Here is a 72,089-nt window from a genome sequence, read left to right as displayed (position 1 = left end):
AATAAATAAAATATTTAGTTTGATCCTTCAATTCAACTTGATCTTTGGGCATAATTTATCTTTCAACTATATCCGTTTCACCAATTTTTCCTAAATAATGTGATCTATTTTTTAAGTTTTTATGATGCACAAAAATCATACATTCGAGCCTCTACTTCTTTTTTAATTAAAAGGCTGTAAGATAAAGCCATATAAAATTAAAACCAGACAACGTTAGTTAATAGTAGAAACTAAATGCAGCTGTTCTTCTGAAAAATTCATACACCCTAATGGTGCCAAATCCAAAGCTTAATCCTAACTTATTTATTAATAAAAAAGTGAAAATTCTCCCATAAAAAAGAATTGTCTATATAAAATTTAAAATAAATAAAATGTAAAAAAAAAAAACTAGGTTATCACCCATCTATTTTTTTCAAGTTGAAAATAAAAAAAATAAAAAAATACATAGTCCTGGCTCAGATAAAATCATAAAAATGGTGGGGTATGGTATGCATCAAGATTCAATCCTACTTATCCAAAAGAAAAGTCAGTTTTTAGTTTTAAAAATTTTAATCTTTCAATGGAAAAGCTTTTCCCATTTAAAATTTTCCGAGTTATGTAAAATTTTCACAACTTAGGATTCTCCTAGTGTGCTATATTCTTAGGGTTAGGTGGATTATCAATAGTTTTAACTAGATTCCTCCAGATGTGTTATTTTATAATAAGTTTGTTCTATTATATGTCAGCTGTCAACTTTTAGAGAAATTATTTTAAAATAAAAATTTGATTTCTTTATTATTCATAAAATGACATGAATGTTTATTTATAAAATGTTGACACTTGAGAGACTAAGTTAACCAATTAAATTTTAAGAGTTAAGTTATAATTAAATTAAAATTATAAGAATTAGATGATTATTTTTTTTAAGTCGTAGATATATTCTAAAAAAAGCATAGGAACCAATTTATAAAATACCTGAAAATATGTATTTCTTGTTATTTTTTATCTAATTACACTATTATATATATATATATATATATTTGGTTACACATTTTAAATTTTTTTTGATTCTAGATAGCAATACAATTACAATCATCTACAGAAAACAATAACATGGAAATTTGTGGGTTCCACCAACTATTGTCTAAACTACTTATCGTCATCTAAAAATGATACTGTTATAATTACCTTTAATATATGCTCATCACTTATCGGTATTATTTTATACTTTAAATAATATAATAGACACGCATGCATGTCATGCCATCATAGGTTCAAACTACTTTGATATGTTAATTTAATTTTATGGTTATTATTTGAGTTTTAATTTATTTATTTTTGTTTAACTTTAATTTATGTCCCTGTTTGTCATTTTTAATTTTCCCTCTTTTTTTCTTTTGGCCAAAATTTTCCATCTTAACCACACACAAATTTGAAGACCATAGCATCGACATTCAGACACAACCTTTGCCCCCCAGCCAGGTATCAAGTCACAATCTCAAATATTAATTAAAGTGAACGATGATACAATTTTATATATTTATTAAAAATAAATTTAGAATTGTATCAAAAAATAAATTCAGAAAATACTTTGAAAGAGAAATAAAGAAAAGTGTAGTAATGTAAATTACGATGTGAAATATTTTTTCTTGTCTTTTTTAATGCATGATTATATTTATACAAACTTAAAATATTTTTTTAATAAAATAAAATTTTGATGAGCTAAGTTTAGAGGCTCGCTTAAATTAAGGTATATCTTTGGGTGTAAAAAACACTTACAATGTTTTAGATTCTAAGAATATTTAAAGGAATACTTATAAATCATTTATTAATAAAGTTTTCATATCAATAGTAGAACTTAAACCCATAATTTTATAAATTATATAGTAAATTCTTATCGATTAGACTTTATGAGTAAAGGTAAAAGGTTTAATTAAAATGATTCTGCATCTTTGCAGTGATACAACCAACAATAGATTAATATAATTTTGATATAAATAGGGAAAATTATAATCAAGGACCCCTGGAGACAATTAGCTATGCTACAAGACCAAAACACTATTGTTATTATGAAAAGATAAAAATACCCTTCATATATATATATATATATATTATATACTCTTTTAACAACAACTCCTCATTTAAAAAAAAAATTTTATTCACATTTTAACATCAATCAATTCACCTATTAACAACTTCAAAAAAATTAACTTGGTGGTGGAAAAGAATAAGTGTTGTGATTCGATCAATAAGTCTTCATTCAAAAAAAAGATAAATCCCATTTTTATTCTAACAATTAATTTTTTCATTAACAACCACAAAATATTAACTTAGTAGAGGAATTGTTCCAATATGAAAAACAAGTTTCTATTAAAAAAAGTTTTATATTCATTTTAACAACAATCAATTTTTCCATCACAACAAAAATACATCAGGAATAGTTTTATTTTTTCACAACAAAATTACATTTAGGTCCTTTGATCCTGTAGAGTAATATTACAATTTTTTGATTCTGTAGCATAATTAATTATCCTTAGGAGCCATTGATTGTGATTTTCCCTAAATAATATGATACAAAGCTTGTTGGAATAACACTTTTCATATCTCAAATATGTTTCTGAACGAATTTTTTTTTTCGAAGAACAATAAATTGAAACTTTTGAAACAAATATTTTGAAATGAAAAAGAAAAAAAGAACAAACACATTTGTATATGTATAATCTTTTCATGAATGCATGTGTGATATATATTTCTTTCGGCCAAAGATATATAAAATAGATTGAATGTGCGCGTATATACATATAGGATTGGATCTTCTTGAAGTAAGAGATTAAATGTAACCATTTTTTTAATTGGAAATAAATTTGAATATCACACTTAAGTTCTGTAATATCAAATCAATGATGGTGAAGTCTCAACAGATTTTTTATTATGAAAATTGAGTTTATAATATGATTTAAAGTTTAAACTTGCAAATTTATAATTTAGATGGTAGATAATATATTTAAAATTTAAATGAATTTTTATGAATCAATATTTATAATTTATTTTTTTAAAGAAAGATTTATTAAAAACATTATTATTATTATTATTAATTTAATATTAAATTCCAGCACGTCCACGCATGCTCTGACATGAGCATTTACATGTTTCGCAGCCAATGGCAGCTCGTGAATTCCAGGCGCTAATTGACTGAATTCTTTATTAGCACGTGGGTCCAAGATATTTCTGACATAACAAGCGTGACTGATTACAAAGTTCAAGCGAAACAAGCAAGAAGAGTCGTTATTGTGTGGTCGATCACAATATCAGACACAAAAAGAGTCGTCCGTCGTCGTCGTCGTCGTCTTCTTTCAAAGGACACTTCAAAGGCTAAATGGGTGCTGCAGAACCTGTAAGCTTCCAAATTTTCTTCGTTCAAATTAATTTCTGTAATTAATTTCTGTAAACTCGGAGTTTTTCTCTCTGGGTATGTAGGTGGTTGAGAGAGAGAATGAAACTCGAGCTCAAGTGCTCAGAGAGGAAGATGGAAAGAAGAAGGAGAAGAAAGAGGAGAAGACAATGGATTTGGAAGAGCGTTTACAAGAGAAAGTGATTCAGATGAATAGTAATGGAACTGGAAGTGAGAATCATAATGATCATCATGAAGAAATTCTGCTCTCGAGGTTTCAGACGTTGAATCCCACTAATCCACTAAGGATTGTGATTAATGGAGCCACTAATAGGGCTTCAAATCCTCCTCCTGCTCAATCTCAACGTCCTCAACCTCGTTCTGTTCCAGTCCCACAAGAAGTAAGTCCTGTTTCATCTCCAGAGAAATAGCTTGATCAAGAAACAAGCTCATTTTATGTTTGTGTTAAAGCCTACGTGAAATCTCAAATCTTCTTTCCGTAGTTTTTCTATCTACATGATGAAGTCCTGTTAAATCTCTGTGGTAATTTTGCTGTTTCCTTTTTTGGCGCTACTTTACTCGTTTGAGTTACGAAATTCTTGAAGCTGAAGTTAAGATGACTCTTTCTGGTAAACTATTACTATATTGTCTGCTAAGTTCTCAACTGATTAATCCCAATTTTTAATCTCTTTTTCAGCGGCGACCGGTGACTTTGAATTCAAGAAGATATACCAACAGAATATCCCTTTTCTTCTTCATCCTTCACTTGATATTAGCTATTGCCCTGGTTTGCTTTCTTGTGTTTAAGGGAATTCAGGGGCTAATCCAAGGATCAGATTCCATGGAAAGGAAAGAGAAAAGACTATTAAAGTACTTTCTACCCCAAGTGGAAGCTGCATCTCTCATGAGCATCACTCTTGCATTTGCATGGCAAAAAGCAGTTAGGCAATGGCCTACATTCATGATTCATTTCATTCTATGGTGCTCATTTGTGATGTCTCTGTCTGCTGGAATTCTCTTACTTTGTTTCCAAAAGTCTCCCACTGATGGTGTTGGAGTTTGCTTGGTTGCTTTTTCAGTAGGCAATGGCTTATATGCTTGTTGGGTTAATAGGAGAATTAAGTTTTGCAGCAAGATTTTGAGTTTATCACTTCAACCTACATCAATTTTTCCTGATTTGAACCAACCCACTTATTATTTGCTTGGTTCTGGATTCTTGTGGATGTCTTTATGGATATTGGCTGTGATTGGAGCCTTGAACTTCTATTTCCCTCCTTTGATCATCATTTTATTGGTCTTGAGTTTGGCTTGGACCACTGAGGTGCTGAGGAATGTGGTTAATATCACTGTAAGTAGAGTCATTGCACTGTATTACCTAAGAGGAATGCAAGCAAGCACTCACTTCTGCTTTCTGAGAGCCTTAACTCGCAATCTCGGGAGCGCTTGTCTGGGCTCTCTCTTTGTTCCGACCATCGAAGCCCTGCGAATTATCGCTCGGTTTTTGAATCTGCTGGAGGGAGAAGATGAGTTCTTGTTTTGTTGTGCTCATTGTTGTCTCAATGTCATGCAATCCATCTTCAGAAATGGCAATGGCTGGGCCTATGTTCAGGTAACATTAAAGATAACTAACTACTTGGCACAATTTCTGTTTTTCCTGGCATAGTAGCTTATAGATAATGATAAGGTGGTACCACACATGGAAAAAAGGATCAAACATGGAGTTGTTTCTTTTCCCCCAAGTTTGTCTGCTTACATCTTTCTTAGCTTATGATATATTCTTTGAAAATTTTATTCTGTGGTCACTATTGACTTGTCAGATTCTCTTGTTTCTGAGTTCACTTAGAAAAAGCACAGAGCAGTCACCATCTGAAAGCACTTCTGTTCATGTGCTCTCACTCTCATTCTTCTTTAGTCAGTCACTAATTAATTAATGGTATGATGATGATGATGATGATGATGATGATGATGCAGATTGCTGCATATGGGAAAGGTTTTGTGGTGGCATCACAGGACACATGGGCTCTATTTGAGAAACAAGAAATGGAAGAACTGGTGGACTCTGATATAACAAGCTCAATCTGCTTTCTCACTGGGGTTTGCAGTGGATCTATTTGTGTCATTGTCACGGCTGCTTGGACTGCTAAAGTACACCAGAGTTTCACAGCCACTCTATCCCTCCTCACTTTCTTCATTGGATACCTTCTGGTCAGTACATTCAATCACCTTCTTGCTCATAATGAAATTATTAGCATGTGATCACCATCTTCATTGAGATGCATGATGATCTTGAAAAATCTTTGTTGTTTCTTCATTTGGTAACTTGTTACGTTAGCATTCGGCACTACATCCAAATGGGGTTTAAATCCTCTGTTGCGATTGGTCAATTTTTGTGAAGTTTTCTTTATCCTCTAATTTTATATAAAGGTTCAGTTTGGTTCTTTAATTTTATAAAATATTATTTTAATCCTCCAACTCTATCACCATTAGTCTCAAATGATGATTTTTATGTCAAATCATTGTTAATTTTTTTTTTAAAATTAAACTTAATATATCAATATTTGATAATATTTTTTTCAACATTTACAAGTTTAATGTCGGCATTTTTTTGTTAATGAAACTAGCAGTATTAGGATTAGAGAGAACTGAAAAAACACTTTATAAAATTAAGGAATCAAAATAAAATCTTGTGTGGAGTTAAAGAATCAGAGATACACTTTTGCCATTCCAATAATGTCGTCTCCAAATAAATGATAAATCTCTCTTTGTAGTTTTGTATAATCCAGAACTTTGTTTCAAGACTATTGAATTCCCTTCAACTCAACTCAATGGAGTCCCAAAACCTTACTTAAAGAACATCAAGTTCCTTTCATTTGGCTCAATTTAATGTAGTTTTCATGAATGTATGAATGTAGAGGATCCAATTTAATGAGTTAATAATAATAACACAATGTATTGATGATTTTGCAGACGAGGATCGCCATGGCAGTGCCTCATGCGTGTGTAAGTTGTTACTATGTGTGCTATGCAGAGAACCCAGAGAATAGACTCTTTGATAAAACAATCCAAGATCGTCTCTCTTTGATCAAATCAAATCGTGATATGACTGTGCCTACGCCAAGAGTACCAAGACACTTCAGGGTTTAATTGGAAATTTTGTTGGAACAAAACGACCATAGGCGTAGCCATGCAACAAGCAACAAAGTTACATCATATCAAAAATCATGAGATTCTTGCATTCAATTGGGGGATCGTCAAGAAAATTATGGTATCCAAGTTTAGCCAATTTGCTTGGCGAACAAGCCAGTCCGCACATCAATTTCCTTTCTTGAAAACATGCATGGTCCAAGGTTTAGTTTGCAATTTGCTTCTTCTCCATTGTACAGAGTTGGAGATTCAGGGTCAAGAAGCTGAACCATTGATTTTTGGATATTGTATGGAGAAAATGAGATTCTTTTGAGGGAAAAATATATACAATTCTTTTACATTTGTAATTGTAAAGTTCATTAATCATAACAGTCCAGTCAATTGATTTTTTTTCCCCAGAGTGATGCAAAGAATGAGGATGTAAAGTCCACTTATTTTACATTTATCATTTCATTCTTTATTTGTTTCTCTTTGACAACAGTGTGAACTCTAAATTTAATTCATAGTTTTATACTGTTGTCATGTTGTTATTGGAAAATAATATATTTGTCATGCGTTTATTAAATAATCTGATGATAAAATATAAACCAATGTTTTTTAGAATTGGACTAAATGTTAAACTAGAAAGGTCAATGGTTCATGATTCACAATGTTAAATTGATGACGTAATAATAAATTAAATAAATTATATATGTATATAATAATTTAAATATAAAAAAATATAAAATTATCACTTAATTTAAAAATAAAACTATTAAGTTTATCATAATTTAAATAGCCGCATAATATAATATAACATTAAATGATTAAAAAAAGGTTATTTTCTGGAGAAAAAAAGAAAAATGGTCATTTTTTGAGCCGTCTGATTTTTAAGAATTAATCCGATTTTCTACTTAATCTTGATTCTTGATCCAAAGCGGTCTAATTTGACCCAACTTTTTAAATGATTTTTTTGACTTGACTAAACCGTTAACCTGACCGATTGACAATTCGACTGTTTGGTTCAATTTAATTTTTAAATCATTGATATAAACAATAGAGTGAAAGTATAGTTTACATTAAAAAAAATAGAAATTATAGTCTATTTTAAATCATTTAAAGACATATTCAAACTACATAAAAATTACAGTTGGTAAAATTTTAGTCTTTTAAGTTAATTAAAATATAGTGTTAAAAAAATTTAACATTCAAGGAGATTTCAATATATATATATATATATATGTATGTATGTATGTATATTTTCTGAATTTGAGGGTACAAAGAATTGTCAAAAGAGCCTATCCACAACCGAATTTTCGAGAGTAATCAAAAGTCAACTTAAAAGTTTCTTGCGGTATTGTCCAATGTTGCGTATTTAAGACGATAACGACTTTAATCGCTTATTCACTGTAGACAATCCTCAGTTTATACCTTCTTATTGTTATTTTTTATTCAACTACACCATATTAATATTATTATCGAGTCAAATTTAAATTTCATATCCAAGATTTATATTAAATTTTAATTTTAATTTTATTTAAGAAAATTGAGTTTTTTTAAAAAAAAATTAGTGTCACATAGTGAAAAAAAAAATAGTCTTACGTTTAGCTTGGATGAAAGAGAAGGTGGAGAAAACATAAATTGAATGAAATGAAAATTTACTATTTTTAGATATTTTTTATAATTTTCTTTCCTTCTTATTTCTCTTTTCATTCAAATAATGATTAAAGTTTTCGTGAAAAGAGATAAAGTGAGACCAAAAAAAGAAAAACAGACTATTCACACACATTCGAATCCAAATTCTCGTATTTAAGTGATCGTAATTCCTTTTATTAAAACCAACGCTTGTTAATAAAAATTCTATTATTTATAAAATAAAATATAATAACATGAAATTCATATAGTGTAAAAATTGTTGAATAGTTTCAAGCCCTGTGAGAAAGTGTCCCTGTGTTGTGGATAACATAGTGTAGCTGCATTTTTTCAATGGCAAAAAATACGTTACGTAAGTAATAAAATATATTTTAATTCTGGAAGGAGTTGCATTATTTTGGCTTTGTTATTATTTTTTTCCTGGAATATCTTGGAATATGGTGGAATGTTCTTAAATTAGTAGAAGTCTTCTACATTAAATTGATTTTAAGAAAAGAATGTAATATAGATAGTGTAGTTTGTATGATTTTTATATTATATAAATATATAGATATATAGATTCCATTTATTTTTAAAATATTTCATGGAGTCTTGGTATTTTCTAATATTACACGTATTCTTTTTACAAGTAAATTTTTTCATGTTAAAAAGTAAAGCCTCTTTAATCTCAATAGATCATCTAGAATTTAATTCCTTCTCAAATTTGTAAATTGTTGATGATACTTTTTTTTACTATTACCCAAAAAAAATGATGATTTAAATTAGCATTTTTATTAATCCCTAAATTAAATAGAAAATCAAGATACTTTAAGATATTTTAGATTGGAAAAAAAAAATCCATTACGCAATATCTCTCATGAAAAATTGTGATATTTAAACATTGCATATAAAAAAAATAATATTCAAAATCTGGTAAGATTGATGTTCATGGTGAGACTGAGCAACTAAACTACTTCAAATGCTGACCATTATGTTGGTGTTGAAAATAACATTGAAAAAGATACTTTTAATTTAAGGTTAAAAATATACCAAAAATTAGAACGTAACATGCCAAGTCTAGATAGACACAGCATGCAAGAATTGCATTAACTGTGAACATGATATCACTTCGATGCCAAAGATGTTACATAAATGGTACTTAATCTTTCCATATAATATTATAAGATTTTTTTTAAATATCGTATTTAAAAAGAAAAAAATATATTTACAAATTCTTATAATTTGTTTTAATTTTGAATTAAATATTTACAATTTATTTTGATATAATTAAGCCTTTATAGTTTGATTAATTAATTTTTTTGTCTTTGAAAGTGAAAATCCCTATATTTTTTATTTAAAAAAATTAGGAACTTTTATGTTTTTATTAAATGATTATATAACTTTAGAATTAATTACATATTTTTTATAAATCAAAATTTATATAATTAAGGTGTCTTCTAAATATTTTTTGTACATATAGAATTTTCATTAAAAATAATAAAAATGTAAATATTTTATTAAATCAAGTATTCTATTTTTAATTTTGTCTAAAAGTATTAAATTAAATTTTATATAAACTCCAAGAATATTTTTGTTTTCAAAATTTAATAATTATTTATTAATTTAACCTTCAAGAGTTAACATATATAATAGATCAAAATATAAGGGCCTGACTAAAACAAAATAAATTACATGAATCTAATTTAAAGTTGAGCAAAACTATAAGGACCTGCACATTACATTTTCTTTAAAAAAATGTAAAACATTTTGAGTTTTTCAAAGTATAATTAATAATTAATTTTTTTTCAAAAACATCTGTAATCATGAGGTGTGCTTAATAAGATTTTTTAATTGAGACACTCAATTAAATAAGAATAAATATAAAAAAAATGTGTAATTTTAAAAACAACTAACTAACTTACTTAAAGGTGTAGTTCAATTAAAAATATATCTTACTATTGAATGAAAAAAATGTCAATAATGCATGCTCAAGGCTTGCATTAAGAGCCAAAACCGAATATATAAACAGAACAAGGATACAAGGTTCAAGGTTGCAAAGAACAGATAAATGATATGTGCATGACAGTTTGATCCTATATAAGATTTTTTGCCCGTAACTTGTTTCACTTTCATAATTTTATTACAAGGTAAGCAACCTTGCCCTCACCTTTTAAAAGAGAGTTGTGAGATGCATGCCCCAATTAATTATTGCAAATAAGCTTTTTTTTTTAATTTAACTTTAATACAGGATCAATAGCATTCAACTCATCAAACTTATTGTTTGGATTGGTTTTGGCACATTGGGCCTAAGAAACTAATTGACCGAAGCCCAAACTAATTCTGTGAAATGACAGCCCATCAATTAACCAATCTTATTAGAACTAAGTGGAACGCTGCATTTAGAAATGGTAAGGCCTATTCTCATCACTACCAAAGAAATATGTTGCATTTGCCTCTCCACACGATGAGGCACACCATTGACTAATTGATTGCGAAAATAGTTACTTATTACCTATAGACACTAGAATTTAAATTGAAGGAACATGTCGCTACTCTCCTTTATAAATAAACAGCAAGCGCGTAATTTAGAGTCTCTCAACACTCTACATAATCAACCCAATTGCTTCAACTTGCCCAACACAAAAATTCAACATCCTGACCAAATGTCACTCAAGCTCGCCTGGCATGACTCACCTTGTTCATATCATTAGGCTTCCTAGGCTAGTCTTTGTTTTGATTTGTTACCCTGTGTTAATAATAAATATATAAAAAATTTATTTTATCTAAATCTTGTTATCCCATATAAATTTTATTACATGTCTAACATCTATTATTTTTAGTAAGAATATTATATCCAAATCTAATTTTTATTATGGATCTATGATCTTTTGAAATATAAAAATCTCATTATTTTTTTAAATATTTACAAATGAAAATTTATATGAAAAATGTTTTTCATCCTTCATAATAAAATTTATTAATTAAATAACAAGTCACATAATCATTTTTTAACCAATGGTAATTTCTTTGTATATCTAACACATATTATTTTTATTAAATATCTTATATTCACTGTCAATTTTCATCATGAATTCTACATGATCTTTCAAAGTATAAAAATCTAAATATTTTTACACATTGTCTAAATTTTTAACAGTTATAAATGTATGTTCCACATCCACATTTTTCAATGGTACATCACACGTCCCCCCCCCTTTTTTTTAACTAAGTCACACAATTATATTTATTTTTATTTTTTTTACCCAAACCATCCATTAACTAATTTTAAAAAATTAATCAATTTTATTAATTAAATTATAGGCCCCTAACCCACTTTTTTTACTATTAATAATTTCTTTACATATATAACACCTACTATTTTTATTAGGAATTTTATACTTACCATTAATTTTTACTATGAATCTTATATGATCTCTCAAAAAATAAAAATTTTATTATTTTTTACACTTGTTTAAATTTTTAAAATCTATAAATGTAGACCCTCACTCACATTTTTTAATGGTAGGTCCTACAAATCACTTTTTTAAACCACACTACTCTAATTTTTGTAAAATGAAGTTTATTAAAATCTTACATTCTATCTATTTTCCTTAAAACCTCAATTCATATAGAGTTTAAAATATTCAAACATATAAAAATTTGTAGTCGAGCTTGACTCTTAACGCCTCTAGCTTTGAAATTTATTTAAGTCAGTTTAACTATCTCAAATTATTAAAAAATATTTTACTTTTCTCTTTATTGAGTCCATAAATTTCATCTTTGAATATTTTTTGGTCAATTTATATATTTAATTTTTTAAAAAAAGTTACAAAATAAATACATTTAAATAATAAAAAAATTAATTTTTGGATAATTTAAATAATTTTTGGAAAATATTTCTATTTAAATAGAAATATTTTAATTTAACACATATGATTTAATAGTTAACTAATAGTTAGGTGGATAAAAATAAAATCTTAAAAATAGGAGGAATGCTTGTATTTTATAACTATCCATATTAAAAAATGTTCATATAGGTGTTTAAAAATAGAGGAGAGATATTATTAATTAATATAAAAATAAACAAAATTTTACCCGTTTTTTATTATAAATTTCATATTAACAATTTATTTTTGTAGGTCCCACATGTGCCTCTTGTACTAAAGGGCCCACATTATTCTTTACCTTTTTATTATATCATATTAAAAAAATTAATAAATAAAAAAGTCAAAAAAAAAAGTCTGATCTAATCCGATAACAAATTAAACAGTTAAAAAATATATCTACAGTAGTTATTTGATGCCCATCCGACAACAAATAAGAAGGCAAAAACAAAAAACAAAAGAAAGTCAGATGGGTATTGTAGATCCATCCCCGAGTTTTACAATATATTGTAGATTGTAGATTGTAGATGAAGTTGTAAATTAACCAAGAAAAATAATTAGCTCACAATTTTATGGTTAACAAGTCTCAAGTTGAAAACTCTACCAGACCTTAGCAGTTCATCAGCTAATAGACTTGTGTATTTAATATTTTTTTTATTAAAAAATATAAAGTATTTTTAATCAAATGTCACATCCTAATAAAATAATTATTTATCTTCAAACTAATACTATCTTTTCATATTTATTCCTATTTAATAGAGTATTTCACTATATAAAATGATTTATTCATAAGGGATACTCAAAAAAAGAAGAATAATAGTTACATTTTGAAACACTAAAAATGTCTTGCATTTTTTTAACATTTAACTTTTTTAAAAATATCATATATTTTTTAATGAATGGATAAATTCATGATTTGATGAATATCATCAGCACAAATAGATGGTACTTGTGGGTAATTAATTTTCTTATTTTGAACCAATATATACTTTTATCATTTTTGACTGAAGTGCATGTGACCTTCAGAACATCCAGTAACCACTGTAACATCCTAATTTTTTATATAATAAAGAAATTGTGGAATTTAGGTTTTGAGAAAAAAAATGATAATAATAGAAATTTATATTATTTGAGGTTATTTAGAAATAATATTATGGTTAGGTATTTAATTATGAATTTAAAAATTTAAATTTAAAACAACATAAGCAATATTTAGATAAGATATAATATATAAATAATTTTTTTTATGTGTGTGTTTAAAAAAAAGAGAAGGTAGAAGGAACAAAAAAAAAGGGGGGTAGAAGGTTGTTGTTTCTAAGTCCCACATTGGTTAGATGAGGGAAGAGAAGAGGTGCCTTCATGTATAAAAAAGGAGGGGGTGTGTGCATTAGGAAGCATGAGAGGCTAAGATGCAATTTAGAGAAAATTGCAACTTTTGGCCCAAAGGTTTGAATAATTAAATTCAAACCTATAGTTTTTTTTTAATATAATTTTGGGACTCACAATCCCATTTTTATATTATTTTTCTCTCTTCCTCTCACGTTGCTCGGCGTTTTCTCACAAGGGAGGATTATTTTCTTTTTCTTCAGGTATGTTCTAACTTTCCTATTTAGATTAGCATTTAAAAATTTATTTAATTACAAAATTAATTTTATAGTTATTTTCTAAATAATATTAGCTTTCTAGTGATATGATTATTTTGTAGGATAGAGTAAATATTTGATTAGGATTTTTTTTATAGGATAGCTAATCTGATGATATGATAGATTAAAATATAGGTTAAAACTCTTAGGGATATAATAAATATTATAGAATATTTTCTTGAGGTTGAAACTCATGTTTAAGAATTTTTGAGTTAAAATCTAGATCTATATGGTTGAATTTATGTGGAATCTGAGATGTAGGGATAAATCTCTGATTATTAAATATTTATTTAAGTATGAATAGGTATTTTTGAGGTTATAGAAAGGTGATTTGAGGTTTCAGGATAATTCTAAAATTTTTAATTTATTTTTGAACGAATTTTTAGAATATAGAATGATGAAATTGTGATACTAGAAGTGATTTGAGGATAAAAAAAAATAGTTTATTAGGGTACGAGAATTTTAGAAAAGAATTTAGAAAGTTAAATGAGGCATAAATCTTAAATTAGTATTAATATGGATTATAGATCTAAGACTTTCTAACTCTTTAAATTAGAGTTATTTATTTTAATGTAAAATTAATATATAGTATTGTGAAATAATTATGTAGATTATATTGACAAAGATAGTGGTGAAAAAGGAGTTGTGAAGGGGAACTTGTTATTCAAGACACAAGGTAACCATTATTAATGTGTTGTGATGAGTGTGTTTGTGAATGGTTATGTGTTGTTTTGTTGTTTGGAAAAATTACGAATTATTGAAATAAATACTGTATATACTTGTTTGAAATTATTGCCAAGTGGGTTAAAAATTATTTTTGTTTATCATGATGAGATATTATTGTTCGATATATTCCTGTTTGGATATTTGAATGATGCATGACTTGTCAGGGTATTTTAATGTATGGTGTTAATGGGAATTTCTGTTCGGTTAATTATTACCACGTGGTAAGCTTTCATTGGACCCAATGAGTGGCGTGTCGCTTGGTCCAACTCACCTTTGGCCGGGTGATTTGGCGTCCGAGCATGGCGAAAGGAGGATATAAGGTGCAGTCATGCAAATTAAATACTTGTTCGGTTTGTTTGAAAATATTGTTCGGTTAAATGTTTTGTGTGCCCACTTAGCAATCGCATGATTAGTTACATCCGCATGCATCATTACATATTAATTTTTGGTTACTGAGACTTTTAAGTCTCATTCCCCGTGGTTAATATTTTTACAGGAGCGAATTCGGCCGAGAAAGCACCAGAGGTGTAATTATGGTGTATGAGACACCATCTTTTACGTTGCCTCTTATTTTGGATTATACAATGTATCTTGTGCCAACTTAGGACATATCTTGTCTATGGAGCATGTAAACTCTAATCCTTTTTATTAAATGCATTTATATGTCCAAGAGGATTATGTCTGTCCCTTTTGATTCATGACCTAATTTAAATAACATGCTATGAGGATCATGTCTGTCCCTCATGGTTCTAATTGCTTTTTGAGATATTTTAAGGCCTGTGGTATATTGTCTTGGATGTATCATGGTAGAAATTTTTCTACCATGATAAGGGTATGATAAGGGTTCAATGAAAAAAAAAATAATTTCTTGAATTAATAATTTGCGAAAAATCGGTTTGTAAATTTGAGGGTGTTACAACCACCATGGCTAGTTTGCCCATAATCGTAACTATTAAATAAAATAATTAAGTTCATCTATGTTTTTCAAATTTATTGTTTGGCTTAAATGCATAAAAGCCCCCTGAATTTTAAGACAGTTACATATAACATCACTCACCTTTAAAAGTTTAAAATTAACCCCTTTAACCTTTAATTTTGTTTTGCAAAAGCCCCTTTTTGTTAATTATATTATTTTTTCATGAGGGTTAAAATATCATTCAACTAAAAAATATTATTAAACAGAAATATTATATTGTATAATTATTTATAATAATTTTTTATATTTTTTTGGATAGTTGAGACATTAATGATAGCCAAAACAAATTTTATTATCACCATATAAAATTTTAAATATTTTATTTTGTGTTAATTTCTTATATTTTTTATTATCAATAGTGCATAGTTTTTTAGTATTATAAGATAAATTAATCTAACATGATAATATTTAAAATTTAAAATATTTTAGCCATGTGCATTACATTAATCTAACATGAAAATAAAAATAAAAATTTATCATTTAAAACAATAAAATCATGCACCATTGATAACAAAAAAATGAATAAAACTAATATAAATATAAATATTTAAATTTTTATACATTGATAATAATTTTTTGTTATCGATGTCTCAACTCTTAAAAAAATATAAAAAATTTATTATAAATAGTTATACAAGTTATCGATGCCTCAACTCTTCAAAAAAATATAAAAAATTTATTATAAATAGTTATACAATATAATAATTTTGTTTAATAACATTTTAATCCTCCTAAAAAAAATAACATAATTAATAATAAGAAGTTTTAAAAAACAAAATTAAAAGTTAGGGGGTTAATTTTAAACTTTTAAAGGCGAGAAAGATTATATGCAACTGTCTCAAAATTCAAAAAAAATTTATGCATTTTAACCTTATTGTTTTAACATGATTAATACAATTATTTGATTTAGTTATCAATGGGTGAAAAAGCAAAATTAAGATATTTTATGAGTATTTTTTTTTCAAATAAAAAATTCATCAAATTAATTGAACTTGTTATTACTCCCTCAATCTTAAATTACCAGACATCTAAAAAAAATTATTCCAAAATATAAGATAATTTAAAAAAATATTTTTTAATATTATGCTCCAAATGAATAGAGAATTGAAATAATATTACAGTGGTTAAGTTCGTAAAAACATTTTTAAAAATTTATATTTTTATAATAAAAAAGAAAATTTATAAAATATTATTATTATAATTTATTAATATACCTTATTTTATATCAAATTGTTTTAGTAGAAATTAGAAGTATAAAAAGTCGACAGTAAAAGAATCAATTCTTTTTCCTTGTTGAAAAACCGCCCAAGTCCAACACGAGAATTAAACATTCCTTTTCGCTCCACCCTGTCATTCTTTCAGATAAAATTAATACTGAATATTATTAATTAATTTACGTCACAAACTGATAATTATATTCAGAATGCTCATGAACACATTCAACACCCTCCATAAATTATTGTATAACATTAATACATACATACATACATATATATAAAGATGACAAATCACTAGAAGCCATGAGAATACATTACTTCACATGATGCCCCAGAAAGCATTCCAATCCCATAAAGGCTTCCATGGAACATCTAAATGCAGATAAAAACAATATTGATAAACTTTATTCTTTACTCTGTATCCATAAGCTTTAAGAAATTCTGGAAACCTAATAAGCAGATTTTTTTTCCCCCATCAGATGACTCTAGAAATCCCACAATATATAGAAACAGCATTGCTAAATGCAGATGAGAACAATAATATTGAACTGCTATTCTTCTTTGCCCTGTTTGCTTTCATTATCTCTGAGGAACTTTGAAAACCAATAAGCAGAAGATTTGGGGTGCCTGGTGAGCCCATTTTTGTAATCCACATACACCAATCCAAAACGTTTAGTATAGCCTTCGGCCCACTCAAAGTTATCCAATAATGACCATGCGAAGTATCCCCTTACATCAACTCCATCCCTGCACATCATTCAAATGATTAAACAAATCTTTGAGATGTAATCCTCTGGTTTAGGTTCACAATTTGCTTTTAAAGTGAAAAAAATTTTACCCACTTATTATTCAGAAGAAGAAATATAGTAAGAAAATTTTGCTTATTTCACAAAATGATTCTAAAATCCTGTACAAGAATGTCCATGTCACCCTCAAAACTTAAGCCATTGTTAACTAAAAAAATGAAAATGCAACAGTTAGCAAAATAGAAGTTCTTGGTTCCAGGCTTCAAAACTTTGTTTCTGCCACACGCATTTCCATCCACATGAATATATTTTTTTGGTAAATGAGCATATACTTGAGATAAACTTTCTCATTGTAATACACCAATGTCAGCAGCTTAGCATTCTGTATCTCTTTTATTTTTCTCTTTTTTGGTTGGGGTTTTTGGTTTTCAGGTATACCCTACGAAGCGTATTTCTACAAACGGAAATCATTACTTAGTTTTGGGTAGAAGATATGGAGATCAAATTAATAAACCTTTTAATTGAATCTCCCTTTCTAAACTAACTGGAACTGGTTTAATATACATAATGAAAGACAACAACAACAAAAAATCTTATCTTAATATGTAAGGTCGGCTACATAAATTGTATAACTCTATCATCAACCAAGCTTTTACGCATAATGAAATAAAAGACAAAAATATTTAAAAAAAAAAAAGAAGATCTTGAGGATACAAGTGAACCTCATACCCCTACTTAAAAATGGTAATATAAAATGATCAAAAACTACTTAGTGGTGATTATAAGAACCTATTATTTCCCAGGCATATGATTGTATGTACAAGTAACAACTGGAAAATTCATTGATTGGCCGAAAAAAAAAAAGGTGGGAAAACTTACTTGATTGCCAAAGCAACCGAGGCAAGATATTCCTTGTAAAAGCGTAATCTCAGTTTGTCATCTAACATTTCATTCAGTGACAACTTATCATCATCTTCATCATCCATGCCTGTCAAACGGAAAATCCAAAGGTCAGAGTAATGAGAACCACTTGAGAATATATTTTGCAGTACAAACTGATCAACTAGGCCTAAATATGTGACTGATAAGAACCTTCAGAGGAATCATATCCTTACAAAAGCTAGCCCATGAGGTTAGAAAGGCCAAGATTAACATAAACCCCCGCATTGAGACTAGAGAACTTGTAAGTGGGTCATTACATCATCCCGTCACAACTTAATCATTACAATTAATTAATTGGTCTAAATGGTTATCTAAACTTGGAAAATGTCCAGTGATCATGTACCACCTGCCGTTATCATTTAAAGGGCATCCCAGATAGCATAAGGAGCCATTCACAGTCATAACGTTAACATTCATAGAGATAGAGATATCGGCATCAAAATTACCTTTCAAGTTTCAATTCATGCTTATTTCTCTGTAGCCTCACCTCTTAACTTATTGTTAAATAATGAAATAGCTCTTGACACATGCAGATACTTGCAAGAAGAGAAGTATCGCATACCATTCTCAGTGACGATTATAGGGAGATTGTACTTCTGAGCCATGTAATTCAGAGTCTTCCGAATGCCCCAAGGAACAACATAGAGCCACTCTGATGCAGCCTGCTAATCATTTCAAAGTATGTAACACTTGCTTATTTGTGCATGCGAAGATGTGCGCAATTGCAGGGATAGAGAGAAATGGTTTATACCTTCTCACCAATGACCTCACCACCTTCCCTCTCCACTGAGGATAAAAAGAAGCTCAATCAGAAAGACAATTCAATTGATGGATATCTTGAAAATGGTGTAAGACTGCAAGTATTACCAGTTCTCTTCATTGCTATTGATCTGTAGTAGTGACCTCCTTCAGAGCTTTCGTTCACATGAGAAATTAACCTTGATGTGTAGTGATTCAGACCAATGAAGTCCAAGGAATTTGCAAGCAACTTCTTATCCTCCTCTGAGAATGTTGGAAGTTGATCTCCAAGTCGTTCACGCATAATTTCAGGATAGTCTCCAAAACACAGAGGATGCAAAAACCTGGATAAAATATATACACAAAGGGCAAAATTTCAAAGTCAGGGTTGGATTTCATAGACAGAAATAAAATATAGCGATAAAAAAAAAAGTCCGCATTCTATGCACCCAGGTTGGCTTCAATCAGTAAACCCATAAAAAACTTTCATTCAAACTAGTTTTTGTCTAATTTTTTTTCCTCAACTTCCAATCGTCCATTTCTCACTGAAGGTCAAAGAAAACAGGATATCATTTCATATTTGCAATCATATATAACATTAAAAATAATTTCAGTAGCAATAGAGAGTATAGAACAGAGAAATTCTCAGTCAAACCCAAATTTACTGCATTGGGTTTCTTACTGGCATGACATCAGCGTGATGCCAATTTCCAGCGCATACGAGTCTTCCCATCAACACAAAATTTCCCATCAAAGGATTAAAACTTAGTGAAGCATTGTGTGTGTGAGTACACACATGAAGCCGCATGATTTTTATTTTTATTTTTTTTATATTAAATGATTAACTTCTCATCTATATTATAGCAAGAATTGATACAAGGAAACTACCATCCAAGCTGAAAATCCAGGCGCCTTGCAGCAGCAGATTTATCTTCAATCTTATCAGAATATGCTTCCGCCCATTCACAGTCTACCACCAAGCCCACTTGTCCCCCTTGCTTTTCCTGTAAATCAGGACAACAGAGTCAGTTAAGAAAATGCTGTATTAATAACATTTTATTTTTCCTTTCCATCATTTATTGTAAAACAAATTGAACTTTAATCATATTTGATAATCAGTAGATGCATAATATGGGAAATGGCAAAATGAATCACATTCCAGTGAAAGACTTTAATGTATAAACTTTCTGTTTCAAACATTATAATATAGCCAAGATATCAAACTGATGAACTGGGACCAAACCAAGCTATGTTAAGAGAAATTCTGTGGGAACAACAGTTAAAAATTAACGTCATTCAGCTGATTGGCTGGTGGCCTAGAACTAATTTACAGCTTAAACATCATGAGTGGAGCATGCCTTGCTCTAGATTATTATGCCAACAATTATTACTCACTGGTATCAAAGTATCATTTACTTCAGCAAACCAAGGCCTAGATGAGAACAGTGGTATACAAGATACAAAATTGCATGCCAATGGAAACTTGATCTCAAGAAATTTTGAACCATTTGTTCTTCCTTATTCTTAATTAAGTTAATAGGCCATTTAATTGATTGGGTGGTTGAGGATAGCACTGAAGCATGACTCAATTGTTATACAAGGATACGTTAACCCTAATGAGATCATAACCTAAAATAATATCCTTGGTTGGAAGGGATGAGATAATATGAATAGATAATATAGGGACATGGCAGTTTATGTGCTACCAAGCTCACCATTCTGCAACTTTGCATGTGCATCATAGAATGAACTAGATGATCACAAAGATGGACATTCTTTGCTATTGATCGTTGAGAGTGAGAATATGAAACATATTTGATAACCATGTTGCAAATATCATGTTGGATTATAGTCTTAATGTAAAAATCTCAGCCAATTGTAGATCTGTCTGTTAAAAGAGCTAATAATGTTTACCAAACAGATATAATTAATGCTCAAGTGCCTAGACTACTATATTAGCACTTCCTTCCCATTGTAAGTTAGAATTGCACAGATCATAATTCATTCGTGGTCCAGTTAACATGTTGGGAAAAAAAGGAGCAAAATGCTACTCATGGTAATATAGCATCAGGCGGTTTAAAAGCCAAAACATAACAATTATCTGGATGGTCTGACAATAAATTTGTGCCATTACCTTTACAAACTATTTCATTCATAATTTAATATTATAACAACAGTAACAGACAATGAAAGACTGTGATATACACACAATGGAATTATTTAAGAACAAAATTTCGTGCATCAATAAAGTACAACAATGTACCTGGTACTTGCTCCGGTATACAGATACAGCTGCTGCATGAGCCAAGATTTGATGATGTGCTGCTAAATATGGTTCTATTGATGAATTTTCACTTCTTCCTGGAGCAAAAATCCCCATATCATACCCATTGATAGCAGTTTGAAGGGGCTCATTGATAGAAATCCAGCTCTTCACTCTATCACCAAAACTTGCAAAGCAAGTGTCCGCATAGATTGCAAAATATTCTCTGGTGTATGCCAGTGAAAGAAACAGAGGGATTGGAGGATTTAGAAGAAGAAATGCTAGGATCGAAGAGGAAGAAGAATCTTAGAAGATTATAGCGTCAAAATCTAACTCACTAATAATATAAAGCCAAGGAAGAAAATGACATAATAGATAGATTTAACAGGGAAAAAGAATCCTTAGAAAACATGAGTCAGAATCTGACTCAGATTTTCCAAAGCCAAAAGAGAATCTTTCATAGAATTACTGAATATTCATCGCCTCCTCTGAGTAGATTCATCTAAACTTTTATAGCCTTGTAACGGACAAGCACATGCTAACATATAAATAACTGATAAACGGACACTAATTGCAAAAATAAATGACACCTCAACATGAGACAATAAAACTGACTCAACTGCAAATAAAATACAGACAACACAAACAGAAGAAGTTAATATGACACAAACAACTTCCTAATTACCCTTATCCTATCCTTTTATTTCCTTCTACTGTAAGTATGCTGAAGTAATGGAGTCCTATCAGCCAGGCACAGGAAGCACATCATTAATTGATTGAATGGCAAATATCAACTCCAGAGATGGCATGATATAGAAAAGATGACTAATTACCTATTGTTCTTTATAAGTACTGCAACAAATGATTAAAAAAAAGAGGAAATCAATTACCAAATTCAGAAAATCATGCAGCTCATGAATCAACCTAGTGAGAAGCACATGGAGGATGTAAATAAATCTTGAGATATGTCAAGATGACCTCAACCTCAAGTAAGTGATTGAATTTCCGAAAAGGGAAATGACAGGTGCATAAGTGTGCTTCTATGCAGTTTGGGCTAATTCAGTGGTTAAGAGAAGATCCGTTAGTAATTATAGCCATATAGGACTCTTGTAAAGGGGAACTAGGTTACTTGGAGAAGTAAGAAACATGTAGTTGGCAGAACTGGCAAAGAGGCGTAACTGATTGACTATGCAATTTAACGTAATATTGTAAACTTGGACTTCCCATAATTTCTCTACAAGCTCATCCTGCAATTAATCAGACACCACAAACAAGGGCATATGACACTGACATATAACAATGCATCAATCCTAAAGCTCAGCAGATAGTTATATGGCTCAAGCAAATATTGTTCTTTATAAAAACGAGTTGAAACAAAACAGCTAAAATTGCTATTTTATAGCAAATGAAGAAAAAATGACAAATCCAACACAATATCAGTGTCTCAGCTTTTATAAATGCAATTTCCTCTTGATAACTCTGACATAGTAAGTCCAAGTTTGATTTTCACTTTTAAAATAATCACCATATATATATGATTATAATTAGCCGTCAAAGCACCATTGTCTTGCAAAACTGCATTCTATTAGAGTTACTGCCTCATCAAAATGCATGATATTTCGCAGCTGAAGAGCAGAAATCCGTCACATGAAAGCAAAGGAATCAAAAAGTGACATCACAAGTACTTGTTCAAACTACCTCTTCATGTCATGCAAAACAGAACATATAATTAGGAAAGAAACAAATTGCATCACCGGAAAAAAAAAATTCATTCAGTTGCATATGACCTACATGATTTTTTTATTTAACCATCCTCCCATTGATTCATGGAGATGCAGTGGAAGATCCCAATGGTACAAAGTCACATAAGGCTGAATACCTGCTGGTAAGGAGTCCTTAATTAATACATATTGTAGCAGTGACGACAAAAATAAGTGTGAAGATAAAACAGCTTTGTACCCCTCTGAAGAAGAGCATCGATAAGGCTATTATAAAAAGCAATCCCTTCCTCGTTGACTTTGGTTCCTAAACCATCTACATGACAAAAAAAATTAAAATTAATAATTATCCCAACATTCATCAGACTATATAAACAAATTAAGAGCTATCAAATATGCAGAGAAAATATAAATTAGGTGGCAGAAGCAGGGAACAACAGCTGATCTTATTAGCAAACACATTTGGTTATTTCATTCTTTATAGGTTAAAGGACATTAAAAAGAATCATTTTAAAACAAGAAAACTTGCCAGTATCTCTTTCTTGTACTTGTATGCCAGGAGATTTGATAATTCTTTTGGATACAATCATTTTAAATTTTCCTTACATATGTCTGTCATTTACATGCATAAGTTTTCAATTTTATATATATATATATATATATAACTAGGTTTCAATTGGTCAGTGCATGCTTTTCGTTTTAATGGTTTATTGCAGGGATAGAGTCACAAATCAAAGAAGCAAATTCACAAAATCAATGATGAGCAGAAATAATAATGTCAGTAGACATGCCTGACCAGCCAAGCATTTTATAAACTCTCAGGCTCTTAACAGAAATAGAGCATTCTATCCTCTTAACAATAAAGAAACTCAAAAAACCTATAGGCTGTCATTGTAATGAAATTCTTTTAAATTGTTTAACAAATCACCATGCAGATAACTGATATATTAAAAGTCTCTTCAGCAGCAAAATTTACCAGGGAAGATACGGGACCAAGATATTGAAAATCTGTAAGCATCAAAACCCAATTTCGCTATAAGATCAACATCTTCCTGTTAACATAATTACATGCAGAAGGTCAGCACAGTTAATAATATTATATATCAAGACAAAATTTCAGAGTATATGCTTGTGCTACACTCTCTCCGTTAAAAAATGTAAGACATGTTTAACTGAATCTCACCTCTCAATAAAGTAGTTCTTGTTTTCAAACTAACCCTATTTTTCCATCTTTACCCCTATTTAATATAGTGTTTCACCCTAAAATAAATATAAAATAATATATTTAACAGGGGCATTTTTGGAAAAAAAGCAATGATTACAATTTGAAAGACTAAAAATGCCTTCTATTTTTTAACATCCAATCCCTCAAAAAATGCCTTACATTTTTTAACAGAGGAAGTAAATTACAACACAATTGGTGCAAAATGCCATTCAATAGAAGATATTTGGTTTCAAAGAGCAGAATTGCGGGAAATTACTTTCAAAAGGGTATAATTGTATTGATTTCCCCAGTGCCCACGGAAGCCACTTCAAATGAAGGGAAAACATGGTGAAGAAGCATGCATAGCAGCAGAAATCCCGAGGCAAAGCAAGCATAACTAATGCTACTAATACTAGTTCACATCAACTAAAAAATATATAAATAAAGAATCAAAAAAATAAATGTAAAAGATATTTAAAAGAATGATATTGCTGACCATATATCGATGATAATGATCAACTGCTACATCTCCATTGCTGTTATCAGAAATTTTTCCTAACAAAACAAGAAACGGAAACCAAGTGTGATTAATAAATAAATAAATATACAACAATTAGCATCATTCGAGTAAATAAATGGGCAATCCTTCAAGCTCGTATACCTTCGGTGTGTGTAAAGGCATCCCATATACTTGCACCCCTACCACCCTCCTTGCAAGCACCTTCCACCTAGAATAAGAACCAAGAAGTTAAATGCCTGATTGAAAAAATTTGGTATCATGTTTATAAATATTAATCATCTAGTGCTCAAACCAGAACATTAATCTGTGTTGTCCATTTGGTCAACAAAAAATAATAAAAAATAATAATAAGTGTTGTCCTTGTCATAAATTTATCATGAAACATTTCACCCAAAAAAAAAAATTATCATGAAATAACTCAGAATGACTTCCCTACTAAGATCAGTTTGATTCTAAATAAATTTAAGTACAGTTTGCAAACAGCTGAGTTGAATATCTATCTGAACCATTAGAAGTAGCAACGTCATGGAATATCATTCTAATAAAATAGAAACTCGCTAAATTGTTGCATTTACTTTCACCCTGCCTAATATATCATAGAGGGAAAGGCATAATATGGAGAAGTGATGATTATGGGCAGGCAGGACACGATAGTCTCCATCTCCAGAACCTTATTTGACAAAATCAAAATTTTTCATTCCTGCCGAGCCTTTCGGTTCACATGATCTTGATAATTTACTCAGAAAAACTAAAAATGAACAAGTATCTGGTCAAGTTGATATTCATTTACGTAACATTTTCACATATAAAAAAAAAATATCTCAATCATCTAAGAATATAATTCAAAAACCATAAAAATTTACTTGGACAGAACTTTTTCTTGCCGCATAAATTGTCCGCGGCGAACACAAAACAGTAAATACCCGGATCAAAATTAGAAAGACATGAAATCGTGCAGGAAAAAGACTGGAATACCCATCAAGGCATGCATTATTGCATACACATACAGTCTCGTAAGAAATTTCAGCAGATTCAACAAGAGAGTTCAATGTGGAAAAAGAAAAATGAAAAGAAGGAAAACCCCTTGGACATCCAGATCATTATTTTGCCCAGAAAAATACAATAGCATCAAAATTGCACACTGCTGTCACAGTCACCAATGAAGTGGTTGAGGTGCATCCGATCACAAACCTGGTATGATGAAGTTGCAACGCCGAAGACAAAGTTGGGAGGGAAGTCGCTGCGAGAGACTTGCTTGTTGACAAAAGCATTTTTGTCCTCAGCATTTTCATTCACGAATTCTTCCCTCTTCGCCATTGCCAAATCGCTGTCCTCTCCTCTTCTCTACTGATGGCAAAGAACTTTGTTATCCCTCTCCAGACCTGAAAGGCTGCACAAGTCTCAAGTCTCAACTAACAAGCAGGCAAATTAGTCAGCGCCTGAGCATATATATAGAAGACCCACATGAGAAGTTCAGGAGGGGAAGGAAGGACTTCATGACTGGTTTTTTTTTTTTTTTCCCCATTCAATTTGAAGTAATTTGAAGTAATTTTAAAGAATTAGAGCGTGTCTCCGCTGTGCAGGCATTTATGAGACAGGGCAATTATTTATCATCTGTAATTAATTTTGTTCATCCTCCCTGCATTCACTATTACTCCCTCCATTTTATAAAATAATTTTAAAAAAATTTGTTACCTTAAAATATAAAAGAATTTAAAAAAATAAAATTTTATTAATAATACTTTTCAATATTACCCTCCAAATAAAAAAAGAATTAAAATAATATTATAATATAATGATTAAACATGTAAGGATATTTTTAAAAATTTATTTTTTTATTTTAAAAAAGTAAACTTACAAAGTGTTATTATTATATTTTATTGATATGCACGATTTGATTTTAAATTTTCTTATAATTTGATATGAATGATTGATGAGTATTAAATTTTTTTAAAATATATTAAAAATATACTGCCTTCATACTATTTCCTCAAATTCAAAATATAAAAAATTTTTAATAAATATAAGGGATAAAATAAAAAAATATTTTTACAAATATTAAATAACTTATATTTTAAATTAAGATTAGTTAAAGAAAATGTTTATATTTTAGACAAAAAGACGAGGCCATTTTTCTATCACTCTTTATAATATCTTAACTTTTTAAGTTTGTTTTTTTTTCTTTAAATCATTAGCTTCTACTTAAAATAAGAGATATTTTGATATATTAAAGTCTCCTAATAATCAAAATTTATATTTTTCTTATTTTTTTAAAAAATATCATAATTACACCCTTTTATTTTAAAAAATCATAAAAATACAAAATTTGATTATTTGAAAACTTTAAGATATTAAAATACCTTTTATTTTATATAAAAGTCAATCATTAAAAAAAAACAAATCCAAGAAGTTGGCACAGTGTAAGGACATCAGAGCAAGATACATTAGGGGCTGTACAATGATCTATGCATCTTCTACAAGTTTTCAAAATACTGGGCATTCAATAATCTTTATAATTATTTTTTAAATATACCTCTATTTTATTTCTTACTTTTTTAAAAAAAGATACATTAAAATTTTAATTGTTATTTTTAACGAACTTATGTTGAAGGTTTAATGTGTTATAATTAGAAAATATAAAATTTCTTAGGAGACTAAGGTTTCACCTATATTTTTAAAAAATGTGGATTAATTTCCAATGCCTTACACTGTAGTTCAGATAAAGTAAGATATTTTGATTTTTTAAAATGTAATAAATAATAAATAATATTTTTTTTAGGATCACATTTAAATTGTTTTTGCAAGTCCAAAACCCTAACTGCAAATATGCTTCTTGGTTAAAAAAAAAAAAACATTTGCCCCTAATCATATAGACAATGTATAATAAGCGGATATAGTGTTGTTCATGTATAAACCTTGTCAATTTTTTATGAACATTATGTTGTATATACACTTAAAAAATTTATACATTATTATTCAACATACTTACATGGATTATGTGTAATAAATGAATATCATATTGTTTATACATAGACTTTATCACGTTCTTTACTTATATTGTGTTGTATGTAACATAGGAAACTCTTAGATTATTGTTGAACTTAACCACAAATTATGTGTGACAAACGGACATTATATCACAAATGGATTTTGTCACATTTTTTACAGACATTGCATTGTGCATACACGTGGAGAATTTATACATTTGAGACATATGCATCTTTCCGCAAAGTAATGTATTTGCATTTAGGGCTTTTTAGCCTACAAAAACAATGCAAAATATATTAGCCTTAAATGTGATTCTCTCTCTTTTTTTTAAATGCCCTTGATTAGTAATAAGGTTTTTTAAATAGAAAAAAATGTATAATATCATTAATTAATCTAATCTATCTAATATCCAATCTTCTAATCTAATCCTCTAATCTATCTAATGATATTCTAAAGTATAATGACATATCACTGTAGATTTATGAGTTAAATCATTGTAATTCTACAACGATGAATTTTTTTTTAAAAAATATATTTTAAAAAATTAAAGCTGCCAGCAACTAAATGACATAACTACAGGATGTGCGGGTTAATCAATGTAGACATTCTACAGTGATCAATTATTTTTTATTAAAGAAATAAAAATGGTTAATTTTTTAAAAATAATTTTTCAGTTTTATAAAAACATGTTTAAAATATATTTTTTAAAACATATTTTAGGTCTTGAATATTTAATTTATAAATAATCATAAATTTTGATTTAATTTATAAATAATCATAATTTTTAAAAATAAATTGTTTACATTTACACATACTACGTATTTTTATTTTTCAGAGAAATAAATTTACAATTAAAATATTTTATATTTTTAAAATAAAATATGTTTAATTTTTAGGACAAGATTTAGGTACTTAATCCTATATATTTAATATATTTTTATACAATGAAATCAAAATAAATGAATTATAATTTGTTAATAATATTTATAACAATAATTTATTATAAAATAAATAATTTATAAATGATATACATATTTTCATTTAATTGGAAACAAACACAAGGTTAAGTATATAAATTTTTTCAGTTTTTTAATATACAAGGGGTAATAAATTATACTTAAAATAGAACCATTTGTTGTCTTCATTTTATGATATCATTTTACTACATTTTTTATTCATGTAAATTCTACTTAAATCAGCTTTTAATTTTTCAAATAAATTATAAATTTTCAACTAATAATTTTTGTAAAATTGCAAATTAGTTATCAATAGGAGGGAGTAGAATTTAATTTGTATAAAGTGAAGAAACCTACAACAAAGTAAGGAGTTATTTATATTTTTTATGTGCAATGCGATAAGGAATCCTAAAATAAAACAAATTATTATTTATATATATAGGATAATAAATTTTTTAAACTAAAACATGTTATTTAAAATTTAATTTTTTCGTGGGGATCAAACTTTCGGATGGGCTAACAAATTCTAAATTGATTTGTATGAAAACAAAACAAATAATTGTTTATTTTTTTATATGTATAGCTTTAAGAAATAATTAAGTTCTTTTGGTCAAATTAGTTAATTAACAAGTTATGCCAATTGTGTGTAGATTGATTTGTTCTATATGTGAAGTAAGAAATGAAGCTTGTAGTGAATCATGAGTGGTAGTAAAGAGTTTATAGGTAACCTTGTTTTGACAAAAAGATTGAAGTAACCAAATAACTTCCTTTGCTTGATTATCTATTGTAACTATTTAAAAATATGAGTATTGTTGCATGAAAATATTTTAAAATGAGCATGTTTGCTAAGTGAATGTTTAATACATGAAAATAATTTATAATGAATCAAGTTTATGGAATCGCATGTTTTTCAATTATATATATATATATATAAAGAGGTAATTTATAGGAAAGCATGATCATAGAGGTCGAGTTCACCTATGTAGAGATGAAGAGAAAGAACATATGGCATATTCTTCTTAGTGCCTGATGGGATGCAGTATTGGAGAACCGTATCTCTTAGTAACCTTCAAGGTGTAGTGTTAGAGATTATCTCTTTGGTACCTAATGAGGTGTGGTGTTAGAGATTTGGACTTCTTAGTATCAATGTGATGTAGTGTTGGAATCAATGATAACCCAATGTGTGTGATAGGAAAAACCATAGTTTGAAAGTGAGATAGAATACATTTGGTATGGTGATTCTACCATTGAAGGTAAGCTCAGGACTAATAAATATGTGTACCTTAGTCTAAGGTGAGCTTATAGTTTCGATTCGAGATGATTTAGAGGTTTAGATGGTAGCAATCATGCTATAAGCTAAATATGGTGAAATGTTGTGAAAATGGTGATTAGTGGTATAACACTATATTGATATAGTCATTTGAAATGAAATCCTTGTTATATGTTATGTTTAAATGTATCTTATGTAATACTTACTTATGATTGCTTATTCTATTACTTATGGTTACATTTTATAGGTCATAATGGTGAGCAAGACAAAGGGAAAGAGTCAAGATTGACATAGTGTGCTATTGCTATGAAATATCTAAGTTTTGTATAATAAACACTATGCTTGTGTATATTATGTATATAAGTTGGCAATGACATTTTTTTATTTGCATGGGATAAACTAATATTCTGAAAACAAACTGGATGATGGACCGAAAAAGTTAGCAGGTTGTGATTTTTATTGTTTAACAAAATATTTTTACAATTTAAAAGAAATAAATTCTAAAATAAGATATATGTTTTATATTTTTTTGTTTGCCTGAGTATAACAATTTATATATTAAAATAAATAGTTAAGGTTTAATTTTACTTCTGTATTATTTTTTTAAAAGGGTTGGACACCTTATATTCTTAAATAAGACAATTTTACTCCTGAATTATTTTTCGAAGGAGCAAAAACCCCCTTCCATTAATCAACCGATAATTTTTTATTTTTTGCTAACGTAACATGTGCGTGTGGCTCACGCATGATGATAAGTAAGATGTGACATGTTTTTTTGTGCTAATTTGTTCTTAATCTCTTTTTTTAGGAATGCTGAGCATCATAAAGTCTTTTTTTTAGCGCTGGACACCAAAAATCTTGTTAATTGAATAAATATTGTTAAAATATTAAGTATTTTAATATTTAATAATTTAAATATTATTATTTAAAATATTACACCACCCAATTTAATATTTTTATATTTAAATATTATTTTTGCTAGCATTTTATAAATTTATATATTATAGATGACTTCTTTTTTTTTGATATCGATCTTTGATCTTCTCTCTGATACAATACTCATATCATTATGCCTTTTGTATATGTCAGAACTTACTTTCATTTTTAATATTGATTAAATTTTTTAATTTTTTTAGTCAACTAATGATCTTTTTCAAAAATATTACATTATTCAAATTTAATACTTTATGTTCATTGCAGTGTTAATAGTGTTTCGCCTAAAATGAAATGTCACTTACCAAGGGCCATAACTTTACATGGGCTGAGTAACTGAAGAGACATGCCCAATCAGCAATCTAAACAGAAGGCCAGCTTAAATCCCACTAGAGTCACCCAATTAGATGATGAGCCCCTGAATCTTGTTAGTTTTAAAACCACTAACAAACCATTGGTATATAACGCCACAATCTAAATGGGCCCCGAATCTCACAAAGACATGATCATTATTTCCAAATATCTCAAAGACATGGGCTAGCTGCTAAATAATGGATGCTTTGATAATAGACTGTGCCATGAATTTTGTAGACCATGCGTATGGAATCCCTGATAATTCGTGAATACATTCTAGTTTCCATGAGAGAAACCACCATAGCTCTATCATTATAAATAGAGGATCAAACCACAAAAAAGGACACCAACAGTTATCAAAATACTAACATTTTCGTATGTAATTCTTAGATTTATCAAATAGCTTTTACATGTAGATTTTATTTGCATTTCTAGTCTTGTATTTCCTTCCACTTGTAATCTAATAACATTAATCAAACACTCATTTTATCAATTCATGTGCATCTTTTATATCCGGATAAACTGTGATAAGGAAATTTAAGAATCTTTTGTTATCGATTGAAACTTAGCATTTCTGACACGCTTGATAATTTCTTGTTTTCGATGAACAAATAGTAAAATTATAAACATGACAAATCAGGATCAACAATATGACAATAAAAATATTTATTTAAAAGATATCACTTATTCCATTAATATGTTACAAAAAAAGTTATTTAACAAGAGAAAAATGGAGAGGGGAGAAGAAAAAATTTCTTCATTAACTTGAAGGTTCATTTGCTTCATTTTTAATATAAAATTGCAAAATATTAAAAATATTCTAATATTAAATTGAGTGGTGTAATGTTTTAAATAATAATATTTAAATTATTAAATATTAAAATATTTAATATTTTGATAATATTTATTAAATTTTATTTTAACAAGATTTTATGGTGCCTAGCGCGCAAGGAAAAAGATTTTAGAGCAATCAAAAAAAGAATTTAGGGGTAAATTAATACCAAAGTACGTGCCACATTTTACATATTATTGTGCGTGGGCCCCAGCACATGCCACATCAATAGAAAATAAAAAAATTAACGGTTAATTAACAAAAAGGAGTTTTTGCTCCTCCAAAATATAGTTCAGGAGTAAAATTGCCCTACTTAAGAGTATAGGGTGCTCAGCGTTTTTGAAAATAAGTACAGAAATAAAATTAAACCTTAACTCTAAAATAAATTGGCATTATATTTGATTACAAATGGGATAACAAATTTTAAAATGAAATAAATTATTTATTTTTATCTTCTAATAACAGATATGTTGGAAATAGTATATTTTTTTATTATTATAATTATTTATATATAATTATATAATTTTTTTGAAATTAACTTATACGATTCTATTTTATGCCTTCCAAATTATTACTGTTTGTAAAATCATTAAATTAATATCTACTCATAATTCAAATGCTATTTATTTTATGTTTTTTTATAAAAGAGAATGATTGGTTTAATGAGTTCAATTTTTTAAAAATGAAAACACGTGATCAAAATATTTTAAGATAAAAATTCGTATCATATTTTTTATTTTAAGCATTGAACTCACTAAAGTTACCCCTCCATATCTTTTTAATCTCCTATAAGAATCAAGGTTAATATCCTATACACATGATGTAAAATCTACTCTTCTAATTCTTTTTATAAGTTATTTCTATCAATCTTATCAATATTAATGCAACAAAAAATTAAAAGAATAAAAATGTATAAAATTTTAAATACACCCCTATATAATAACTATAAAAAGTAATATTATATTTTTTTTTCATGATAATTTTAAAAATATATTTTAAATATTATTTAAAAAATTACGTCATAATTTGTAATAAGATTAAATAAATTTTTTAAAACGTGTCATGTAAATGAGAGTCAAGAGAGTAGTTTTTAGCTAGAGTGTTAGGTAATGCTTGAACGATGGAATAGATAAACGTGTGACCTGATAAAATAATAATTGAGTTCACTTGATATTTTGTCTTCGTGACGATGAAAGGTATATGTATCCTTCTATGTGATGGTAACCCAAAGCCGTCCTCCTTTCTATTCCTTCTAAAAAAAAAAATTTGCAAAACCTTTCAACGTCTTAAAATGTAAAATATTTTGATAAAAATAAAAATTTAATAATGATATTTTTTAATATTATTTATTTCATATATTTTCTCTTTTTAATATTTTTTATAAATAAAATATTAAATAAAAATATTCTTAAAATTTTATATTTTTGTTTTTAAAAAATAAAGTTGTAAATTATATTTATTTAGATTTATTGATATATGTGAATTTATTTAAAAATATTTTATAAATTAGGATAGTATTTTTTAATTATAAGGCACCTCTAAAAAATTAGAGAGTGATAAAATACATACAATGTTACAATTTTTAACAGAATCAAACATTGAATTATGGGTTGGAAGACTCTTTCTAACCTAACGTTAATTGATTGTTAAAAATTAATAACATTATAATATTTTTGAAACATTATGTTATATATTGATTTAGGGGCGAGCCCAGCCTCAAAATTTTGAGAAGCCAATTGTCAGAAATTAATTATTATATAGTTAATTAAATTTGATAAATTATGTGTAATTACATGTAACTGGATTTGATGCCCGTATGATGCACAAAATATTAACTTTATATTATAATATAAAAAATAGAGAAGTGAGAAAATTTTAAATAGTTAAATTCTAAAAAACAAGTAGAAAATTAAAAATTTTATTATAAGTAAATAAAATTATTTACAAATTTTATACCATAGTTATTTATATAATTATAAAAATTATTTAATGTCTTACATTTTAGATTAAATAAATTTTTTAAAATATATCTGATCTGAAAAAAATATTTTTTAATACTGGTTCTATATTTACCACTCAGTTTTTTTTTTAACTGTGGGTTCCATGCCAACTTTGTTACAAAGTCTTATAATAATTTTAAAAACTACCATAAAAATAAAAAAATAAAACTGGAGGTCGTATGGTTAATGTAGTTCCACAAATTACAATAGGGGAGAGATGTTAAAAAATATATATATAAAAGGTGGAATTTCCTATGTATAATATATTGATTAAAAAACATATATTTTCGATAAAGTATTAAAAAAGACATTCAAATGACATCTAGCTTTTTCTTTGAATAGCGAGATTGCTTTGAATCTACTCAAAGTGAAAGGCTAAATAAGCAAGTTGCTTAAACAATTTATCCTATAGTAACATAAATTTTAAATTTATTTATTATATAATTTTTTTCTCAATTTTAAAAATGATATAATATGGCTCTTATTATTAAAAAAATTAATTTTAATTGTTAATTAATCAAAAAAGATAGAAAATAATCTTAAAAATTATAGAAAATAACCCAAAATTACAGACAATAACAAAAAAATTATTTTTTTATCATTTTATATAATTTTTAGGATCTTTTTTTATTATTCTCAAGATGACTAATGGTCAAAATTAATTTTTATTAATAATAAGAGTTATATTGAACTATTTTTAAAAGTTAAAGAAATAATTTGTATAATAAATAAGTTCAAAATTTATAGCACTATTGATTTTAAAATTCAAGAGATAATTTACTCATTTGCCCCAAGTGAAGTAAGGTCTCTCTTAAACAAATTATTCCGAGTGGAAGAATCAAATCCGCAAGCAAAGGAATTCTTCGTGAAGCATAATATTTTCAAAAATGACTTATCTTAGAGACCTTGTGCTCTAAGAATCATTTCAACAAAGCATGACCTAGAAAATACATAACAAAATGTTTTCAGTTTAATCCTATATTTTTATACACATCTTTCTAATCCTTTTTTTTTAACACTGTTAATCTTAAATGACTATTTTTGTACCTACTATTGTCATTTTAAAAAATTAAATTTAATATATTAACATTTAAAAATATTTTATCAATATTTAAAAGTTTAATGTATGAATTTTTTTATTAATAAAACTAACGGTGCTAGAAAGAACTGAAAAGAAAATTTCTAAAATTACAAAACTTAACTAATTTTTTTATAAAATTAAAGAATTAAAGATATATTTTAATATATAAATTATAAATGACATGATTTATTTTTCAGATTATATGCAATGCATAAGTTTACATCTTGTGGTGTGAAGTGTGAAAGGTATATAATATAACCTTGATGGAATTTTTTTTCGAGAAAATCTCATCCAAGGACCAGTGAAACCCATTTATTAAAAAACAATCAAGCAATCCTGAATTTGCTTTGTTAGACAAAAAATCTTAATATAATCAAAATTTATTGTGAAAAGATATAACTATAGGGGATTCAAAAATATAGAGGTGGCATGTTTTTTCACAATAAATTTTAATTATGTTTAGATTTTTTGATTTGCAAAATTAATTTAAAATTATTTAGTTTTATTTTGTAATAAATGAACTTTAGCGATGCTGGCCTTCTTGGCTGTGATTTCCCCACTTTTTACTTAAAGAACACGGCAAGAAAAAATTGAATTAGCCAAGTCAGTGTCAAAGAAGTGGTCATCAGTTGCTGATAAGATTAGTTCATGTCAAAGACCTAAAGTACTAGAAGGAAAAAAAACAAACAATAGTTGAGTTAGCTTTGATGAGTCGCCAGTAACCACAGTTTAATTTTTTTTTTTCCTCTTTGCTTTTTTCTTTTCCAATTCCCACAGTTTTTAAAAAGAAGAATTTTAAATAGGGTTGAGGGATGGGGCATGAGTAATTATTAGTAAGTTTTAAAAAAACATAAAATTTCAATTCAGCATATAAGGATAAAAGTAAAAATAATTTTAATTATAAAAAAATTAAAGTATTTTTATTTATTATTTTTATTCAAACCTTTCATTTATTATGTAAAATTATTAGTTATATATATATATATTATTTTACTTATTAATTTATCAATATCACTTATAAATTATATTCATTTATTAGACAAGAAGTAATATTATGAATTGTTAATTTACTAACTTTATTTATTAATTTACTAACATCAATTGTAAAATATAAGACCTGTCAGTAATTTATAATTGATATTAGTAAATTAATAAGTAAACTTAACAATTTATAATTGATACAACTATTTATGATTAAACAATTAATGTTAAATTTTATATAATTATCGATATGTCAACTCATGTAATTTATAACTCATATTAATAAATTAATAAATAAAATAAAAAAATTAATAATCAGTAATTTTAGATAATAAATAAAAATACTTCTTTCTTTTTATAATTGAAATTAATTTTATTTTTATTTTCCTTAACTGAATTAAAATTTTAAAATTTTGAGGCTTAATAATGATTATATCACATTTTTGGTCCTTATTAAAATTCTCCCTTTAAAAAAATAGTTTCTAAGAAAATCATGATGCGACAGGAATCGTGGGAATGCACCGCCATTTTTTCACTGAAACCATGTTAATGGGGGCACTACAGGATGGTAATTGTTTATTATGAAAAAGAAACTATATTAATATATTCCTATTAAAGTTATTTAGATTGGAATGTGTGGTTCAAATTATATACACTCCCTCCAGGAATTATTTAACTATTTCAACTAGATTAAGAAAAATATGTAATAGACTAATAGTAAGTTATAAGTTAAAGGGTTAAATAATAATTTTATTTTTAATTAAACTATATATTTAAGAGTATCTAAATCTCTAAATTTATTTTGTAGTGTAATGTATTTTTTTTAAGTTTGAAAATGATGTATTGTTAATACATAATAACTTTAATAATTGGTTGATTATAAAATTATGAAAAAGGGATGTAAAAATTATAAAAAGGCTATAAAATAATAATAAGTACTATACTATAAGAAAATTAGTACTGATTAACGTTTGAATTAAAAAATAATATATTTGTTTTAATAAATCTTATTAAAATAGAATTTATTTCTTGATATTTATTTTTCAATTCAAAGAATTTAATCACTATTATTTTTTATATGATACTTATTTATAATTTTTTGGATCCTTTTATGTAATATTTGAAATTATTTTTTTATAATTTTTTATCAATTAATTGTTATTGTTAAAGTTAATTTTTGTTAACAATAAGGAGAACATTTGACCTTTTTTAAATATTGAAGATAAACATTGCACCGAAAAGAATTTAAAGTTGCAAATACTTCTAGACCTATATAATTTAATAGTAAAATTGCCCTTTAACATTTAGCTGATTTTGAATGCTTGAGAATTTAAATTTAAATTTGAATCAAATTCCTCATTTGAATATATAAAAATTTATAAATTTTGAATTTAATTCAAATCCATATTTTCTTATAACTTATTTATAATTTCAAATTTTATATAGGTTCTAGTTATTTAAAATTTCAACTATTTCAACCTTTTTGTTTTTTTTATTTTTATTATTAGTGTCTCTGATATTCTTGCCTCTCCTCTCCTCCTCATTTCTAAATGATTGAAAAATAGAGCTAAAATTGTTACTTTTAATGTACTATTCTTGCTTTGATTCTCAACTCATTTATTTTCTAATTTTAAAAAATTTTAAATTATTCAAAGAAAAAAATTTAAATGCATTCACTTTAAATATGAGATTTTAAATTTTAAATTTAAATTAAATTCATCCAACTAAACATTACTTTTTATTAATTAAAAAATATAATTTTAAATTTCTGTGCTTTACTCATATCTTGTTAGTAATCTTTATATTTTTTAATATTTTTAGTTCTTATATTTTTATTTTAGTACATGACTTAAAAGTTATATATATTTTTTTAAAAAAGTAAACATTACTTTTAACCTAATGGTAAAAGTTGTCTGCCTTCTCTAATAAAATATACACCTCATTGTAATTATTTGCGTTGAAATATTTTCTGCTTTGCCATGTGATAAAAGCACTGAGCACCAACCTTTCATTTCAAATAATGTAGGGAAGAACAATGACCTTGGAACAAACAAATCATGTCACTGATCTCAGTGCCTCACAGCCTTGCTGTCTTCTTGCAGATATTTTCTTTTGTTTTGCTTTTTTTTTTTTTTTAGGTAACGAGATTGGCGTCTTATTTTGATTGATTCTAAGGAGAAAGCAATATTAAATCTCAATCGTTACAGGTTTTGATTAATAAAGAGATTGGTCCCATTTATTAAATTCATATTCATTCCTTACAATGTGGTCTTCACCTGATTCTCTCTTTGTTTATTATTGCTTTCCTATTCTCTCATGTACCTTCACAGCTTGTACACATTGTTGCATTTACACCACACAACTGTTATCAAAAAAAAAAAAATCTAATTGAAAAGATCTTTTACAGTTAATTAATTACTATTACTGATTTTTTAAGGGAAAAAATCCTACCTTATGAAGGAAAAACCTACTCACATGAACAACAGCAATTCAAGTATAATACTAATGTCTTTTCACTTCCTTTAATCACCATTAAAAAAACTGATATTGCTGTTAGATTAATTCGTTACCATACAGTAAAATTTGATAGTAATTTTTGATTTAGTGACAAAAATTTCTGTCACTAAATTTATAAAAAAAATACACTATTGCTAATTTATGCAAAGAATATGTTTTTGTCATTAATTTTCTAAAATAAATATACCTGTGATTATTATTTTAATTTAAAGAAAAGTTATAATATATAGGTCACTATTATTCAAATGTGTCTTAGCATGTCCCCTATAATTGCAAACTTCATTCCATCCCAATTGAAAATACAAAAGAAAAGAGGTTCAGATTCAGCCAACTTCAATTTCTTTGCTTTGTTTTGTTTTGTTTCGTTTTTTGTTTTGTTTTTTTGTTTTTTGATGGAGAAAGCAAAACCTAGGCTAGCTAGCCTATACAATCAGACAGATAAAGCAAATCCTTTTAATTTCTAACCTTCACAAGGTTAGTCCAAATCATAAGACTTGATTCATTCTCTATTTTTGTATACATAAAGAACTCTAGGTGGGTTTGATGAGGGTTTATTAAGAACAAAATATATTTTCAAATTCAAAAAATACTAATAAATATATTTATAAATTACTCAAAAATAAAATTTTCATATTGATAATAAATTTTGATTTTATAATTTTATAAATTATGAATTAAATTCATATAAATTAATCTTTGTTAACAATAAAGATTAAATCTAAAGTAAGAGACCCCAAGAGGAAGGCCCGTGATTCAAGGAAGAAGAGTGGAGAGAGAGAGAGAAGAACCTTTGGGCGGCACAATCGATGACCACACCAACAAATTTAGATCCCATGTAATATCTTTAGTGCAGTGGATGGGAAGTGTGTGGATATCATTATATCATATATTCTATCTAAAAGTTAGAAAGAGATAGGTGCACAAAAAAACTTATCTTTTATAAAGTATGTAAATTTTTTTTCCTACTCTTTAAAACCTTTTTTTTTTAGTGGATTATTAATTTATTATGACCCAATATGTCTCAACCTTTTTTTTTTGGTTAAAATATAAAGTAAAAAAAAAGAAATTTTCATTTGTTCCTTTCTTTTTAATTTCTTTGTAAATCAACATGGTGTGAGAGAGAAGCCTAAAGTAGAGGTACTATTTTTGCAGAATTGTTGAAATAAATTGTTAAATTTTTTCACAGTCTTTTAGGATTTTAATTGTGAAGTAAGTTTTTATTGTTAAAATAAAAAGTGAAAACAATATTTCATTAGATAGAATCCATGCCCTGTATCGTTTGTGAAAAAAAACCCAAACTTTTTATTGTAGAAGGCGAAGAGGGTTGTGTTCTGATGCTACTTGTCTTACATGTCCTCCGTGATTGTATGTCTACGAAGGAGATTTGGTTGAGATGTGTGAGAACAGAATATCATGCACAGTTCTTTGAGATGGATTAAATGGAATATGACCAAAAGTGTGGGGAGAGAAAATACTGAGTGGCCTGAATGCTTCTCTATCATATGCTGGTTTATATGGAGAAGGAGAAATGAGTTTATTTTCCATAGCAAAGATACCGGAGGGGCAGAGAGGTTCTTATGGGTGAGATAGCAAGGAAGCTATTAACTTGTTGCTAGGGAGAGAGATTGATTTGCATGAATATTGGGCTGAAATTCTTGAGGCTTGAGAATTGATGCAAAGAGATTGAAGGATGACAATTCAACTCATTCCAAGAGCTATGAATGTTGATGCTGATCTGTGTGCTCGTTTTTTGAGCCAGGACTTCACCATCTTGGCCCAAACGACCTCAACTGTTTTCAGCTTTTTGAGCCACCTTAGGACGCTCTATTTTGCTAGTTTTGTTTCTTTTTGTTGTGTTTTCTTTTCCTTTGTTATATAAAAAAAATATTTTGTGCATATATCTCTTTCCAACTATTGGATATAACGCACGTTTAAGATCTTTTCACTTCTTATCCACTATATCAAATATATTGCATGGGATCCAAATCCCCACATTAATGCTTGGCTTGAGTTACAAAAGCATCAATGCCTTGTTTGGTATAATAAAAAAAATTAATTTTTAAAAAATTGAAAGTGAAAGTGGACATGAGAGTAGAAGTAAAATTAGGTTGGAATTAAGCTTAAAAAGTGTGTTTGGTATGTTAGAAAATTAGATGGAATTGAAGTGATTTTTTTAAATTAAAATTAGAATTAAAAGACACTTTTGCCCTTCATTAAAAAGCACAAAAAACAAAACCAAAAAATAAAAACAAAGGGGTCAAGAAACCCTCATTTGCGAACTCTCCTAGGGCTCTAAGCATCCGTGCTCTTTGATATTGCTCCTTCATGCTCTCTGACAGTCAATTGCTCCTTTGTGCTCCACTATCGCTCTTCGACAGTGATCGCTTCTCTACCATCCCTCTTCCATAGTGTAGTTGACGGAAATTTGATCGCGCAGGTTGGTTTTGTTTTTGATTTGGAGAAGGGGCATTGTTGTCAATAAAATTCATAACATGAGATATTGTTGTCCAAAAATTTTTGATTCTAGGGAACTCATCTTAGTTCCATGGGTACACTAATGAAACCTAATTCCATCAAATTTGATAGAAATGAATTTCAAGTAAAAGTAGGTTTTGTCATATCAAACAATTCAATTTTTAAATTTTATTTTTACTTTCACTTTTTTGGCTTCAAGTCCATCATACTAAATAGAGCATAATTGTATCTATTGTATGCTAATAACTATTCGCTAAATTTATTATTAAGCCTTATTATTTCTGAGTGACCTTTCATTAACATTCTTTCATGTATAAATTAAAGACTATTGACAAACCAACCAACCCAGCAGTTGATCAAACAAAATAATTCTATTAGTTATTATGAATGTTCTTTTGTATTTAATGAGAATTAAATATCAAAATGGAATTCAGTCAAAAATTGGATTTTATTAAGTCAAAATTGCATTATTAATAAGGAATATAGTAGGAGGACAAAAGAGAGAATACACCAAAGCTTGTTAAAACATGAAAGAGCTTTGAGTCACTTACAAGGTCCTGAATTTAAATCCTACTAATAATGGGAGGGAGGAGAAGAAAGGAGAAGGGAGGGGAGTCTCTTAATTTGGGAGGAGGCTTTGGAGGGAGGAAAATGTATCTCTACAATACATGATGTTGTGGCTATGCACCGCGGTCAATATATGCTTTAGTGGTGACATACTCGTGCTGTGTCATTCACTATGGCAAATGACTAGTTATCATTGTGGATGTGCATATTTTAGGATAAATTACATTTTTGCCTTAGTTTTGGCAAATTGTTTCTAGTTTTATTCTTGTACTTCTTTGTGTTATACAATGTGATTTTCAATCTTGGATTAAGCTCAATCAATGCTTTTGGAAAGGTTTTTTTAGTGGGATCCTGACTTTCACTTTTCTTTTCAATTACTTTCTATCTTTATTTTATTTAATTCAGTTTTTTCATTATTATGTGAAATCATAGGGTTAAGAGTTCCCTATTACCTATTGTGATTGTATGGTATGTTTTTATAATGTTAAGGTGAATATTACAGTAAGGTTTATTGATTTAGGCACATGGCACTTGTTAGCAATAGTCAACCAATCAAGTGAAGAATGAGTGCCACATGTTTGAACAAGTGAGCCCTACTACCATAAAGCAACAAATGTTTCCCTCTATTTAACATTGGGTAAAGGTTGTTGTAAATTCAAAAAGTTGAGAGAACAAATGCTTATATTAGAGATACATTTTCATTTGGCACTCATATCATATCAGATGACTACTCTTTTAATGAGTTAGATAATTTTAAATATAAATTAATTCTACCATTAATGATGAGTGGGAGAGAAAAGATAAGAAATTAAACGGGTATTTCATTTAAAAAATAATGCCATTAAAAATAATGACACATATATGTTTTTATTGGACTGAGCATGAGTGATGTGGGCGGGTTCATACAAGCATTTCTCTATTCAATATTGATGTTTTAAAATAAAATTAGGATAGAAAATAATAAAATTTTATGAAAAATAAAACAATATATGCATTAAAAATTAAATGTTTGCCAAATTTAATTTATTATTAATTGATATTGTGTTTAAATTGAATAACAAAAATGTTAAATATACAATCATACAAATAAACAATTTTTATGATGATTAATTCGATACAATTTAATTAAAAAAGACTAAGATGTATAGTTATGCTATAAATATATAGTACTTATTTCATTAAAAAATGTAAGGCATTTTTTAAAGAGTTGGCTCTTCAAAAATATAAGACGTTTTTAGTTTTTTGAGGTGTAATCATTATTTTTTTCTCTAAAAGTGTCCCTATTAATAATAAATTTATATTTATTATAGGATATTTAATAAGGGTAAATATGAAAAGATAGTGTTAGTTAGAAAGTAAATAATTGCTTTATTGGTGGATGAAATTCGATTAAAAATATCTTACATTTTTTAATGAAGGAGTAATTTTTATCAATGAAAAAGTTAATATTAAAAAATAATTAAATATAGTATATATATTTTTATTAAAATATAAAAATAAAAGAGATGCATGCCTATTGTATTCTGTACATGTGATATCTATGAGCACATTTGTATAAATAACAAGGATGTAGCATTACTTTGCAAGTATTTGTTGAACTTAAAGCCGGGAGTACATCTTTGTTTTGATGAGTCACAGAGATATTTAACTCACTTAAACTTTCTTTTCAAAAAAAAAAATTTCTCTATGGGAAAAAATTAATGTAGGTCTAGTAGATTAATATGAGCATTAATAATTATTAAAAATACAATTGGGCGAATGACAATCAAAGACATTAAATTTTGAAAATTTCAAAACAGTCGACTAAGATTAGCTCAAATTATAATTGCTCCAGCTTACTCCCTCTAATCTAAAATATAAGCATTTTATTTTAACTAATCTTAATCCCAAATATAAGCAACTTAATAATTGGAGAATTTTTTTTCCTATTCTATTTATTGTACTTATTTATTTAGATTCTTGTATTAAATTTATGATTTTCTTTTTACTAGTTATTGGTAATTACAGTTAAATATAAAAAATAATATAATTTTTTATGAAAATAAATATTTTCTTAATATGCGAATTATAATTAAAAATTACTTATGTTGTACATCGTATTTTTGTCATTACCAAATTTACAAATGTGCGCGTTGAAGCATTACGTCCTTTAATATGTCATGAAACAAAATACCCATGGCAACTAATAAGGCCCATGTTATGGAGGCCCAAGAACCCATGGGCCTACACCATAACAATAAGATTACCCCTTACACGATATCTGTCTCTTAATGTTATTACCGTTGGCCTGTAGCCTATGATTTTAATTTGTTTGACCTCCCACCTGTTTGCTAGTTTTTGGGTGGCTTTTGGGTCCTGTGTTGTTGTTTTTTATTTTTTGTATTGTTCGCGACTTGCTGTTGTGCCCTTTGTATTTGTTGTGATTAAACGTAGTTTCAGCTTTTATTAAAAAAAGAAAATTTTTAACGTTGTTAACACAAACGGAGAAACTAGAAAGAAACCGTGTTTTCGAACGTCTCAACCCTCCAACGGTCACAAAATTAGTAGCCGTTTAGTTCCTTAAAATCAAAATACCCAGTGTCATGTCGCAACTTACTGCAGTTCACTGTCAACCATAAGTGGTGATTTCTCATTCGAATAATCCGAATTCGGTTAAGCCCTCAAGCTTGTGATGTAAATTTTTCTTGTGTGTTTGAATCAACGTGGCTGGAAATTGAAGTTGTTCCTTGTGAGGAAGAAGAGGAGGAGCAGGAGGAGGAGGAAGAAGACGATAGGAGAAGGAAGTCAGAGACGAAATATTTATGCTCTTCCATTGCTTCGCAGCTTCTGATCCTACGAGTTATCGTTTTTCAGTAAGCTTCATATTCTTCTTGTCGTTTTCCCTTCTTATGGTCGCTGACCATACTGCTCTCTCTCTCTCTCTCTCTCTCTCTCTCTCTCTCTCTCATATTCCGAACGAGACTGTTGACTCAACTTAGGGATAAGTTTCCACAGGTAAATTTTTGAGTGGGTTTCTTATAAATGTGATTAGATGTGAGTTTATTGATCCAATGCCACCTTTAAAATTCTTTTCTTAAAGTCTCCTTCTTATTTCAGATAGAACTATTTTCTTGCAGGTCTTATGGGATTCATCCTGTGTAGATTCATTGCTATTTTCATTTTATAACGACTCTTCATCATCAATGATCCTGAAGGGCCTTCCTCAGGTTGACACGAGCTCTTTCATTGACTAAATAAAAATTTCTGTCACCTTTCGCTAGTGTATTAACATTTTGGGCAAGCATTTTCTCTTAAAGGCACTAACTTAAAGCATTCAACTCTAAAGGGACTGATTGACTTTCTCCCCTGTACAGCATGAATAAAAACTGTTCATTTAGGATTGAAATTTGCTTTCTTCTTTCTTTTTTAGTTACATGTCAAATGTAAATAGGATGAATTTTATAGAAAATTTATGTTGATATCTTTCATTATCTAATAAATTTGCCTGCATCTTACCGCTGATTGGTTACGCTTGTCTACACTTCTCTTTTCTTGACTTTTTGTGATAAGTATGATCCAGAAAGGCTGTTCCATTACTATCTAAATTTAATTCTTGAAATCAGTCCTACAATAGTATGTTGGTTTTTGTGGTGCTTAACATCTTTCCATTTAGATTGTTGCTACAAATCTCTTTCCATTTTAAATTTTTACTAGGAGCTCTTTTCAAAATTATTATCAGCCAATTCCTTATGGGGTTTTGTATTTTAATCTCCATTAATATGTTTCACTTCAGGAGCAAACTTAAAACTGTCAAAAGCCTTTAGTTTAGAAGCTCTCAGTACTGGTTGTGCAGTGAGTGCAACTATGATGGAAAAAATTATATCTGCAACCTGAGAATGATACTGTTGAGCAGATTATTGCTCATCGATTATGGCTTGGATTTCTTATGGATCGTTTTTTTTCACCATCACTTGTTATTGAAAGTTTATTCATGATTGACATGCTTTTTTTTTTTTTTATGGATTTTTATCTTCAGATCTCGAACAGCTTGTTCAAGGCTGGGGATGTTAGATAAGTATTTTTGAAGATATTAAAATAAGATTGTTTACTTTTTGCATTTCTTTTCAGTTCATTTGTGAATTCAAACAAAATTGCCAATTTTAAGCTCTGATATGAATTATGATTTTGAGCTTTAAATTGAGTAAGCTTTTTTTTTTTTTTAAAAATATGACTCCATCCTAAGTGGTAAAATGGGTATTCCATGCTGATCTTTGCCTGTATCTGTAGTTATGTGTTTCGCAGCAGTAAATTAATGCATTATTAATGCATTATTAATGCCATGCGTATACTCTGAAATTTTGTCTTTATATATATATATATAAAATATCATTAATATTAACTCTGCTGACCTTTCTGCACGTAATTATGTTAACACGAAGATGTTGATCTTCTTGCCAAGTTGGGGTTTTAATGCTTAAAGATTTTCAATATCTTGGTCCCGTATCTTCCCTGGTATGTTTTGCTGCCGATGAGAATTTTAATATATCAGTTATCTGCTTGGTTTGTTGTTAGACAAATTAAAAGAATTTCATTCCAATGACAGCTTGAAGGTTTTACGAGTTTCTTCACTGTTAAGAGGACAGAATACTTTCTTTCTGTTAAGAGCTTGAGAGTTTATTAAATGCTTGGTTGGATAGGCTTGTCTGCTGACATTATTATTTTCACTCATCATTGATTTTGTGAATTTGCTTCTTTGATTTGTGACTCTAATAAACCACTAAAACTAAAAGCATGCACCCACCAATTGAAACCCAGTTATTTATATAAAATTGAAAACTTTTGCATGTAAATGAAAGACATGATGGAAAATTAAAATGATCGTATCCAAAAAAATTATCAAATCTCCTGGCGTACCAAAAAAAAAAAAAACTAGCAAGTTTTCAAGTTTTAAAATGATTTTTTTTTTAAATTTTCATAAACCTATAAAGTATGAAAATAACAAGGTTATTATTTTAGGTAATGATCTCACTTGGGGGAACACATCCTTGTATAACAAGGGAGTCATGCTTTGGTGCCATCCTCAAGCCCCCAATCAATTAAATGGCCTATTAATTAGGAATATATTAAAGGGACTGACTGACTCTCTCCTTTACAGCATGAATAAAAACTGTTAATATGGGATTGAAATTTGCTTCTTTCTTTTTTAGTTGCATGTCAAATTTAAATAGGATGAATTTTTTAGAAAATTTTAGTTGATATCTTACCACTGATATCAAATTTAAATTTTAGCTTGCAGTTCTCTTTTCTTGACTTTTTGTGATAAGTATGATCCAGAAAGGCTATTCCATTACTATTTAAATTTAATTCTGAAACCAGTGCTACAATAGCATGTTGTTTTTTGTGGCACTTAACATCTATCCATTTAGATTGTTGCTACAAATTGCTTTCCATTTTAAATTTTTTACTAGGAGCTGTTTTCAAAATTATTATTAGTTAATTCCTAATGGGGTTTTGTATTTTAATCTCGATTAATATGTTTCACTTGAGGAGCAAACTTAAAACTGTCAGAAGCCTTTAGTTTAGAAGTTCTCATCTTCTTTGTCAACTCACCTTTTCTTGCACCATCACTTGTTATTGAAAGTTTATTCATGATCGGTGTGCTTTTTTATGGATTTTTATCTTCAAATCTGGAACAGCTTGTCCAAGGCAGAGAATATTAGATGATTATCTTTGATGATATTAAAATAATATTTTTTTTTTTACTTTTGTTGCATCCCTTTTCAATTCATTTGGGAATTCCAATGAAATTGCCAATTTTATGCTGTGATATGAATTATGATTTTGAGCCTTGAACTGAGTAAGCTTTTATTTAAAATATAACTCCATGTTCCTTTGTTGTTCATTCGCTAGTGTTGCCAAAACTTCTTTTTTCTTCGAGAATGGTACATATTTATTAATTCTACGTTCTTTATGCTCTTTTTTTTTAATTTTAAATATATGGAAAATTATTGATTGCATTGCTATTTTCCTGTTTAACTAAATGAAACTACAAATATCTATTAATAATTCTATGTTTGGTTCCCTGGTTCATGCCAGACCTTTTTTTTTTTTTTGTTGTTTAGTGACTTGTGGGCCCCATGATAGAGCACAATGGCGTCTTGCAATCCATGTAGCCGACCCCACCTAGTGGGATAAAGGCTTGTTGTTGTTGTTGTTGTTGTAGTGACTTGTGGGCCCCGGTTCTTCTTATTTTCAGTGGAAATCTATTTTCTCCTTTACTAGTTTTCTTTTCCCCCTTTGCTTTTCTTTCCATCTAAACATAGGATAGAGAATAGTTTGTTGGTTTTTTATGAATATTTTCTGTTATTTTACTTGACAAAATTGCTGTATCTCATGGCCATACATGTACTAATGCAGCAAAGGCTGGGATGGGTTGGATGTGTGAATTTGTGTCACACCATCTCAGCTGCTATATCTGCTACATGGGATGGAAGTCTTAAGGCCAAATCCTATGTTATTATTTGCTATGTTCATTTGAAAATTACAAGGAACCTGTGGACATAATTAGATCACACTGTAGGGTGGTTTATCCCTGTTCTTATCTTTTATTTTTTTTATCCTTGAGTAACATTTATATATTTCATCATGATTTCAAATTCTTTACTGACTTACATTTGATTTGCAATTTCTGTAGTCATTAGTTGCTGAATGTGTGATTGTTTATATTCTCCTTTATATGGTTAAATTGATAATTTCTATATATTTGTGATATTTAACTGAAAATTTACTTGCCCACAAAATAATCAAGATCATCTTGTTTGGGGTCAAATGGAGAACTATGCTGTAGGGAGGGAAAAACGCAGACAGCTATTTTTAATGCTTTGTTAGCTTGAAGCAGATAAGTCTAAGGTAAATCAGCTGATCCAGGTATATTTCTTTTAAACAAGTCCTAATCAATTGAGTCATTGATTATTGCTGAGATTGATTAAGTGGGTCAGAATGTACTATCATTTTGAACATTTTTTTTTTTATCTTGAAGGAAAGAGAGAGAAAAAGAACTGGTGTTTGAAAGTCTGCTGACAAATTAGTTGAATTGTTCTATATTTAATATTTCCTCAGATGTTGTTAGTGCATCTGTTATAAAAACTACTAAATCTGTCAAAAGTACGAGACATATGACTTTGTTTTGAGTTTGTCCAAAGTAGTAAACCTGTTATTTAAGCATGAAATAAACAACCTTGTTCTCTGAACAATATTTTGAAAACTCTTTCTAGGGGCTGACCCTTTTCTTATGGCTTTGTTTTGGCTTCCTTTTCGTGCTCTACACAAAGTTTTAATGAATGTCTCTTTAATAACTTTATTACAAGCTTAATATTGTTTTCCTCCTAAAGTCCTATTCAGCATCTCTTTTTCTGATTTTTTTATCAATGGAGAAAAAGGACTAATCTTGTCACTGGTTGATATAAATTATCAACATGATGATGCAACTGAAATGTGTCAGATGTTTTTTAGTTGTTAGGCCTTCACAGTTGGATGGGATCATCCTTGTTTACATCACTTTCTTTTTTAACCTTACCCATCTTTCTTTCCTTATCATGTCAAAAGTTTTTGGGAGAATCGCGTTGAAGGACCTTTTAAAAAAATTATTTACAAATAAAGACTAATAACAAGTCTCATTCAAAAAATAAAAAAAAATAAAAAGGTATGTTTTTATTTTAACAATAATCCCTTCTATATTGGTCCTTGTTTGTCAATAATTTTCTTAAGGGATCCTTAGAAGTGATTCTCCTAAAGTTTTTTGACTGATCTTATGTTTAGTATTTAATATGTTGTCTGTAATGAGTTTATTTTGGACAATGACATTGTTCTTGAGCAAGGAAATGATCCTACCTAAGCAAAGGTATTCTAACAGCTAATGAGCTCTCTCTTTTTTAAGTTTTTGTTATCATATACTAATGAAAATGTCATCCATATTAAAAAAAAAAATTCATTTCCAAGTTCTTAAATTTTAGGCAGACCGGATTGTGATTTGTTTAGGAAAACCTAATGACATATCTAAATATTTGCCTTTTTAATTACTTCTGACTTTAGAGTTACATTATAGTTGCAGTATGCACCATGCAATTATAGATATTGAGATATAGGCAAAGGTAACCAATTTTTGGCTTTTAGTTAAAAGTTAAAAGTTGTTTGGCTAATTTTTTTTTATGAAACCGCATTTGGGGATTTGGTCAATGTAACTTGTGGGAACTTTTGCAATGTGCATTTGGGGTTGGGGTATTAATGAGAAAGTTAAAATATGTACCTATTTTTTATATTACCATGCTACCCTTATTTCTATCAATTTGCTTTGTCTTTATGCATTGGTAAACATTTTGCAAGCCTTACACTCTTGATTCTTTGCCAAATATTAACATTGAAAAATTTAGTTTTCAAATCTATGCAATATTTGTGCAAAAAGAAAAAAAATCTATACAATATTAATTACATTGTTTATTTTTTGAATTATTATGTTATTTCGAATATGTAAGATAAATGTATGTGTGTTTTTTTCCCCAATAATCTTACACAAGACACAAGATATGAGTATTTAGTTTGAAATGAAGAAGCAATATAAATAAAAAAATATAATTTTATCTTTTAATTTTGGTTTTAAAATATTTATCATTGATTTTTTTTGCTTATTTTTAAATACTTTTACAATATCAAGTGGATGTGGCATAGATGGTAATAGTCTAGGCTCTTTAAGCATCATTTTAAGGTTCAATTACTGTAGGCTTGTATGAAAAAACATTATTTCAGAGAGAACAACTCCTTAAATGGCGTTCAAATTTCTTGAGAGATTAGTCTCATGGCTGCTAGCTGTTGGGATACCTTGGACAGTGAAAATATATTTACAATTAATTAATTAGCATATTTTTGTGTTACCAATATTATTGGTAAAGATTAATGAAACTTGATTTACTATCTTATTTAGGAGATTCGCTTCCAACATGTCTTTTTCATATATATCCCAAGTGAAACTTGATTGTGATATAACTTGTTAGAATTGAGATTCAAATGTGTGTGTGATTAGGCCTTGTCTTTTTCATACAAGTACCAATCGAAACTTGACTATGGTATCACTTATTATAGGTTTTCAACTTTATGCAATTATGGCTTTCAAAATCTTCTTTTTCATATAAGTTCCAGCAAAACTTGATTGTAATACCATTTATTAAAGATTGGAACTCAAACATGATGCAATTATAGGCTTCCAACATTGTGCAATTACAGGTTTTCAACACTATAATATTAGGCTTCTAACATTATCCTTTTCATATAGGTCCCAAATGTGTGTGCCAGGCTTCCAACGTTGCATAATTATAGGTTTTACACATAGGTATCACTTATTTGGGAATTGAGGCTCAAATGTGTGCAATTACAGGCTTTCAAAATCATTCTTTTCAAATCATATAAGTCTCCAACAAAACTTGATTGTCATTACAGGTTTTCAACATTCTGTACTTACGGGCTTTTAATATCATCCTTTTCATATAGGTCTTAAACATGTATGCAATTATAGGTTTTTAACATTGTGATTATGGGCTTTCAACATTATCTTTTTATACAGGTGCCTAATGAAACATGCAATTATAGGTTTTCAACTTTGTGCAATTATAGGATTCCAAAGTTTTTTTTTTTTTTTCATGCAGGTTCCTACCAAAACTTAATTATGATATCATTTATTAGGATTTACTTCCAATATTGTGTAATTATTGGTTTTCAACACTGTGAAATTATGGGCTTCCAACATCTTCTTTTTCATATAGGTCTCAAACTTATTTGCAATTACAAGTTTTAATTATAATTATGGGTTTTTTTATGTAAATCCCAAGTGAAGCCTAACTGTGATGCCAATTATTAAGGAATTGTGACTCAAACGTGTGTGCAATTATAAAATTTCAAAAATTGTGTAATTATTGGCTTCCAACATCATCTTTTATATAAAGGTCTCTAGTGAAACATGATTGTAATCCATTTGTTAGGAATTGGGTCTCAAATATGTATGCAATTATGAGCATATAACATTGTGAAATTATGAGCTTTCAACATTATGCAACTAAGAGCTTTCAACATTGCCTTTTTTATAATTATTGAAAGCTCATAATTGCACAATGTTGAAAGACAATGAAAAAGCTCCCAATTAAAACCTAACTATGAAAAAGATAATGTTAAAAGCCCATAATTACACAATATTGGAAGATCATAATTAGGGCCCAAGAGAACCTAAATGTGATGCTACTTGCTTAGTAATTGGACTCAAATTTGAATGTAATTAAGATTTTCTAACATTGTGCATTTATGGGCATATCATCTTAATCAGTTTATCCTAGCTTGATAAAAAATGAGACAAGATCTTATAGGATAGGACAAAAAATGATTCATGATGGGATGGGACACAGGACCACCTTTGGTATGTCACATCCTGTCCCAAATATAACATACACATTATTATTTTTTCCTTTTATTAATATGCAATAGTTTATTCAGTGTGTGTATTTATATTTTTGCTAATAATAATTAAGGTTTATTATATATATATATAAATATATATTTGCTAATAATAGTTTATTAATATTTTTGCTTATATATGTATATATATATATATATATATATAAATTTGAATGTAATTAAGGTTTTCTAACATTGTGCAATTATGGGCATGTCATCTCAATCAGTCTATCCTAGCTTGATAAAAAATGAGGCAAGATTTTGTATGATAGGACAAAAAATGATTCGTGACGAGATGGGATGCAGGACCACTTTCGGTACGTCACATCCTGTCCTAAATATAACATACATATTATTATTATTATTATTATTATTATTATTATTATTATTATTATTATTTCCTTTTATTAATATGTAATAGTTTATTTAGTGTGTGTGTATATTTTTGCTAATAATATACACATTTTTTATTAATATATAATAGCTTCAAATATCTCAAGATGAATAACTATGATTGGTTTGGAATTGAGACTCAAGTATGTATGCAATTAAGGGTGTTCATACTTGTTCTGTCTTGGTTTACTCGACTTCATCCTAATATGATCAGGATGACTATATCTTAGCCTAATAAAATATGTATATATTTTTGCTAATAATATACACATTTTTTGTTAATATGTAATAGCTTCAAATATCTCAAGATGAATAACTATGATTGGTTTGGAATTGAGACTCATGTACGTCTGCAATTAAGGGTGTTCATACTTGTTCCGTCCTAGTTTACTCGACTTCATCCTGATATGATCAAGATGACTATATCTCAACCCAATAAAAGATGTGATAGGACACGAGACCATCTTTGATACATCTCATCTCGTTTCAAATATAATATACATATTGTTATTTTTTCTTTTATTAATATATAATAGTTTATCTATTTAGATATACATATATTTTGTTAATAATATAATATACATATTTTTTTTTGGAAAAATTACGTATAGGTCTCATGAAATAGACCCATTTTATAAATAAGTCTTATAAAATTTAAAAACTACAACTAAGTCATTTTGAACATAATTTGAAATTTGGGTTCAAAGACAATGATGCCCTTATTAAAAATATATTGCACCAATTAAATAATTTACAACTATTTCATCAATAAAGTACAACTATCATTTTAACTTTTTGCAACTATAATTTTACATATCCAATAGTTAAATTGATCAAGTATTACAAGTTTGATACTAATTGTATACAACTACCTCATCAGTAATTTACAACTACTGTTTCAATATTTTATAAATGTAACTTCAGTATTTTTAATAGGGATAATATTATCTTTGTACAAAATTTAAATTACACTTAGGTTTTAAAGGGCTTGGCTATCATTTTTAAATTTTATGGGACTTATTTATAAATAAATATACTTCATGAGACCTATAAATAATTTTTTCTATTTTTTATTAATATGTAATAACTTCAAATATATCAACTAAGAACAAAAATTGATGACTTAATATTCTGCTTGACTAGTTTATTGAAGCTGTGTAACTCAATGATTTTGTTGTTATTATACTTGTAGCTTAAAGGTTTTTTAATTGTCATATATTTGACTAATTTACTTTAAGTTGTGATTGTGTTCTTTTACTTTAAATTGTAACTCAATAATTGAATTTATGTACTCATATTGTTTTTAATTTTAGACTTAGGAAGTTATAAAATTTAGTAGATATTGTTATTCAAGTCTCTTTTTCATGTTTTGTATATTTTACTAGGACGCCTTGCCTTGATCTTGTCCTTGTCCCAAATGGGGAAGGGATGGCTTTCACAACAAGATGAGACTCCCGTTTATTTTTGGGGATGAGACATGAGACCCTATCTCGGTCTGGTCCCATTCCATAGACACCCCTACATATATGAGCCCCAAGCAAAACCTAATTGTGATATCAAGAACTAGGGCTCAAATATTATGCAATTATAGGTCTTTTCAACATTTTCAACATTATGCAATTAGGACTCAATAATACAAGTTTTCCCTTTTCCATACAGGTATCAAGCAAATTTTGACTATGAGACCACTTAGTAGGAAATGAGATTTTAACGTGTGTGCATCTATGGGCTTTGAACATTGTGCAATTATGAGTTTTTAATATTGTGCAATTATAGGCTTTCAATATTGTATAATTACAAGTTTCCAACATTGAGCAATCATAAGTTTTCATACAAGTCTCAAGTAAAACTTAACTGTAATACCATTTATTAGTAAGGCTATATTGTGTGTGAAGGAAGGGGATGTGTCCTAGCATGAAAATAGTAGCATTATTTTGGAGGCTTATGAGTAGGGGTGTGAATAGGTCAGGCTTCTATCACGGGCTTACATTCTAGCTTACTTTAGGCCAATTTATTAAATAGGCTTATGTCAGGTTCAAATTTTTAATTAGACTTATTTAGCTAGGCTTAGTTTTTCAAGGCATAGCCTACAAGCCTAATAGGATGGCCTATTGACACACATACATACATACATCCATACATTATGTAATATATCACACATGCACATCACTTTCATCATTTTATTTTTAATCAATCTTTTTTTTATTTCTAGTTTTGTTTTATATATTTATTTTTTATGTTATTACTTTATTATTGTAATTAATAAATTAGGCTATATATTTATACTAATAACCCTAAAGTATGTTTGAGATGTTTCAAATTAAAACACTGGCTTATTTTAAAGGATTGCTTTTAAATAGGCCATACTTTAAGTAGGGTTAGACCTGATATATGAAAAAAGTTTTATACAAGCTTTAGACTAAGTTCAAGCTTTTGACTTATTATACAGGTTTTAACTTATTTGACTAAAGTTTAGCCAACTTAACCTATTTTTACCCTTAATTATGAGTTTGTTGCGGAGGGAGTTGAAGAGTCATGGTTAGATTGCAAGCTAATGCTGCAGCAAATTACTTTGCCCATTGTGCTATAGACTCGTGGTCAGGTTTTCATATGGTATGTGATCATAGTGCTAGGTTAAGCTAATTAATGAACGTTGATCCTAATCATTTGAAAAGCTTGAGGGACTAGTTCGTAATTTCATCTTCTAAAAAAAAAGAAGAAAAAAAAAGGGGTTGGCCAAGCCGTTACTGGTGGCTCAGGTCTTAAGCCACAATGAAAAAAATTCACATGCAAACTTAATAAAGGCAAACATGACATAAATTATGACATTTGAGATACAAAATCCACCATGAAATTTTTTAAAGGATAACTGCAAATACAACATAGCACAACTGTCACGAACTTGTGAATACATCTAAATCTAGAGATGAAGGAGTGACATCTTAGGGACCCATGAATAGAATATGCTTCTAGATTTAAAAGAGCATTTACAAAGATATTTTCAGATTGCCTACCAACAAAATGTTCACATCGGCAGTGAGATTCAAATCTGCAATCTTGTAAATTATGAGCCAAATCCTTACTAATTAGACTAACATTTATTGACAAACCGTTGAATGATTTTTATAAAAAATAAAGAATTGATGTAACATATGAGAGATGGGCGGGGGGAACTAGAGCCTTTACGGAACCAATGCATGAAAACTCAATTTTTATTATTTTCAAAAGGATAGAAAAATAACATCATGATGCATATATAAAAAGATAGCATGATTATTTGCGAAAGACCATGCATTGTACTAATTAATTAACAGCGAAAACCATACACTTATTACATCTGAATAAAAAACAAACCTAACAACCAAACAATTAAAAAAACTATACCAAGTTCTATTATCAAGACATGTATATAGGGAATTAATAGATCCAAAGAAAAAATACTAATAATATGTAAATAATTAATATCTGGTCGTATCAGGAAGAGGAGTGCCATCCAAGAAGTGTTTGAACAAAGAGAGCGATCTAGCTGCCTGGTAGCTTGGCACTTGATGCCCTGCATGCCTCACTGTGGCAAATGTTAGCTCTCCCTTATACACTTGTGTGTATCCTGCAACCTGCATTATATACAGTTTTTTTCATTTTATATATATATATATATATATGTATGTATGTATGTATGTATATATTTATTTTCCTGTTTCATTGTTGAAGTATTAGTATGGTCCAATCTTCAGAAAAGCTAAAAGATTTTAAGTTCCACATCGAAGAGCAAAGAGTCTTGATGGATGTAATATAGCTGCATAAGTGGTAGGGGGCGGGAGGAGAGGTGTTATTGTTAGAATAGCTTGTAATATTTTATACAACAAATTTTTTTTTTTAATAGAATGACAATTATAAGATTGTCTTTATTCTAAATTTTGTACCTATTAAAAACATAAAAATAAAATTGTATCAAATATGAACCATTCAAAATGAATATAATCCTATTTATTTCATGTGGGATGAGACTTAACTAAATTCTCTATTCTTTTTACATAGAGTAAAACAGTTGGTTAAAAAAATTTAATAATTTTTCTAAGTTACCTTGAATCAATAAGTTAAAAATAAAAGTTCATTCTCCTCCGTTTTTTTTTTACCGGAAATGGTATTTTTTAAAAAATGAATAATAAATATTTTATTAAATTTAGTATAGAGTCTTGTACTATTTAGAATCATGAATAGATATCTAATGAAAAAGGGATTGGATCGGAGAAAGTAAGAAACAATTAATTATGTTGATTTGGATGATATTACGTACCTGTCCATTGAAGTACCAAGGATGCCATGTAGTATTGACCTTCATTTTCATAGCGTTAAGGGAGTATTGTGTTGAAGTAACTGGCACTCTTCCATCTGTGTCCCCACTGTTTTTCATCCAAATCCAACACATTTAAAATCAAAATACAAACCTTGACAATTTACGATATATATCCTTAGCATTAATATACAACACAACAACAATAAGACTTAACTTATTAGGTGAGATCAATTACATGAATGACAAATTGTTATTGTGCTTTATCAACAACTAAATCTCTAAAAATATTGTTAACCAGGATATCCATTTTCAATAATTTTATTTAGTGTTCTATTTGGTCTTCTTGATGTACTTCCCTTTATAGGAGTCAGAATTATTAGTTCCATCCTTCTCATCGGTGCCTTCATTGATCTTTTTTGGACACATGGTGGATGATATAAATTTGGGGGAAAACGCGTGTATGTGATTAATCCCACAGCTCATTTCTTTCTCTTCCATTTTTCATTCTCTTACAAGTCAGGGAAAATTCATTTTCTCTCATATTTTCTCTCCATTTAAATGTAAGGATGAGATAAAAAATATGAGGGATTAGAGTCAATGGTAAAGAATAAAATAATAATAAAAATATTGTATGTACCTGAAAATCCAAACCCTAATTCCATGGTCCATGAGTTCTTGAATAAGTGGAAGAGTGGTTGATGGGCTATCTTGCCAAATTGAAATCACAACACTACAAGTTGACCACTCGTACTTCAGTTTTGTGACATTAGCATGAAGTGCCTCTTGAACTTCAGGTCTATTCATATATGCTATCACATAATATTCATTACATGGGTCCAAAACAATCTGCAAAAACAAATTAAAAAACATATTTTATTTATTTTTTTAAATAATAGCATAAAAATATGTTATTTCACGTAATTGAATGAATTATATTAATGAATATATACAAACTTACAGAGGTGGGATTGGGGGTGGCAGTGAGATTAGGGTTGTTGCAAATAGGAGCATAAATGTTGTAGATATCAATATTGTAAGAATCTTTATCTACTTTCTCCATAGCTTCATTGCATCGTTTAGGTTGATCTGTGGCTTTTGGAGAGAAATCACAGAACTTATCAATCTCATAAGCCGTTGAATTCGAAATAATCACGTGGCTTCCTAAGAAATCGTACATTCCCTTATCATCTGTCTCATCATTTATCGCTGCGTTCCCTATCTGCAGCAACACCACATGTTCATAACTTGTGAATAATATGACTCATTTCATACATTATTGTACCGTACACAAGAAAACATGTAAGCATGTACATTATTGTACCATACACTTCTGTCTTTATTTTTTTTTTCCAAAAAAAGGTTTTTATAAAGTAGTGTTTGTGAAAGGATGTAGAAAGATATAAAAAAAGTTCAAAAAAGACCTTGCCAAATGTTTACATCTAATTTCTCATTACTATAAATTACATGTCTCTCTCTCTCTCATATAAGTGTAGAAGACCATCCTAATATCAAAATCAAACTAAAATGCAAGTAGAGAAGCCAAATCTAATTAGTTTTTCTGGGCTAATTTTATTGGGCTCAAGCAGCATCTTAAGAAAGAAGGTATCCAGCTGGGTCTACGACAGCAACATTTACAAATGAGCATAACTTGTCTAATTAATCCAATTCATTGGACTGATCTCTAACAGCTAAAACCTAAGTTTAGAAGATAAATATCACATAGAAATTAAAGAGATGAGTGTTGAGACTATACATACATACATACATACATGTATTGATAAAAATTGAGAATGTGTGTGTATATACCATGATTCCTTTGAGGTTGATGATGGTCTTGTTAGCTTTGATGTTATGTTGGAGAATAGTTTGAGCAAGTTGAGGCCACATAGTGACCAGCATAGCTTTCTCCAGTAATGTAGAAATCCCTATTCTTGTATTCTGGAAACCTCTTTAACCAATTCAACAAGAACATGTAATTATCTGAAGCTGTTCTTTTGTCTCCACTGTGGTCATAATCTGATGTCTCGTTTGAGTATGAAAATCCCACTCCAGCTGGTGACTCCACAAACAATACATTTGCAACTTCACCCCAAATTAAAAACCACAAATTAGTTAATAACCGAAACACAAGAACAATAAATAAGGCTTGTTTAGTTTTGTTCCTATTTTTTGTTTTTAAAAACTATTCAATAAACTAATTTTGAAAAATTGTTTTTCAATACAAAATAAAAAGAAAATACGTTTGATTATGTTAATTTAAAGATAATTTTAGAATTAAGAAATAGGACAATAATGGTGGTAGTCAGTGGCTATAATTGTGATTAGTCATAGTTAGTGATCTCTTACAATAGTGAAATGAAACATTATTTTAAGATAAAAACAAAAAATTAAAAACAGTTTTGAAAATATTTAAATTCAATATACTTATCCAAATAATTTTTTTTTTGAAATAGAAAATAGTTTTTTTTAAACAGAATCAATCAGGTCTTGATTCTTCTAAATTTTGGCTTTTTTGGCTTTTTTTGTAAACTAGTCTGTTATTTCATGATTGAAGCATGACATGTTCTTCTTTTTGATACAATGAAGCATGATATATCAGCAATAAGCCTCTTAATAATATTTTTGAATTGATATCCCGTTAAATTTATATTATATGTGGATAATTTTTTTTTAAAATTTATAGCAACATATATAAATACAACTCTCATCACATATATATGTGTCACATTCAATTACCAAAATGGCTTAATTTAAAATTAAGAAAATCATTTGTAATTTTGCAAAAAAAAAAACTAGCTGGTTTAATTTGCAAACTGGCATCATATCTTTTTTTTTCTAATAAAAGAAAGTATATTTTCTTATCTCATTGTTTTAAAATATGATACCATATTTGGAAATAAATAACCAAATTTACAAGTAAAAATAAATTATGTGAGGTACCATAGTTCCACGCATATCTGTTCTTGAAAAGTGTTTTGCCATCACTGTTGACTCTAAAGGGTCCAAGTTCTTGCATGGCTCCATAGGCAAGAGATGAACATCCAGGTCCTGATAAAAAAAAATAATTTAAAAATGTGTAACTTTTCTCATTTAATATGAATTATTAGAAGTTATATCAACATGCAAATATATAAAGATTATTTATTAGATTAAATAATATCAAGTGACAATTAAAGTATATTTATCACCATTGTTTACTGGCAATTGAGAGTCACAATTTTCTAGTGTTTTATTTATCATAATTAAACTTAGAGAAATTAATTATAATATATCACATCAAATGATTCTGTTTACCTCATCATCATGTTCGCCCAGAAACCCTCTCCATGAGCAATGAATGAAGGGATTTAAAATAATAAAACTGTTTTTTTATATATTAAATATAATTTAAGAACTTACATAAAAGAGGTAATGCAATTGGATTTTACTTACCCAGAAAAAGGATATTTTCAGGCTTTTAAAAAAGAATTAGTTTATAAAATTATGCATTCTTTAAAAAAATTCTTATTAAAGAGAATCAATTTATTGTTTTCGAAAAATATATTTTAAGATATTAATAACAATTATTGATGTTTAGTGACACAGCAAAATTATCCATTATATTATGATTGTCGACAATATAATGTATATACAGTTTTTTTGTGGCCAGGTTCTGAAACACTTTTTATGGCTTTCTCAATATTAAATAAATATATTTCTTAGATTGTTTCAAAATTTCTTAAAAATCTTAAAAGTCATTTTTTTTCAATAGCCAAAAATAATTTTTTTCAAAAACATTGAAATAAGTTATTACCTTATATTACTTTAGTTATAACCTTCTTTTTTGAGCAAAAATCAAAATATATAACCTGATATTCCTAACGTTGTGTAAATATTTTAAATTTGTCTTTGTTAGAAAACACCCTGTTTTTGGTAATCAAGAAAACACCCCTTTTAGTTGTAACTATAGAAAAACATAAGTGTAATTTCATAAAACAAAGATATCAATAGTAACTTATTTTAATAATTATTTAAAATAATTTTAATTTAGATATAGCTAATTTCCTTTCTTTCTAAAATGTTCATTAAAAAAAAAAAGAAGACTTAATTCAACCAAAATATGATGACAAATTAAATCATGAACATGGCAACGATTTTTATTATATGTAATTATATATATATATATGGATCGTGACATTAAAAACCGAAATAAGAATCCATTTCAAAATTGATGATTAACTTAACATTCATGAATATATATATATATATATATATATAAAATTAACAACACAAGACGCATTATTTTCGGTTTAATTTCAATCAAACACATATATTACCAAACATTGAAACATTTGAGAAATCAAACAAGAATACAAATTCATCAAACAATGAGGGAAAAAAAATACTAAAACAAAAAATAAATACTATGTATTACCTCCATTAAGCCAAAGAACTAGAGGTAGATTGTCCTTATTACGACAAGCTTCAGTGAAATAATAATAAAAGGCTCGTCCTGCTTCTTCATTCACAGTCACATAGCCTCCATACTGAGAAAACCTAGCCAGAGGCTGACCTGGCAATCTCACAATTCTATCTTTCTCCTTCAATCCTTCTTCATGATGATGATCTCCAACAATATGAGAATATTCAATATCAATCTCTTCTACTTCAAAAAGCCTCTTATCAATTCCTGCAATATTATTATATTTATACTTTAGCTTCTGAAACTTGTCTTGAGCTTTTGCTTGCTGGTTTCCATGGAAGCCTAAAACCACAGAAACTGATGAAAGAATAGTTATAAGAGACAGAAGAAGAAGACGATGATGATAATAGTTTGGTTTCAACATATTGATGATAATGATTATTGTGTTTGTGAGAGAAGTGAGTGAGGATGAGAATAAAGCTGATGAATATATATAGAAGCGATCATAATTGTTATAGGTTTAATGGAATGTACGTTAAGATTTGCTTTATTTTTTTTTTCATTTAATGTGGAAATTAAATTGAATTTAAATTAGCATATATTTGTTTTTTCAGCTGTAATAATATAATAATCATTTAATTTTTTGGAGTTTAGGGAATCCGTGTTAATTAATAAGATATTATAAGTAGGAGAAAGAATCTGAATTTGTTACCAACCACATACTGAAGATTTCAAATCAATGAAAAATTTTAAAAACATGTATGCTTTTGATTCTTATATAATTTTACTTGATTTTTAATTTGATACATGTATCAGATAATTTAGTTCTTATTATAAATTTACGTTGATATTTTTATTGTCATAATTTAATTTAATTTGATCTTGAATGCTTTTTTTGAAAAATTTGTATTCACCCCTTATAGCATTTAAATACAATTAATATATATAATTAAAAGTAAAAAATTTATATATGGAGCATTATAAAATATTTGCAGAAATTTAAAATAAGAAGAAGAAAGGTTTCTGCTTCTAAATTTTTTTATTACTTATAACTGGTAAATATCATGTGAATTTATTAAATAATTTTAGATAATATGATATTATTTTTGGTAAAAGTCAACACTGCTTGTTGATTAATAGAAAAACTCATGAGTGCATCAATATTCAATATTGAATATAAAATATATTGTTAAGTGAAGAAATTAGCTGTAACCTGTATATAGAGAAAGAGAATAATTGTTATAGTATATATTTAATAGTTTTGAAAACAAACCATATGGTGAACGTATGGCAAGATTTGTTAATAAGATAAATTTGTGAACTAAAATGGATATGAAGTTATGACATTTTTGTTTTTGGCCAAAATAATAATAATTTTGATTTTTCCTTGCAACAGGAGTTTTGCTAAGATTGCGTGTTAATTAGTTATAATCACATATTAAGTTGGGGAAAATTGAATTAATTACACTACACCGCATTCAAGCTTTCAAAGAAATGAAAAATTGGTGAAAATGATTTTTAATTTGTTATAAAAATTACTCCATCCGTTCAAAAATGTAACGCATTTTTAACCAAATTTCATTCTCCAATAAAATAATTATCTACTTTCAAACTAATCCTATCTTTTTATAATTACTCCTATTAAGCATCCTACAATAAATATAAAGTCACCACTTTTTTTTAAAAAAATAATGATTACACCTCAAAAGATTAAAAATACCTTACATTTTTAAATATCTAATTTCTCAAAAAATACCTTACATTTTTTAATGGAAGAAGTATTATTTTAATTAGTATAAGTTTAGTCCTACTTTTAATTTCAGATTTATAATTTTTATTTTGATTAATTTTACCCTTAATTATATCATTATGAAAAATAAACTTGCTATAACTTTTATATTTTCTATCGACATCCTTTATTTATTTCCATGGAAAATTATTACCATATATAAGCTTTCACGTACATAACCCTAGTAATTATATATATATATATATATATATATCTCGAATAATTAGATATTTTTTATTTTAGTTATAAATATTAATAAATATGGTCTTCTAGACTTGATCAACAAAGGAAGGGAACATGAATATATAAAAAATATTTTATATATTTATACCATATGGAACATTTCGGAGGGTTCCACGTTTGTTGACTATGAAAATATATTCAATGCTTGAAAATCGCACACCAAACAAAAATAACTAATTATCCTACAATATCGTTCTTAAATATGTAATTTAATTTTTTCTCAGAGAGAGACTGAATATGGATCTCATCTGAATTTTGAGTTAATTCATAATTCATATATTCAAACTTCATTAATAGTATAATTTATTTATTTTTCAAATTTCACAATGCATAAGAAATGTATTTAATTCTTAACAAAGAAAGAGGATGTTTTCAAAAATGAAATAAAAGATAAAAATAAGGTTAAAGTTCACTTTTAATTTTAACATTATACATTAATATTTTATTTCAATCCTTTAATTTTATAAAATATATTTTCTATTCTTTAATCCTGATATTGTTTGTTTCATTAACAAATAATTTCTGCATTAAACTTTTAAATATTGATAAAATATTTTTAAATATTGATATATTAAGTTTAATTTTTTTTAACTAACAATAGTGGACACAAAAATTAATTATTTGAAACTGATACGTTAGAGTTAAAAGACTGAAAATATTTATAATAAATTTAAGAAACCAAACTAAAACCTTATATAAATTAGAAAATAAAAAAGATACACTTAAACAAAAAATAACAAGTTATAGTCAACTTCGCTTGCCAAAACCTCCATGGAGCATTGGATCCATCATCCAATAATTCATATATTTTATCATAGTAGGTAGTTGCCTAATTTTATTCCTTCATTAACCTTTAATTAATAATATTCTTTCTTAAATATAATAAATGTTTTTGTATACAATTTGTGTGATGATATGATAATATATTAATATTCTTATTAATTTAACTTTGATTTTTTTTTGTTGGTTTCTCAAGATATCCTTACAGTTGACAACCATGAAACATAATATATGTTCTCTCACTCTGATCTTTTAATTAAAATTTAAATATAAAACTTACAGGAAATCACTTTGTTTGCAAGTTGTGAGGACTTATCTTAAAATTCATATAAATACTTCTAACCCACTCTAATGTCATTGTTTATGTAATATTTGTTTTCAGAAGACCTTGATTGCTGTAAAAAAATAACTTTGTGTCATTACAATTATAAATCAATATAAAATATAAAATATATAGAAAGTCTCAAAATTTATAAGTAATTTGTCAAAGTGTCAAGATCGATACAAATTTTTATTCTGTCAATCTTTCTTCACATATTTTATAGGACTTACACAATTTTCTAAAAAATATTTTAAAAAAATTTTAAATTATTATTTATCCCGTGCATGTTAGTAAAAACATATAGTTTGTGCGGAAAAAAAATTTAATATCCTTGGCTTATTTAGAATAAATGACAATAAACAAAAATAGTTGAGTGCTCGTTTCCCTTGACAGTGCCTTGAATTCAATAGTCTTGTATGTGTGGGGGAAATTGCCATTAGGAGAGTTTTTTTTTTTAAACAAAAATTTAAATGATTCAGATTTCAGGGACTTATCAAGGTTATGACATGTTTTCAAAGTCAAAGAATGCACAAAAGTATTTACATATTTGAAAAAAATTGTATTTTATGATTAAAATACCCCTAATGCATATTATTAAAAGATAAAAGAAAGCCTCACATTTAAAAATTAGAAGACAAATCATAAATATATAAACTTAAGAAATATTTAACCAAATGGCTTAAGCTATTTTGGTAGAGTATAATATTATCAAGTATATTTAATATAAGAATTCTAACACATATAACTTAGTACTTAGGCAATTTTTCACTAAGAATGAAATATAAATGTTATAGGGCAAGTAAAATGGTCCTCTTTAACTAATAAATGTTTGTAAATAATGAGTCTTATCAAGATTGTTCACCAACGAAGTTTTCATATCTATAGCAAGACTTGAATCCATGACTTTATAAGTTATTTACCAAATCAATACCAATTAAACCTACCTTTATTGGTTGCTATCAAGAGAGTTTTACACATTTTGGACACTGAATAATCTATGTTGGACTATTAGTATTGGGCTATTGTAAGAGAATATATACATACATTGTAATTGTTTTGCATTACCAATAAAGGTTGATCCAGTTAATAAGAATTTGGTTTATAATCTACAAGATTATGGAATCAAATTGCTAAAATGGCAACACACCCAAGGAAGGTGAATTAGGTGTTAATCAAATTTTTAATTTTTTAAAACTTTTTTGGCAAAACAAAGTGTATGTGTGAATTTGAGCAAATTGAAGTTATAAGCTTTGTTTGTAAGAATGCTAAAGTTGAATTTCACAAACACAATGGATGCAAGAATATTTAAAATCAATTTATAAGTAAGAACGTGTAAATACTTCAAATTTAGTTTTAACACAAAAACAAAGCATAAACAAGATGTGTTGGAAATATAAAGAGTTGAGGGATAGAGAGAATGCAAAGTTGAAACTTATCCTCATTTAGCTCTATCCTTGAGCCTATATCTAGTCTCCAAGCAAACTACTTGAAATTTTTCCACTATAATCAACAAATTTGATCTAGGCACTTGTGAGTCGCTACAATCCCTCACAATTGCAATGAGTTTTTTTTTTTTTTCCCAATAGAACAACCTTTCTTGAATCCTGAAAAAAATCTCACACTCACTTTTATAATGATTTTGAATAAGTAAATCACTCAATAAAAACTCTCTTTGAGAGTTGTAATGAGTACAATGAAACACTTATATTCAAATAATGAAGATATTGGCTCAAAAACAATAATTTTTTTTAAAGTAAGAGTAAATTGAAAAAAAAATCATAACTCAATGATTTCTGAACTTATTTTCCTGTTAAACAAGTTTTGAGTATTATATTTATAAGTCAAGGAGTAAAATAGCCGTTGAAGACATAATATAGCTATTTATAAACATTGGGTAGAGTATAGAAAGAGTTTTTTGAGAAAAGCACGTTTTTCTGAAAAATTCATTTAATATGTGTAAAAATTAAAAATTTGCATAAATTAGATTATCCCACATGAGGATGAGTAGCATAGAAAAGCTTTAGGAAGTCTTAAACCAGAACATGTGTAGAGGCATTCCAAACCTTGTGAGGATGAGTTAGGCATAAACACAAGCTTCTTTGAAACTCCAAAACTCACAAGGGTGCATTATATAGAACTCATGAGGATGAGTTAGGTAAAGTTTTGGAAATACTAAATTTACAACTTCATGAAGTATTCAAGTGTTCTAAGATTTTATTAGGCAAACTTGAGTTTTAAACTAAAACTGGTGAGTAAGAGATTGAAACTCTTGTGCATGAGATTGAAATTCACAAGGATAGGATGGTTTAGACTTAAATTACTATTGAAGGTCTAAATCTTTTGAGGATGGGCTCAAAGCTCATGAGGATGAGACTTGCAAAGGAAAAAATTGTTTCATGCGAGGATAAGTTATATTATAGCATAGGACTTCTAAAGGTTATAGCTCACTCAATACAACTTTAAATTTAGCAAAACTATATGTCATTGAAAATATGTTGAAATCTAGTTTTCAATAAGAAAAAAAGTTTCATAGACTAGATTCAACATCATTCGTGAGGTATTGATCAAAAGAGTGACCAAAGATTAGAACTTAACATTGTGTAGAATTAATATCTCACTACTTAATTTCAAAAAGTGATAATTTTCTCAACAGAATTCCATTTTGAATAATTTTACTTCAAAAAAGAGTCTACTCTCAAATGAGATATGTTATGCATCAAAATGATTTGTATAGTAAGAGATATGATTAGAAACATAACCAAAGATCAAATCTGATTTTCTATACAATTCATATTTCAAAGCCAATTAGACTTTAAGTTTTCATAACTATTTAAAAAATACATGTTTTGATTTGAAATAACTTGAGCAAATAAAAGCATATCTAAATTAATGAATTTAACAAAAAGATTTCTTGTCTAAGGATATTATACCTATCAAATCCAAGGCTTTCAATGTACATCCAAGTTTGTAAAGATGTCTTCATCCTCTTAAACTTTTTTGGATACATCATCATTTTCTTCATCTTTATATTCTTCAATCTTAAGTGCAACACATTCATGATAGTCTTAATTTATTTCTCTTCATGCTCACTCTTATCTTTATTTTAAACAACCTTCAATAATATATTATGAACAAAGTGATTAGTCCACGTATCTATGCATGAGAATAAATATAAAAGTTACTGTGTCATTCATATGGAAAGTCTTATACTTAGTATATATCTAATTTAAACACCCTGAGATATATAATTATTTTAGGATAAGAAAAAATATGATAATATAAAATAACTTTTATTCACATAAATTTTTTTTCAAATCTCTTATAAGATAGAACAATATAGGTAAAAATACTTTAAAATACTTATTCCACAGTATAGTTAACTTCTCTAATATTTATCATCATCAAAACATATAACATAATATCATAACCATTATGTCCAACACAAATTTAGTTGCTGATGTGAGAACCTTGTTGGCAATTTATAAGTGCCTTTTTAAGTACTCGTTGAGTCTAACGCATGCCTTGGTCTTGGTGAATTCTTGAGACCTAATTCACCTAAACTTTTCTTTATAAAAAAAATAATCGTTTTGCATTTTAATGATTTTCAAAACTATTCTCATTTTTATTGTTAAAAATAAGAAAATAAAGACATCTTATTTTTTTTGTTTTTAAAATATATTGAATTTAATCACTATAAGTTGTAATCATTCATAAATCAGACCCAGTGAAAGAATTAAATTATTTTATCAAATAATTAAAGTCAAAGAGGTGTTGGGCCTATTTATACATATATGATAGACCTAATATATAGCACACATCACCAACTTTTAAACTTAATTACTAATATATTAAAACTACATCTAATATTCCTCACATCCCCTTCAAGTTTAGATCCATAAAATTTTTTGGTTCCTAACTTGTACAACATTCTTTCACGATCTTTCTTACCAAGGGCTTTGGTAAATACATTTGATAATTGCTCTTTGGTTTTAATAGGTTGTAAAATAATCATTCCCTGTTGCAATTTCTCTCTAAACAAATGATAATCTATTTCTATTTGTGTCTCTCATGGAAAACTAGACTATTAGCAATATAAATTGCAACCTTGCTATCACAAAAAATTAGTATAGTTTAATATTACATAAACCAAGGCCTTGTAACATTCTTCTGACCCAAATAGCTTCTACCACAGCTTATTCTAATGCTCGATATTCAGCCTCTACTAAATATCTAGAGATAGTGCTCTATTTCTTGGACTTCTAACAAATGAGTGAACTAGCTAGCTTTACAATGTAACCTGTGACAAATCTTCTAGTGTCACCACAAGTTCCCTAATTATAATCTACAAAGCACTCAACCTTATTTTCTTGTGATGTAGAAAGTAAAATTCCCAATCCTGAACATCCTTTAAGGTACCTCACCACATGAACAGCAAAATTCATATGGAATTTCCTTGGTGCACTCATGAATTAGCTCAAATTTTGCACAACATAACTCAAGTCAGGCCGAGTAGTAGTAAGATAAGAAAAACTAATTACCATTTTTCTATAAGAAGTTGGGTTTTGCAAAAATGGATCCTTTTTCTTCTTTTGTTCAAGTTTCTCTCTTTTATGTTGCCTTCTTCTTTTTTGGATACTAATTCTACCTTTTGCACTTAGGTGCATATTTTGCTCAATTAGAATACTAATAATTTAGGCTCTACTGAGCCCAATATCATATATTAGATCTAAGGTATATTTCTTTTGAGATAGAACCATGCCTTTATTTTAATCTAGCTAATTCTATTCTTGGAAAATATTTCAAGTTACCTAGGTCTTTAATTTTGAACTTATGGTGCAGATGTTGTTTGATAGCATTTATTCTTTACATGTTATTTTCAATCACAACCAAGTCATCAACATAGGACAAAATAAGAGTAATTTCATATTTATTCTATTTAATAAAAAGAGAATAGTCGTACTTGCTTCTCTTAAACCCCCTTGAATTAAAGCTTTAATAAGTTTGGCATTCCATTTCCTAGATGCTAGCTTGAGGCCATATAGAGATTTGATCAATTTGGCAACCTTATTAGTCCCAACTTGATCAAACCTCTATGGTATTTTTACTTAAACCACTTTGAGCAAATCTCCTTGTGAAAAGGCATTATGCACGTCTATTTGAAACAAAGGTCATTTATGTATTATAGCTAGAGTAAGCACAGCCCTCACTATCACCATTTTAACTATAAGGGAAAAGGGTTTCAAAATAATCAACTCCCTCTTACTAACTATATCCCTTAGCTATAAGTCTAGCCTTACACCTCTTTAAAGTACCATATACTTTATGCTTCTTTTTATATACCTATCTACATCCTATGGGTTTCTTACTTATGGGTAGGTTAACAATTTTCTAAGTTTTATTTTCCTTTAAAGCCCTTATTTCATTTTTCATAGCATTTACCCACTGTTGGTTCTTTATAGCCTCCTCAAAAGTACTGGGCACAATATGCAGCAGATAGTTATTATAATCTATAGAGATGTTAGCATAGGACATATATTCATGTATAGAGTATTTGTATTTTACTTGTTTGACCAATATCAACATGACATATATAATCATTCAACCAAGCTGGAGGCTTTCTAACTCTCCCTGGAGGTGGATGTAGCATATGTTTAGTATCAATGTTTGTCTGGTTTCCTTCCCCCTCTTCATGCAAAGCCGAATTAGGATGAACATCATGTTGTTCTTGAGTAGTTGGGTAAGTATGAGCAGAATCATCATTTTTCATAAAGAAAGGAGGCTCATATTCATATAAAAAATGGGTCAACCACAGTAAATAGTAGAGAGGTATTTTGATTGGAAATGAATTTATCTTGGAAAGGATGTTTTTTTTCCATAAAACTTACATGTCAACTAATAAACATAATATTTGTTTTCAAATTATATAGAATAAATCTCTGTTGATTAGGTGAATATCTCATGAAAATACATGGCTCAGATCTGGGCAGAAATTTATCAATAGAATGCAAGACAATAGCAAATGCTAAGCACCTAAAAACTTTTAAAGCAGATAGATCAGGTTATTTATTGTATAAAAGTTCATAAGGAGTTTTATAACCTAAAGTTTTGGACGGTGTTCGGTTAATCAAGAAAGCAGCAGTTTTAATACTTTCTCCCTAAAATTTCAATGGCACATTATCTTGGAAAATTAAATTTCTAGCTACTTCTAATAAGTGTTTGTGCTTCCTTTTCATCACCCCATTTTGTTGAGGTGTATAAGGACAAGAAGTTTCATGTAAAATACCTTTCTTATTAAACAAATCCATAAGCTTAAAATTTATATATTCAAGCCCATTGTCACTCTTGATTCTTTTAACATTTGTAGAAAATTGAGTATCAACATAAGCAAGAAAGTTTCATATACATTTCATAATGTTATTCTTTTTCTTCATCAAATACAACCAAGTACAACAAGAAAAATCACCGATAATAGTAAGGAAAAATCCATTACCATTGTATGTGGGTTGCCTATATAGCCCTCAAACATCCATATGGACCAATTCAAAACATGTTATTTTAGAAGTACTAGAGAAAAAAGGCAATCTTATTTGCTTAACATGGATATAAATCTCGCATTTATTCTTACTAGAATTACTAATTTCTTTATGAAGTATTTATAAAGGCCTAAGGACATCTAATGGAGTATGACCTAATCTATTATGCCATAAAATTGATCTCTGTTCATTATGAGTACAGTTATGCTGTGATGTCATAATGTTGTCAAGTTTTATATCTTTCCTAATGAAGTAAAGCCTATTGTGAATTTTACTAATCTTTCAGGAGTTCCCAATTGAGGTCTCTTACAAGGTACAAAATTCAGCATAAAAAGAGACTACACATTTTGCGCTCTTAGTCAGTCTAGAGACAAAAATAAGGATAAAGCAACATTGAGGAGCATAATAGACATCAATTAGGGTAATATTATTGAACAAAATCAAAGATCCAATGTGAGTAATAGTAATTGTATCTTCATTAGGCATCTTAATTTTTCTTAAAGGACCAAAATATGGCTTAACAAAATCAAGCATGCTTAGACTACTGACTACATGACATGTTGCACCAAAATCTAATATCCAATTAGAATGATATAATGAAACAAGGAGAGTACTAGGCAAACCTGAAACTTGTTCCTCAATATAATCAATTGTTCTTACTACTCTTACAACTACTTCATTTGTATCTTTCTTCAACAATTGGAGAATTTGATCATATTGCTCTTTAGTCAGAGAAGGTAATAAAGCAGAATTTATCACCTATTGCTCTCTTACAACTTGATTCACTTAGTTATCTGGCTTTTCACTATTCTTGAAATTTTTCAAAAATCCAACAAGGGAGTAATAGTTGTCATGTTATGGCCTTGTCAATTACATTGAGTATGTTCATCTTAAGAGTGTCCTCGCCCCTTACCCCCATCTTGATGACCACCCTTCTCGATCATAGTGGTAGGCTCAATAGGAGTTGCTTTCCCTTGAAAGGAGGACATTCCCAATTGATCCTCTTCTTGGCGGATTATAGAATAAGCATTGTTGACAAAAGGTAGATGAGATTTCAAAAGGATTTGAGATCGAACACCTTAATAGGTGTCATTGAGACCTATAAGGAATTGAAATAGGCATTTTTGCTGTATAATCTAAACATATTCTTTCATGGTAGTGCACTGACAAGAAGGAAGAGGAACAAGAATACCGTGTTCAT

At 28.1% G+C, this 72,089-nt stretch overlaps 3 protein-coding genes and 2 long non-coding RNA genes across 5 annotated transcripts; 3 read left to right on the top strand and 2 right to left on the bottom strand.

Moving 5' to 3' along the window:
• Positions 1 to 3,232: 3,232 nt before the first annotated feature.
• On the top strand, positions 3,233 to 6,984 carry LOC129312603 (uncharacterized). Its single transcript, XM_054955268.1, has 5 exons — positions 3,233 to 3,373; positions 3,457 to 3,771; positions 4,068 to 4,979; positions 5,342 to 5,575; positions 6,338 to 6,984. The coding sequence occupies exons 1-5, from the start codon at positions 3,356 to 3,358 to the stop codon at positions 6,512 to 6,514; spliced, it is 1,656 nt and encodes a 551-aa protein (XP_054811243.1). The 5' UTR covers positions 3,233 to 3,355; the 3' UTR covers positions 6,515 to 6,984.
• Positions 6,985 to 13,401: 6,417 nt separating this feature from the next.
• LOC129312834 (uncharacterized) lies at positions 13,402 to 15,029 on the top strand. Its single transcript, XR_008593734.1, has 3 exons — positions 13,402 to 13,598; positions 14,263 to 14,328; positions 14,875 to 15,029. It is a non-coding gene; the product is annotated as an uncharacterized LOC129312834 (long non-coding RNA).
• Positions 15,030 to 16,784: 1,755 nt separating this feature from the next.
• LOC129313402 (beta-glucosidase 42) lies at positions 16,785 to 26,201 on the bottom strand. Its single transcript, XM_054956454.1, has 13 exons — positions 25,894 to 26,201; positions 24,844 to 24,910; positions 24,679 to 24,737; positions 23,955 to 24,030; positions 23,220 to 23,294; positions 23,052 to 23,139; positions 21,261 to 21,486; positions 19,886 to 20,001; positions 19,127 to 19,341; positions 19,011 to 19,045; positions 18,822 to 18,921; positions 18,197 to 18,305; positions 16,785 to 17,318 (listed from the first exon to the last, which is right to left on the bottom strand). The coding sequence occupies exons 1-13, from the start codon at positions 26,017 to 26,019 to the stop codon at positions 17,123 to 17,125; spliced, it is 1,488 nt and encodes a 495-aa protein (XP_054812429.1). The 5' UTR covers positions 26,020 to 26,201; the 3' UTR covers positions 16,785 to 17,122.
• Positions 26,202 to 44,163: 17,962 nt separating this feature from the next.
• Positions 44,164 to 51,486, top strand: LOC129314462 (uncharacterized). The gene is made up of 3 exons (XR_008594121.1): positions 44,164 to 44,508; positions 44,773 to 44,862; positions 48,444 to 51,486. It is a non-coding gene; the product is annotated as an uncharacterized LOC129314462 (long non-coding RNA).
• Positions 51,487 to 55,980: 4,494 nt separating this feature from the next.
• On the bottom strand, positions 55,981 to 71,877 carry LOC129314123 (serine carboxypeptidase-like 40). The gene is given in 10 exon segments (XM_054957494.1): positions 55,981 to 56,136; positions 56,820 to 56,925; positions 57,457 to 57,665; positions 57,778 to 58,038; positions 58,626 to 58,700; positions 58,702 to 58,901; positions 59,760 to 59,867; positions 61,234 to 61,563; positions 71,512 to 71,610; positions 71,802 to 71,877. Coding segments are annotated over 10 exon segments (1,620 nt in total).
• Between the last annotated feature and the right edge of the window lie 212 nt (positions 71,878 to 72,089).

This window comes from Prosopis cineraria, unplaced genomic scaffold (genome assembly GCF_029017545.1).
Source record: "Prosopis cineraria cultivar Desert tree isolate PC_DT_omini unplaced genomic scaffold, ASM2901754v1 PC6, whole genome shotgun sequence".
Taxonomy (NCBI): Eukaryota; Viridiplantae; Streptophyta; class Magnoliopsida; order Fabales; family Fabaceae; genus Prosopis; species Prosopis cineraria.
The sequence above is the reverse complement of the archived record's forward strand: the minus strand, read 5'-3'. Positions and strand labels throughout refer to the sequence as shown.

Bases quoted from the DNA above. Each gene is read 5' to 3' on its own strand.
- LOC129312603 (XM_054955268.1), top strand. The intron at 4,980-5,341 runs GTAACATTAAAG...ATGATGATGCAG, and splicing joins ATGGCTGGGCCTATGTTCAG to ATTGCTGCATATGGGAAAGG. The intron at 5,576-6,337 runs GTCAGTACATTC...ATGATTTTGCAG, and splicing joins TCTTCATTGGATACCTTCTG to ACGAGGATCGCCATGGCAGT.
- LOC129313402 (XM_054956454.1), bottom strand. From the start codon at position 26,019: ATGGCGAAGAGGGAAGAATTCGTGAATGAAAATGCTGAGGACAAAAAT. The intron at 23,140-23,219 runs GTACAAAGCTGT...CCTTACCAGCAG, and splicing joins CGATGCTCTTCTTCAGAGGG to GTATTCAGCCTTATGTGACT. The intron at 19,046-19,126 runs GTAATACTTGCA...TTTTATCCTCAG, and splicing joins AATAGCAATGAAGAGAACTG to TGGAGAGGGAAGGTGGTGAG.